The 72,089-nt window shown below is 40.5% G+C and overlaps 1 protein-coding gene and 1 long non-coding RNA gene across 2 annotated transcripts; one reads left to right on the forward strand and one right to left on the reverse strand.

Moving 5' to 3' along the window:
- Positions 1-7,321: 7,321 nt before the first annotated feature.
- LOC129116353 (receptor-type tyrosine-protein phosphatase gamma-like) lies at positions 7,322-28,361 on the forward strand (the record flags this gene model as incomplete). Its single annotated transcript, XM_054627278.1, is given in 15 exon segments — positions 7,322-7,418; positions 9,370-9,452; positions 9,635-9,695; positions 9,698-9,768; positions 10,318-10,452; positions 10,885-11,060; positions 12,455-12,590; positions 14,801-14,947; positions 16,757-16,850; positions 18,302-18,378; positions 19,662-19,790; positions 20,904-21,050; positions 22,315-22,457; positions 26,509-26,644; positions 27,356-28,361. Coding segments are annotated over 15 exon segments (1,782 nt in total), but the record flags the coding sequence as incomplete, so codon positions are not given.
- A 32,544-nt stretch (positions 28,362-60,905) lies between these two features.
- On the reverse strand, positions 60,906-61,414 carry LOC129116352 (uncharacterized). The gene is made up of 3 exons (XR_008533505.1): positions 61,295-61,414; positions 61,072-61,224; positions 60,906-60,978 (listed from the first exon to the last, which is right to left on the reverse strand). It is a non-coding gene; the product is annotated as an uncharacterized LOC129116352 (long non-coding RNA).
- Between the last annotated feature and the right edge of the window lie 10,675 nt (positions 61,415-72,089).

Raw genomic sequence — 72,089 nt, forward strand, 5'->3', positions numbered from 1 at the left:
AAATCAATTGTAAAGCTAGGCTCCCCCTCTCTCTTGGCATGGCCTTCGTTGTGTCCAGCCGTCCTTACTTCAAACCAGAGCCAGTATTGACAATAGCATGGCAGAGTCCAGACAGACTGGGCAAATTACAATGAGCTGCTGTCCTGTCCCCCAGCAGAAACACAGGCTTCTAAGCTCCTGTTTTGGGAGTTTATTGATACCATATCACTGCGGTTTGATATATTTGTTCTTTGATAACCACTGGAAGCGCGATGTAGCTTTCACAGACGTGTGGAGTTGACAGAAACACTGTGTGGACATCAGAGTCCACTGCAGCTGGTGATGGCGTAACGACCATATGCTTGTTGTGTTAATTGTCTCAATAAGCCTGTATCCAGAGCTCGCACATCCTATAATCCTATTTAAGACCTTGTGCTGAATTTATGAAAACTTGCCCGGGCAGCTACTTACTTCAGAAACCTTAAAAAGACAACACACACACACACACACACACACACACACACACACACACACACACACACATACACACAAACAGCCATAGATGTATAATCAAATGCTGCTTCTTTTTAGTAATGATTATCTTTGAAAAGTCACACTGTGCTACAATATTTTTAAAACAATCATAATGGTTGACTGATAATTGAGGTGAAGTGAGTTTCGACAAACAGGATTCAGTCACTTTGGGTTGGTTAGTGCTACTGCATATGTGAAGCAAGCAGGAAACTAAAAATAAATGTATTCCTTCTCCAGAGGAGCTGTTTTCAGTCTGATGAGTGTCCTCAATGAGTAAGTCCAGGTTGGTCCTTTTAAATTCTGAAAATTAAGAATGGGTAATGTTTTGGGCGGTCCACCCGGTCCATTCTACAGTGAACGCAATATCTCAAGAAACGCGCTGGATGTAATTATTTCAAGTTTGGCTCAAACATCAACCTGGACTCAAAGAATGAACTGAATTTGTGGGTCAAATGTCACTGTGAGCCACACAAAAACAATGATGACATTTCGACAGACATGCAGTTAACCTTTTTGCTTGACTGGTTGACAAACACTTAAAGCCGAGGTGAATGTTTTTCTGTCTTAGTGCGTGGTACTTACTGAAGACTTGAAACAAAACTATGAATAAATGCCTTGAGTCTTTTTTCCTGTTCCTCCTTGGATTGACAAACCAGTGTGTTTTAGTTTTGGCACTTTGTCACCCAAAAGACTAAACAACCTTCAGCAATGAAGATTACTCTTCATTACTTCCCTTTATTTCAATCAGCACCACAAAGAGTAATTTACTCGATATCAATCCAGCCTTATGCTTTGAATGATGTATTGTTAATCTATATTGTTGAGTTTAAGATTGAAATATTGTACCATACCACACATCTTCACACCTCTAACTGACGGGGCATTGTATCCAAAGTGATACATAAAGTTAAGTTGTGTGTGACGTTTTATTCTCAAAAACATGGAGTCTAGTATACTTTGTGGAGGGCAGTAGGTTAAGTGCCGATCTGACCGGACAAAATTGCTGCCACCAAACTTGTGTTTTACTGTACAGCAATTTCTGTTGTATTCTGGAGCAATAGAACAGATATTTACAGCTACGGTTGTAAATGATTGTACTTCTTACTGTGTGCATATTATTTCAAAGCAATGAAAGCTCTATCAGTTCTCTATGTAGCTAATTGCCTCTTCCAAACCCAGAACACTCAGCAGCCTGCTGTGTTTTGACACACAGATCATTTTGACATATTTGCATTACCTAAATGAGCATCTCTCGAAGACACAAAGTGAGAGCGAGTGAGTGTATGCTCTTGTTAATATTTGATGATGACTAAACCGAAGGGCGCCGTGAGAGAGTTTCACTGATTTTTCACCCTTTTCACTGAACGGGTCCAATCATCAGGGTCGGGTTCAGCTTCTTATGCTGTGCTCAGTCTGAAAATCCACTACAACTTTGCAGCCGTTTGTGGCGTAAATATTTGCCAGCTGATGAAACATGCACCCATTCCTGTGCAGTCCACCTTAAAAGTTCCTCAACACAACACAAATAGCCTACAACCACACAATTATTATGCAAGCCCTCTTGTATGTTTTTAATTGCTTACTCCTCTTATGGTATAGCAGTGGAGCTAGAATTTTACCAAACTTGCATCATCCTTGGCAGATCATTGTAGGGAATGGATTTACTTCAAAGCACCACTTAGTTCCACATATACTTTAAATATACTACAAGTACATGTTAGCATTTGGCTAGCATTTGATTTATTAATGTCTGTCAATATATTTCAATACAATATCTAGGGTTAATACTAAAGAAAACACTAAATACAAATCAAGGCTAGGCATTTGGCCTTGACCCGCTTCATCCTTCAAAACATTATTTTAGGCATCAGCATTTACCATCAACAACACAAGGTTATCAACAATTTTATCTTTGTGGGGGTTTAGTAAGGCATTTGATGGCAGGCATACATAATTTCATAGATCTGTATAAAAATAATGTGACAAGTAGAGTGGGAATACAGGGACTGACTGAAACTTTTATTGCCTAATCCTTACCAAGGCCTTTTGTTGTTTAAATCTTATCAAGTACTTTGTTTCAAACCTAACTAAGTACTTTTGTTGGTTCAACCCAGCAATTAGTTGTGTTGCCTAAACCTAAGCTAAAATTTCTTTGTTTAAACTTAAGCTAGTACCTTTAATGCTGCTTGTTGGAACCTGCTTTAATACCGTTAATAAGCTAAAACCTAAGCTAGCTCTTTGCTGGGCGCATGTAAACCTAAAACTAAGTAACTACCTTTCAAGTTTATTTTAAAAAAGATATTCGCATGTAACAAGGAAACCGACAACCATCCCAATACAATTTCCATAACTGACACAAATAGTACTAAGAGGGTCTACACTTATATGCTTGGCAACAGACCAAGCATCAGTATTTGACGAAGAAGTGAAAATGTGCTATTTTATTTTTTGTTTCCATATTTGGTTTAAAAACATGATAGACAAACAGCTAACATGTTGAAATTGTTTTCTCAACTGCTGTTTCTAATGGTCACTAATGAACTTTGAAACTGATAAACAATGGACATTTGAACATCTACAGTATAATTGTATGGCAACTGGGGAACTTTATCTGGAGAAAATGCCTTCCAAAGCAGCTGCTAAATTAACCCTTAACTATTGTCACTGATTTTCAAGTCGATTAACAACCAAGAACATGGCATGTGTTCTGAAAATATCTAAATATTCCAAACCACCAATTTCTAGCTTTTCAATCAATTTTGAGGTGAGACATACTAAGCAGTTGCATATCTGTGTTACTTCAAATATAACAATTATACAGTAATTATTCTGTCTTTATATGATATTTATTGTTGTGGATCTTTGCTTTTTTTTTTTACTACACTTTAATGGCACTATCCTCTCTGCTGCTGCAATCCTGCAAATTTCCACTGCGACTAATGAAGGATTATTCTATCTATCTTAACAGTTTTAAATATTGTGTTTACAAGGTTTTGGCGTCTGAAGATGTGACTCACCTATCTGATTATGCAGATGGTGAGTCGTTCTGAGCTTTCAGAGTCTTGTTGTGCAAACTGAGCCTGTGAATTGTAGTAGTAGTCTGGGTTTTCCAAGGTCACCTATTACCCATTTCTGTGCTCAAGACAGTCTTGTAAGGGATGTATTGATCTTGACAAAACAACCCAATGAGCACAGCCTCACTCACAAGGCATTTAACAGCTGGTGTACTTTACCTTAGCTGCTGTTTCTGAGACGCAGTTTGAAATTTGTCGGCAGATAGGGCTGTGCCTGCTCCTGGGCAATTGCCACTGTGGGAGCCTGCTTAACCCTGGGTCTTCTCTCTTCTGATGACATGGAGGCCATCTCAGTCAAGCAGTTCATCAAACACATCTTCGGACCTCTACTCAAACAACTTAACATGGATTCTCTGAAGATTTTGATAGGTAGTAAAGCTATGCACTGCACATTTTGAAAATACACCTTCCACGTGAATCACACATGCTATCAGATCCTGAGTGTCAGGCTATGATTAACCTATGAAAGAATGTACACAAATAGGTTACTACCATGATCCTGCACAGTTATCTGGGTCAGATCAGAAGTAGCCAATATCTCCTAAAACCATTTGAAGCTATAACTTTTTCAGCTATGAGCTCCAAATTCTGTGCGCTATCTCCAAGAACATGCATTTCACCTCTCTGTTGAAAGTGCTTTTAAAGTTTTTGCTCCCTCTCCTGCTTGTGAGCCACATAGTCCCTTTAAACTAGATGGTTTATATGCATGTGTAAAATTAACCTAAAAACATGATTAAGACTATTTGAACACTGCATGTACATAACAACAAAAATCAATAAAACCTGACATGAATCAATACAATATTAACATTTTTAAAAGTATGTAGTCAAAACACTCCAGATGTTGGGGTCACTAAAGATATTATCATAAGTGTTACCCTATGTATGTAGTCTTGAAGGGGAATAACATTGGGCTGTCTACTGTCTAAACGCACTACCACACCAAATTCATTATGAAACAAGAGATGAGGAGGACAAAAAGGCTGCCTTCTGAATGATTATGGATTGCAGAGAAATCAAGAGGGAAGTTTTACTGATGGAAATTTTAGTTTAGGTATAACCCCTGCATGCTTCACCACACCAGCCAAAGCGTGCTCTCAATTGTGCTCTGTGAAAATATCATCCCTTTTTTTTCTCCCTCCTTGCCGCTGTTTCTCCTTTCCTCCATTTCTCTGCATTCCTGATCCATGCTCTCCCAGAAATAGAAAAGTGGGGAACTGAGCGTGACTTCCGAATCGGAGTAACTTAATAGTTACACTGCCAATGTGTCCCCTCCCCCTCTCCCCATAGATCCGGTTTAGTCTTGATGGACACAGAAAATGTTCTAGGAGGGAGCCCTTCTCTAATGAAATCATCCTCCTCCTACTTTCTCTCGCCATCCCTGCTGTTCCAGTTTCTCCTCCTTTGACCGAGGCATCAATCATCACTATTTACTTTCAACAACATTGAAATGGCATTGTAGTCACCCACCCAAAAAACTCAAATCAGTAAATGCTCCCGAAATCAGAAGAAATACTACAAACATGTTTGATTTAAAAGTGCCCATCCAATAGTTATCATATATGAAGATGGAAATGGATTAACCTGAAAAAAATTATCTGGTCTTTCTACAGCATGTTACACCGTCTGTACCATTCTGTTGGCTTATACCACAGCAGTTTTTTTCAGAATCACATTCAGAGGACTCCTCAGAATGCAGTCCAAAATTTTACTATAGGTCAACAGTGACAACCTCTTTTTTGAACATGCCAAAAATGGGGACAGCAAAACGTGCTTCACAAAATACATACATTTGCATATTTGCTGCATTAGGGATATTTTTATATTTCTGCTACTACTATTATTAAGCTGAGTCATAGTGCATAGTATCTTAATGTAAGGTGACTTGAAGTGGCAACCATGTTGTCTGTTTTGGCAAACCAAAAGATGATGCCTGGTTGCCTGCAACCACTTTTAAAAGTCAGTGTTGAGCACTGTATCACGTTCACTCTTTCATACCAAATTCAAGCAGTGTGAAAGGTGCATTCCAACTCTGCCAGATACAGCATCATAAAGCTAGGTCAGACTACACCACGACAAACACCGTGGCATCACTGTGCAGTGAATTTCTATGACAGTATATGCAGCATGGCATCAACCATCAACCATTTGTGTGTATATGTGCCTGCACGTGTACCATCTGCTCGCCGTCATCTGTCTCTGTGACATCATCTCCAGATCCGAACCCTGTCTCCTTCATCATACCTGCAACCTGATCTGCTCACATGTAACACGGGCTGGCTTGTGCCTCCCAAAATAAATCCCCTTCCCAATTAGTGTGATGAATCAATGTTTAATAGCTAAAACAAGCGGCCGCCCTGTAAAGCTCAAGAGGAAATGAGGCCGAGGGGTCAGAGCCAAATCCAGCGCCTGCCCTCCCTGTTGGCCATGCTGAGCCAGCAGCCAACAGCTGTTTGCTTGGCAGGAACTCAACATTAAACACTGACATATATTCACAGGCTGCTCGGCCCAGAATTGCTCTCTGTCATTTTTAGGACTGTAAGCAACAACCATAAGGCAGTATAAACTTGGAGAATAATTATGGAAAAACATATAGGGAGTAAACAAGAAAAGATCTCCAGAGTGAATACCCTAATTGATTTTCTGTTTAAATTGGCCCATAACTCAAGCACTAGTCATTTCACCATAGCTGTTACTCCCGACATGTTATTTATTTTCTTGACCTGAGGGCATGGTACGACTGTGCCAAGCAAGGGCTGGAGCTTATTAAAGCACAATTTATGGAGAGGGGAACACTTCCTAAAGTCAAAAAGAGGGAATGACAGGCAGAGAGAGAGAATAAGGGGTTGAGGAGGTTGAAATCAGCCTGAACAGGTAGTACAAGGAGAGCAGCTTTTGTACAAGAGATGTACACAGATATGGCTGCATCATGTGATGGACGTGAGACACTCAAAAAATGCAGCATGCATCCACAACAAAAACAATGTATGGTGAAATATTGAGAAGTGTCACGTACATTTAGCCGGAATGCAAGGCAAGATGTATAACAAAATGTATAACCAATTAGAGGTCATCTACATAAACAGAAAGACTAACACCAGTTTGATTGAAATTCAAAGTGCACAATGAAAACAACATGATTTATTAGAATTTCAAAATAAATGAGATATCTTATCAAAACAATTTGACCGACAAAAGTTTGAATGATGTTCCCTGGAGTGCAATTTTTTTTTAAAGGAAAATAAATAAATGAGAAAAAGATATATCTGCTTTTGCAAATGAACCCTTGTTTTCTTTACAATACCGACTGTACTGTACATTTCATATCTACGTTTTCCATCTCTCTAAATGATGTGTCACATGCTGCGTGCATACCATGTAAAAAACTATTTTGAGCAATTGACTTGGAGACAACAAAGCACAGGTAGCAGCCCCTAGAGGCTGCATTGTTCACTACAACACACAATACAAATGTGTCTCTAGAGGTAAGGTCATGGTCATAAAAAATGGGTGAATCCTCTGCAGGGCATGAATATGTTCAGTAAATGTAATTGCAGTCTGGCCTCAGATAAATGTGGACCATAAACATCAGGATTTATCCTCTGGGGAAATCCAGTGAATTTTTCTGGAAATGCAACCAGTAACTTTTAAATACATCGTGTGATTCACCAAAGTGTATAGACGTATCAGAATGACATAGGGGTGTTTGTTTGTGTTGGTGTGTCCTTCCCCAGGAGGTTCAACGGTGCACTGCCGATATGAAGATCACGTCAGAGCACTCCAACCACCCTGACAACAAGCACAAGAACAGATACATCAACATAGTGGCTTGTGAGTACACTCTTCATAGAACATCATAGTGTGTACTCTGTCCTGAGTCATTTATATAGAAGAAACTTGTAAGATGACATAAACATCTATCTCCCCCACCCTCCCTACAAAGACCTATTTTTTGTCTTTTAAGGGGGGACAGGAGGTTTTCAGGGGACAATCACATCGGCACAGGAAAAACTCCCTAAAAAAACCCCTTTAACAGGAGAAAAAAGGAAGAAACCTCTGGGAGAACGACAGAGGAGGGATCCTTCTCCCAGGATGGACAGAATGCAATAGATGTCATGTGTACAGAATGAACAGCATAACAGAGAAACAATACATTCAATGTATCTGACATAAATTATTTATATAATAAGAGTAGTAAGCAGAGTAACGAAGAAAAAAACTACTTATGACTACTTATAATAACAGTAGCAATTATTAGTAGTCAATTTTCCCAATCAATTTCATTCTAGGACTGTTTAGGGACGCCAAGTTTCCATTTCAACCATTTTACATTGGCGTAAATAACAATTTATATCAAATGCTTGATTTCTGCCCAAAACCGCATGTGATCATCATAAAGCGGACATGTATGTAAAGGGGAGACGGGTACCCATAGAACCGTCTTCAGAGGTCGAGAGGAGCCCTTTGAATATAGTCCAGCCAGTGTTTCCCCCACCAGAATTTAGCCTGACTCTGGAGTGTTATTTAGCCTCCACCTTGAGGAGCTAGCATGACATGGTTGGTACTAGTGGACTTATCAGGTCGTCATATGATACCGATATCTCCAGCTTTCAAACTGAGCCTGCTACAGCCTCTGAAAGACAGGGATGTAAGCCGAGGACGCCGGTGTCCCACGTTAAACTGCTTCAGTGAGTGTGGTGCAAGACATATATTTAGTAACACATGTAGAGAGACATACAATATTTGATTTAATGCAGTTCATGGGTAAATATGTCCTACAAACTAATTCTATGAAACATTCCAGAAGGTGATTTGCTGGTTGCATGGTAACTCTTTTTCACATATTGAACATGCTTATTGACACATTCTTTAGTTAGTTATTCTCAGAATGAAAGTGTCTGCACTTTTACACTTTTACAGACTTGAATATGTATGTGACAATTTGCATTTCAGGCGTCACATATCCTCTTTATTTCAAACTTGTCGGAGTGCTGGCAGGGCTTTTCAAGCATATGGACCGTCCGGTCATCAATTACCTTGTTGATGCTCTTTCTAAATGGTGGTACGAAAGAAAATGTCATGTAATTACCTAAAAGTGGATAAAGATTCCCCGGCAAGCTTGACCTTCCAGAGTTACTGTGATGTAGCTATTAGATTTTAAGATATGTATTAGTTGAAGCTTGCCATATAGTGGCACTAGAGGAAAGGTCATGTGTCATTAAAATCATTAGCGGACCTCAAATATTCATTTCCCTGAGCAAGCAGAGTGCAAAATACAATCCGGTTTTTTTCAAGGTGCTGTTTCCAAAAAAGATGTGTGGTGATTTTGCTACGTTTAGAGCAACACATTTTTACTTTTACTGAATTAAATGAAGCACAAATCGCAGAGCTTTCTCTGAACCAAAGTGTATGTGTTAATAGTTAACCAGATAAAATAACTGAGTCAACCACTAGCAGAGCAAAAGCTTACCACCATTCCCCTAGTGTGCCTGACTTCAGTAATAAGTATTTCACACTTCTGAAAGCAGCTCAGCCTTGTGCTTATTGGAGTGCGTGCTGTTCAGCTGTCAGTAAAAACCTGCACAACCCAGTCCGACCATTGTTGCAGCCACAAAGGTTAATGTGCTTCCTGGTTGGGAGCAGGTGCCTTGGTGGAGCATCGAAGTTGACAGTGTAACATGGACGGCACTGTGTTAGGAGTGAGAGGAGTTAAGGTTAGCTCTCGCCATGGTTTCAGTCACACAAACACACTCACTGTGTTACTGCTCTGTTCCCTCTTCAGATGACCACAGCAGGGTGAAGCTGAGGCCGCTGGCTGGGAAGGACTCCAAACACACCGACTACATCAATGCCAACTACGTGGATGTGAGTGCTTCCACTGGGAGATGTCAAAAACGATCTGTGTCTGTGTTTGTATGATAAGAGGAGTCATTTAAGAGATGATGACTGCGAGAATGTTTTGGAAGAATATAAATTGTATTAGTTCTATGACGTCATTTATATGCACCTTGTTGCCAAACTAATAATCTGTCTCTTTCATCCATTAGGGTTATAATAAGCCCAAAGCTTACATCGCAGCCCAGGGACCTCTCAAGTCCACCTTTGAGGACTTTGGCAGATGGTGTGGGAGCAAAATACCTGCGTCATTGTCATGATCACGAACTTGGTTGAGAAAGGCCGAGTATGTTCTGACATACACATTCGTGTAGTTTTTTTATGTTTAAGGCAAGGTTCAAAATGTGTCATAACTTGTTAACCCCAATTACATAGTAATGTACACCCAATGACCAGACAATAGAAACTTCAGTACTGCCTTTGAATCAAATAAAAAGGGAATTTCTCACAGCAGACATTTAGACTTGTCAAACACAGTGTAACCAACAGAATATCAAATGAATAAGGGGTATATTTTATTCAGATGAGTCAGGGCCCTGGTGTGCTGGCTCACAAAGCCAACAATAATGTTATTAGTTACAGCTTTGCTTCTTAAACCGTCCCCTGGGAGAAAGGTCTATGGACCGTAGCGATAGATGCTCCTCTCTATGAAAGCTTTGTTTGACTTTTATCTGAGTGTCTTCTGAACAATTATTAGACGATTCTTGTACTGTGACGGAGAGCTTTATATTTTTTAAAGTACTGTTAATTGTTGACACACCATCCACCCTCAACTATTTTGTTGATAGAGATTGAATCTGACCCTTGTGTGTTTGTGTGTGTGTCTGCTCTACAGAGAAAATGTGACCAGTATTGGCCAGCAGAGAACAGTGAAGAGTACGGCAACATGGTAGTCACACTGAAAAGCACCAAAGTTCATGCCTGCTACACCGTTCGCCGCTTCACATTAGGCAACACTAAAGTCAAAAAGGTGAGAGTGAAAGAGAAGAAGTGGCACAGCAAGGTAAAGTAGTTAAAACTGATCTGCTGAACAGACAGAGAAGGAAATGCCCATATTTGGTTGATTAGACCTTTTTTTTTATTGAAGAACAACACCTTTCATGAAGCTCCCTAGCTTGGTGACAAATGCATTGCATTTCAAAATAAAAGTATCCCTCCGTTCCGCCAGTGGAAAGCTTTAAATGTGAAGCTTTATTTAGTTTCCTAAATAAAGTATTATGTTATGATATGATATGATATGATGATTTCTGATATAAATGCAAAACAATCTAGCCGTAATTAGAAGGTAAGTGTAAATTGTGTTTCTGTGTCCCCCTGACTTGATGCTTTCATACCACCTTTTTTTTCTTCTCAACCTTAACACACATTCCTCCTCTCCTCTTTCTTTTTCTCCTCCATTCAGGGTGGGAAGGGGAACCCCAAGGCGCGGGCCCAGAGTGAACGGGCCGTGCTCCAGTATCATTACACCCAGTGGCCCGACATGGGTGTCCCTGAGTACACCCTGCCCGTCCTCACCTTTGTCCGCAGGTCCTCGGCCGCCCAGATGCCTGACATGGGACCCATGCTTGTCCACTGCAGGTAGTGCACTGCTTTCACTTCACTGAAGCTTCCCTCATCACTCTGTTCCCCCGTCCATCTATCACCCACATTGCTGTCATCTTGCACATTAACTGTCATTCATACTGTTTTGTGTTCTTCCTTTCTGTACATTTAGTTTGGGATTATTGTGTAAGAAGGGCATCAATTTCATCCTTTCTGTATAATGCACATTTTGTACTGCCCCGACAAATGCTACAATCTTATTCAATTCTTTGTACTTTTGGATGGAGGTATTACAAATGAACTCCACACCTATACCTTTGTGCTTGCCACTTACAACTGCATATCTAAGTAGCGTCACTGAACTTGCTGTCACAGTTGCCAGCTTATATTTAAGGGCATTTTACAGTAAGGCGGGCGAGGAAATTACTGGTAATTGTCCACTGACTGTGGCCCCGGGGGAATAAGTACGGAGCTCTCTGCTATCATCTGCACTGTGATCATCGATAATAACTTGTCACGCTGCCTTGCCGCTGAGGCTGCAGACACACCGCTCATTACTACCATTTTGTACCGGCACATACACATTCAGACATCCTCCCCCTCATTATGCAAGAAACAGAGACACGCTCACATTCACTCTGCTGCCCTGCTGCTTTGAAACAACAGGAAACTCAAAGTTCTGAATTTGTAAGTACAGTGAAGGTGTTAATTGGGTCTGTGGCCATACTGTCGGCTCGTGGAAATGTAGGAACTGTTCCACAACACTCTTGCTGTTCTTTTAGTTATATGCTCACCTTTACCTAGTTTTAATGGTTAGTTCTTGGTTAGAATGTGATAATTATTTAAATACGCCAACACGGCTTTCGTGTCCTTAAAGGGCATGTCAAATGTGGACTTTTTATGGTCTAATTTTATATACAGACAAATGACAACACTTTAAAATACACTCAAAAAAGTCACTGCCTGACGTGACAGGATAATTATATTGATTGATTGATTGATTGATTTGTTTTGTTTTGTTTTCGCTAAATAGCTGTCTGAGTACAGTCATTGCAATAGTTTGCGTTTGCAATGAGTGACATTTAATCAGGAATTAAACATTTTTTCTCTTTTTGAAGACATTCATGCATAGATAGACCCCAAACATTGTGGTATCAAATACGGATGTCTCCACCCACAAGAAACAACTAATACAAATTGAAATCACAGAGAAAAGAAAACTGTTTAGTTGTGTTTATTGTGGATAGCAATAAATTAAATGTCATGTGAAACACATTTAGGGTATTATTGTTATACCAATATCCCTCATTTCTTGACAGCTTTCTACTGTCATCTCTGTAATAAAGGCTTTTAAAAGTAATTTCATATCCATTTCAATTCCTTTTTCCAACACATAAACCCTTTCATTCATCTCTTGTGTTGTGTTGCAGTGCTGGAGTGGGTCGGACGGGGACGTACATCGTCGTGGACAGCATGCTGCAGCAGATCAAAGACAAGAGCACAGTCAATGTACTCGGCTTCCTCAAACATATACGCAGCCAGCGCAACTACCTAGTCCAGACTGAGGTTTGTATAGTTGTCACTGTGCATGAGCCAAATGTTTATGAGACTCTTTTTGGGCAATGAACCCCTAAAGAGAAACTAAACCCCCAAATCAGCATGTCAGATTTTCAGCTGAAAATCTATGTATATGTTTAATGTTGGATTCAGGTCCTAATCCTGACATTTTAGTGCACAGTGTTTTAATTCTAAATACTGTGTTACAAATATGGATAACGACTGCCTGCTATTGGTTGAAACCCTGCAACCACTAGATCTGGCTGCAGGTGACATACATGGAGGGAGCTTTCGTCTGTCACCAACCAACGCCCCCTCCATTCCCCCTCCTATGAAACCAACGCCCCAGACTCTGCAGACTGAGGCGATAGGGGTAGTAGAGAAGAGTAGCCGTTAACCTTTCAATTAGACGATGTATAGCTTATGATAGTTGATAGCACTGATGCTAATCGCTAGCATACACATGTCGCAGCAATAACAGTCCCTTTACAGCACTCTTACCAACCATAAAAAATAACACTAGTCAGCATGCTAGCGATTAGCATTAGTGATTACCATGAGCTAATTGAAAGGGTAACTCGTATCATGCACAGTAATTTAAAAACACTAACCAAGTCTGGCTACATGTCAAAGTAACGTAGACCAATACCAGCAGTTCATGTTGAGCTTTTTAATGTTCTGTAACTGCAGCATGAAAGCATTGTGGAAATAGCCAGACGCTACTTAATTGCAACTTAATTATTTATCCACACACTCTTGTCACAGGTTAGGAAAGCACATGGCTATTGCCAGAAAATCTGTCATTAACACTAATTCACCAGATTTTGTACTGTGCTAATGGCTTGATTTCAAGTCCACAGAGAAGTCAGAATTGTTGATCATTTTTTTTTCATTCGATTGTCATTATAAGCATTTTTTTATTTCCAGGGTAGTCTTTAAGTTATGAGAGGATAGACAACAAACACATTTATATGCCTAATTTGTTTCCACTGGTGGGTTTAGCACAAACTATTTTTCTGCTACCTGATACCCCATTTAGTCACAGGGGTCAAACAACATGCATCTTAATGGGTCAATATGCTTCATCCAACCCTCTTGTTGATACTACAGGTCAGGTTCAGCAATCACCAAATACCAACAGTTTCACATTTTCATGACTTTCTTTACATCCTGCAATATCTTGTGCTCGAGTGGAAATATTGATGTAATGAGGAAATGCCTAATGTATCATGATGAGAATTCCTTCTGTGGGTACCTTTACATATTCATACTAGATTCATGGAAACGTTATGCCCTGCAGAAGTTATTGTTGAAACACAGGGAATCATTTAGACTGAGGCAGTTGAATAAAGGTCTGGCACAGAAAAATGAAAAAAAAACATCTAGGGATTACAAGTGCTTAGTCTGTTGTGTGTTACTGAGGGTTAATTAAAGGGGCCAATGAATATCCACAGAGAATTTCATGAAATGTGGTTGGTAGTTCTTTTGGATGAACCATGAACACCCAGTAAATATCAGGTCGCTAATTTTCTGTGTATCTTGTTATTAAGCATGGTGTCAAGGGGAAACATTTCCCTGATACTTCTTCTTGAGGAAGATCTAGAAGTCATTTGGAATCACCCTCTGGGGACCACCAATATCCACAGTCACTGGTTGTGGAAATACAACATCTTGCTCTTTACAAAGTCTAGAAAAAGACAGATCGACCCCCAGAATAATGTTTTTACAAAAAAGTTATGTCACTTTACATAGTGTAAGCTATGGCTAGCATTCAAAACCAAATCAAACAATCTAACATGGACATCTGAATGATGTAGTGCACAGTTTCATTGTAAAATCTCCACTGAGTTTGACCAAAGCATTGTGATAACTTTCAAAATGTCCTCTGTCAAGTCTCTGGTAGTAGCTTTTGTAAACTGATTCTAGTCAGCCTTTTTATCTATATAAATAACAATTTGCTTCAAACCAAACTGCATATTTCATCCTTTTAGGTGGTGTATGTGTGTATTCAAACCCGTTGCAGAGGAACAATAGTCTACTTCTCCCATGCTGCCCTAAAACCCACACTAATACTATTATTACATGTGATAACTAATACTTAATTGCATTGCAAAATTGAAGTTGCAAACCAAATCTATGGTTTGGGCATGCCAAACACCACCTTGCCACTACAGCTGCTGAACATCTCTTTGTCCTCTTTCACCATTTGGCTGATCCAGGAGCAGTACATCTTCATCCACGATGCCTTGATGGAAGCCATTTTGGGGAAGGAGACCGAAGTGACAGCCAGCCACCTTTACAGTTATTTCAACAGCATCACGACACCAGGACACAGCGGACGGACACATCTGGAGAAACAGTTCAAGGTGAAGGGACTGCCGGCATTTATTATTCATTGCACATTAAGCACATTTTAAAATGTGACATAAAACAACCATGTGTTTTGTTATGAGTCAGGTTATATCACAAGCTAATTATTAGTTGACTAGCGGTATTAGCTTACTCTTATTAGCTTTTCACATTAAGTTTTTGTTTAATTACATCAAGATTAATTATTGAAATACATGAATCGAGGTGACAATGCTTTTAGTAATTTGAAAGGTCTCAAATTACTGGTTTCTTTAAACACATCTGTGATTCCTCCTCAAATCAACAATTTATACAATTAAACATTAACACAGCTTACATTTAGTAATTTTCAATTTGGTTATTTTTTAGATTTCATCAAATCTTTATATATCATGTATTGATCAGTTAGTCCTGAAATACATATTTGGTAACACTGTATAATAATCAAGATTAATAAATTATACATTGATAGTTCATTTTACTTTAAAAATGATTTTACTGCAATTAATAATGTTTACTTATAATCCTAAATGCTATAATACTCTTAATTTGTAACAGTTTATTGTTGCAATCACTATACATTTTTTATATATTATATTAAGCATATGTTAATCATTTTTAAACCTTTAAGAAATTGTTTGTAAAACGTCTATTATCATTACATAGAAATATGGACCAAATATTTGTGCCAAAAGTTGAGTTTGGTTTCTGGTCCATCTATCTATGTAATGTTTATAAATGTGTTACAATCAATTTATTAAAGATTTTCAGATAATTTGGTAATCATTAACAAATACTTATATATATATTTGTATATATATTGTAAATATATAATGTGTGCAACAATAAACTGTTAATAAATAATGTAATCAGAATGGGCACTGATACTATATATAATTTATCAACTAAGTATTTCATTTTACACAAACTAATGATAACATGATATTAAGTAAACAGTATTAATTATCATTTCATTGTTTGTTAACAGTAAAATAGCTATTAACTTAAGTTTCATTAAATATAATGAAAACATTTTTTAATGAATGTTATTAAAAAAATGTAACCAGATATTCTCCTGATCAGTTCTCAGCTTTTATTATCGTCCAGCCCTTGTTTATATTGGTTGTAGGTATGATGAGGCTAGGGAAGGTTATTCCTGTTATTTCATTACAACATGCAACAGTGGAGTCCAAGGTCTAGCAGATGGAGTGTATGTGCAAAACAATAGCTTTCTTTGTTATGGTAATGTTTTGAGGCCCTTTTGATAGGATTAGAATTTAGACATTGTTTGCTGCCGAATTTAGACATTGTTTGCTGCCGAATTTAGACATTGTTTGCTGCTGAATTTAGTCATTGTTTGTCTTGGTTTTCCTCTGGACGTTGTGCTTGTTTCTCAACTCCTTTGAGACACTTTGGTTCAGTGTGTTTTCCTGCTCCTTTAGCTACCGAGAGCGGCTTTCTGTTTTACCTTCAGGTTTTATTCCAGAACTCTTCTGATGCTGTTGAAGTCATTTCGGAGAATCTGATGTTGGATGTTAATTGATGCTGTTTAAAGAATGGGTTAAGGAGACACAAACAGGGAGGGAGAAAAACACTTTATTTCACATGATAGGCCCTCATGAAGAGAGATACATCCATTTTGATCACAACGAAGGGTGCAAAGTAGATTTTGATAGTTTAGAGTGCAAATTTGTACAATTTGTACCATCCATAGTTTTTTTATGAAATTAAATAACTTCCCAGCTGTGATGAGTTGGTCTGTCATTTGAAAGTTTTACAAGGTGTAACAAATACCCAACTTCTCTTTTTCTCTCTTTGTCTCTTAGTTGGTAACACAGTGTAATGCCAGATTCATGGAATGCTTCAACGCTCAGAAGGAGTGCAACAAAGAGAAAAATCGAAACTCCTCCGTGGTGCCATGTAAGTCTTACACTCATGTGAAAACATATTAAATTTGAAATGAACATGCCTCGAGCAGTATTAACCAAACAGCAGAAAATAATAGCTCCTTGTAAAAATGCTGCAATTAGAGACCGTGACATTTGAGTTTAAAGCATCTGCACTATAGAAGAATGGTTCATAGAGAATCTGATTTCTGAATCCTATATCTGTATTGTTCCATAAAGATAGATGATTTTTAACTCATGAATTAACTTTCTCAGTCCGACAAGAGGGGTAGAAATCTACTGGGCCAAAGTCACTTTTTACTTGCCCCTATACAAATTGTTTTATTTATTATTCATCAAATAAGCAGCAAAGACTAAAGTTTAGAAACATACTCTGTGATAATTAGTGTTACGTCTGCCTGACTTGCCTCAGCGTTCATGTTTTGTACAGCTATCCTAAATGCCATGCAAGTGAGATGCTGACGGTTGTTGTTATGGCCCTCCAGCTACTTCTTTTAGAAAGTTGATGTGTCTTTGAGAAAAGACTCAGTTTTATCCGCCTTGCTCTGAAACTTGCAGCAAAAACTGTGCAATATATAGTTGGCATTTCACCAGCATCTTCTAATGCCATCCAACTAAACTCCTGTTTCCAGGATAATGGAAATGCTTGCTTCAGCTCATAAACTTTGTCTTCACCCGCCACCATTTCCTCACGAGTACCTGATCGTTTCTGCACGTGTAACTCTCAACAGAGCTGAGAAGGAGGCAAAATGTCTCACTCCTTAAATACTTCCTTCATCAGCTCTGGAAGAAAAACTATGTGTTTCATTTTTTTCTCTACTTGCCCAATCAGGGAAGTGAGTTGCTAGATTTGGTAGCCCAACTTTTAAATCTACTTGCCCCTGGCAAGGGGACAATTATTATTGTTGCGCCCCGCCTGCCATTTGGAATTTTCAGGTATAATTTTATTCCCTAACTCCTCTTAGACAGACAAATCAGTCCATTCTCAAATTTAGCATGCAGTACCTCCAGACAGCCATGACTAAAACGTATTTAAAGTATTCCTTTTTTTACAGGAACAATGTCCTGTATCACTATTCAGTAGGAGGATTTGCTTTATTGTTAAACTTACATAATGTTGCATAATTGTTCCCATTGAAATGATGTTGCTATATATTTTAAATGCATAAGAATATCATTTTCCTACCAGCCTAGCTAAGCCTGCATAGGGACTGTTTACAGGCTGACTGGTCTCATTATCATTACTCCACTACTCTCTGTTATCTGCAACTCTTACACAATCTGTAGTCACTGGCTGTTCCACTCTTCTCTGAATCATCAGCCAAGAATTCCCAAGAACTGTCTACATTCAACCAATAACAGCAAAAGGATGAATGAATGCACACATAGTGGCCTCTCAGCGTGTTTGCTCTGTTCTAATTATGGCTATTCTCCCCCCCTCTCTCTCCGTCTATCTTTGAGCAGCCGAGCGAGCGAGGGTCGGCCTAGCACCTTTGCCCGGCATCAAAGGCACTGATTACATTAACGCCTCTTACATCATGGTGAGCACCTCCTCCTCTTCTGTCAATCATTGATCTTTCCTTTCTCCTTTTGCGATTCCCTCAGAGCAGTTTACAGGTTAACAAGTCCAAATACACTCAGTCAGTATCACTGGCTTGGTTATATCACTTTTCTATAGTGAGGCTCAAATCCCCAAATGACCTGGCAGCTCATGATGATGATAGCTCCACACTGCTCATCATTAAAGTGGCAGTCTGGAAGAGTTCCTTTAAATGAATGACTGTTGAGTCACGGTCTATTGCAGAAGGATGTAACACAATGGTGATTTAGCCTTTGACCCACTGATGAAAGTATTGCAATATAGATGAAAAATTAAATCATTTTTTACATTATTTTTGTATTACAGTTTTCCTCTTTATTATACACACAAAAAAAAATGAACTATGCACACAAGTCCAGACTGCTAAACCAGGACTGAAATCTTAATCATTTCCGCTTTACGTTTGAGGAATGAGATGATTTATGGTTGCTATATAAGAAAACCAGGGACTGTACCTTTTAAAAGGGTTTTTTATTAATTCCCTGTTGCACTTCCAAAAAGTTTTGGGGCTTGCAAGAGACAGATGTAGATAAGAAAGGTCTAAATCAAAGCAGATGAGGCTGAGTTTTTCTCCTTTTAGTTGTGAGTCCACTTTGGTATTAGACATATTGATATACAGATCTGAGATCTACAGCAATAACTTGGGTTACTGGTCGTGTATTGCTTCTAGTAACCATAGAGACCTCAACTGCATGACCCACTTTGTAATACAACACTTTCATTAAAACTTCGAATTCTGAAGCTTGGCTGAGACAACCCAGATGATTTCATGACATTTCCTCAGAGTTGAAGAAAAGCTCCTCCAGAAGCACAAAATATATTTTTCAAACAGCTGCGTAGTTACTGACCTTGATGGTAAAGATGTGGAGTTCCACTTTAAAGCATAACTGAGAAGTTGAGAGCAGCCTTAAACCCAAAAGCCTGTAAAAAAAAAAAAAAGCAGGTGGTTAAGTTGCCATGTGCTTTAAGGTGAGGTCACCACCTTGTTGTTCATGTAGAGTGTGAACTCATAGCTCAGATAACAGCAGCTCAGCACTCATTAGATTCAACCCTCAAAGCACTTTTAAGTCCTTAAATTTGTAACCAAATCCTGACTGCAGATGAGTCTCTGAAGATGAGCTGGTGATTAGTAACCCTAATAGAATGTGTTTTCACTGTTTAAAGTGACTGAATGTGGCATCACTCTCCCACTAACCTGTTGTTGTTGTTTGTTTGTTTTTAAAGGGTTACTATCGGAGTAATGAATTCATCATTACCCAGCATCCTCTGCCCCACACAACTAAAGACTTCTGGAGAATGATCTGGGACCACAATGCACAAATTATTGTTATGCTGCCTGCCAACCATGGACTGGTATGAAACACACAGGCACACACACCTACACACACACTGTGGTTAGTGCCACCTGCCACTTTGACAAGCATGTGCATGCCTCTTCAGCCTGTGTTTAAGGTATTATGCATCACACACACACATGTCGTCTCACAGGGACCTGACTTTTATGAGGCAGGAGTTAAACATACAGTCACATTCATCCCCCCAACACAAACACAAACACACACACACACACATGTTCAATGCAGACTGTAGGCTGACGTCTGCCTGTTGATCCTGTGTCCTGTGGGTTCTGCAGGACTGTTACCTGGTGTTGTAGGGATTTTAAAAACTTGCGGAGTTGGTAGAAATGTACTACAAACCTACGAGCCGCAGTGGTTTCCTGTGCCACAGTCATTTAGGCACGAGACAATGATCGGTTTGGCTAAATATGAATTTGGCAAATGCATACATCAGCCAATATACACAAACACTAAAATCAGAAGAGAGGGAATGCAGAAGCAACTTCTAGTAGCTCTAAGGGGAACATCACTGAATTTACAAATCGAAGTCTGTTTACAGAAGAAGGGAGGACGCTGCAAATTAAGAAAGTTGTATAAAGCCATCGGTAGCTCTGGACTGAGCTGCATGAAACAAAGAAAGAAGCTTTCATTAGTTTAAGACTAGCAGTACAGCCTTTGCAGACAGGCTTTGACTATTGCCAGTCATACAGTAGGTCACTTTAACTAGTTGGAACCTTGCCTCGTCTGGTGTAACCTTGAACAAGCCTGTATTTAAAAGAATGGAACACAGCTAAGATCAACATATTCCAGGGCATTCAGCAAGTCTTGAACATGGGATTCCCTTGATAATATCAGCCTGAGACAAATAATCTGCATGAATGGTAGAACATCCAACTACTGCAGGTTCAATGACTCGTGGTTTATAACGTCAGAGGTGTGAAGCAACAAGAGGTCTTTTCATAAAACAGGGACTGCAAGACAACCGTTGACATGTGTGTGTTTTTCCTTTTATTGTTGTCGTAACTTTATCACCTTTTTCCTCAGTACTATATATTTTTGATAACAAAAGATACACTACAGAAACTGTATCCTGTGACACAGGTTGAACAGTCTCTGTGCTCTCCTGCAGGCAGAGGATGAGTTTGTGTACTGGCCCAGTCGGGAGGAGGCCATGAACTGCGAGGCGTTCACTGTCACCCTCATCAGTAAAGACCAACTCTGTCTGTCCAACGAGGAGCAGATCAGCATCCACGACTTCATCCTGGAAGCTACACAGGTGACTCGGTCATAGTGATTGAACTGTACTTATGAGTATGAGCACACTAACACACTCATATAACAGAAAAATAACAGGCCTCATACATATAGTCATCTCGTTGCGTTGATGTGAAATAAAATAATTTGTGCACAGATAGAAGTAGTACACATAAAGCTTTTAAAGCTGCGGCCGGTTCGAAGAACAGGAAAAACAACACGCTTAACCTCGTCTCTGTCCACTACTCAGTAACACAGTGACGGTTGAGGTTGGGCTAGTGGGTGATGAGAGGAGAAGCCTGCAAATCCAGATTTTAGAGTGAATATGCATAAATGCAGTGCAGGTTTTGGAGCGTTTGAGGACAGAATGCTGTGTGATGGATGTTTTGAGCCTCCAGAGGAACTGGGTCTGTAGATTTACACAAGAAACAGGACTTTCCCTGCTCACTCACTATTTCCAAAGCTGCTAACTCTAAGATTTTTTATTGCTTGTGTGTAAATTTAACTTGAGAGCCAAATTCCCTCAGATTTGAGAAGTCCTTTGTTCAAATGTGTTCCCAAGCTCCTATTAGTCAGGGAGCGACAGCTGTGCCCCGAGATAGAATGAGTTCAACTTTTGGAACGTTGCGTCGGGCACCAAATGTCACGTGACCAGGAACAACCAATCATAGCCGGCAGATATATCTGCTTACCTCCGTAAATATCTTTCAACGGACTATTTTACTTGCTTCATCTTTTTCATCCAATGACATCACAACATCCGGTTGAAAGGCTATTCAAACTGTCAGAGACAAAGGGAGCAGTCAAGTTACTGTGAGGGATTTGCAATGCTGGAAATCTATGTATCTTTTTGTTAGGCTTTTTTTTTTGTTCAGTTAGTGAGACTTTTTTTTATAATTACCGCAACTTCTTCTTCATCGCAAAGCAAAAGTTGGGGTTGCTTAGTAATAGTAGGAGTGACACCAAACAAGCTCCTTAAATGGGGTGAAAGTGGCATGGCTGGTGTTTTCCACGTGTGTCAGACGCAACATGTGAACACTATCACATTTACAGAAATGTTAATTCATGTTCATTGTCCTTATGAAAAGATAAATTAATTGAAAAAGATACTTTTTTTTTTTTTTTTTTTTTTTAAACCAATACTTATTATGGCCCTTTCAGAAACAGAAGGTCTCAATCTCATTGTTTTGTTTTAAAGCAGAAGTAACATGGATGAGTTGAATAGAACTGTTCTAAACCAATCATCTTTTATCTTACCTTCGTCTGTCTCTCTGTCTGTCCACCAGGATGACTACGTTTTAGAGGTTCGTCACTTTCAGTGTCCCAAGTGGCCGAAGCCAGACGCGCCCATCAGCAGCACCTTCGAGCTCATCAACGTCATTAAAGAGGAGGCAGCCAGCCGCGATGGACCAACCATCATCCATGATGAGTCAGTCACACATTTGATCTACTCATATTCTCTCTCAACACATTAATACTCAGCTTATTTCAAACAAGGTAGAGGGAATTAGAAAAGCTACGGGGAAAAACAACACTGTACGTCAATGGGTCCAGTTTATTATTACAATATATGTGGCTCGTTTATGCATTGTCTTGTCTTATTTTGTATTATAAGCATTTTCCAGGGACATGCAGTAAAACTTCAAATGAACTGCTCCCACACATCTGAAGAAGTGACATTAAAAAGAGGACAAAGTCTCTCCTGGCCTTTTACAATCAAGCTGCCATTGTCTCCTATTAAATTTAGCACAAGAGCTTAACACCTGCTGGCTTCTAATTTACCCACAAACCCCTTCAACTAAATTAAGAATAACACTCCACAGAGAGACAGACAACTGAGCAATTTAGGACCAGCAAGGAAATGTAAAAATGAGGATGTATCCGAATAACATGAGGTTAAAAGTGTGACGTGACAAAGTGCTGTGGTGATGTTGAAAGCCATTCTGTTCAAACATCGTCTGGTGGCTGTGTTAAGAAGCTTTGACTTCCCCCAGGTGGCATGATAATAATTAGAACACATTTAACACCACAGAAAACCCTTCCATTAAAAACAACCGTGTTTTATTGATTGCACTTTGTTACAGGTGCACAATGTTTTCCTGCAAAGAGGAATTCCATCCAGTTAAAGATTCACGAGGAAGCAATTTGTGTTTGCACTAATTTCAGTCTTAATGCATCGACCAGAGAAAAGGGCCGATGCTTCTGAAATAAAAGTGTCAATACATATTTGAGTCAAGGGAAGTAAAATCAGATTACCTTTTTCCCTATGGGATTTAGTCTTTTAGTCAGTAATGCCATTAACCTGTTATCTTTTACACTCAGTACATTAAAATGAAATCACTGCAGGATTTAATCCCTATTACTCCCATTCTATTGAATATCATAACATATAGTTTTTTTTAATAATGTGGTTGTTTTCCCCAATATTAGGTAGTTCCATTATTTCCACTCCAAGCTGTATATATTTTTTGGTCTATGAGCATAAACTGTAATCGCCCCGACCGGCTGATAGAGACACTGGCAGACTGACTATCCTGCAAGTGTATTGAGGAAAGAAACATGTTGTTTTACTTCTCAACAGCAAGTGACAGCCCCTCCAACCCCCCGATTCCCCTCACAGGTACCCCAGGAAACTGCCCAATTAAACGTAATGAAAGTGTCTTCAGTATTGACACACATTAGTGGTCCTGAACGACGCTCTAATCCAGCAGCTCTGCTCATGTTTATTCATTAGAATAATGAAGATTGCTTGTCGCATCTTCAAGAAGAAAAGTGACTAATTGAGCACTTCCTGCGGTTGCCATGGTGCGGGGCCGGCTTGCAGCACCTAAGAGACTGTCAGTTAGGGGCCCATCCTAATTGTCTGCACTCTCATTATCCAGCCAGGCGTGGGTTGTTAGCAGGAGTTTCCGCTGCGCTGCTGACAGGGCTGCTAATGGAAGAGGAGACCCTTTACGTTGTGGAGGCGTCCTCCAGGGAGCCTCATGCCTGGCGGAGCTGTCGTCCTCAGGTGGATTCACTTGCTAATAAAGCTTTAATCTCAGAGGAGGTTTCCTGAGTCTGTGAGGGTCTTCAGTCCCCGGCTGAGCTGCTGTCGAGGACAACTCAAATGCTGAGTTGTAAAGGTCTTCACTGCCCCCAAATCAGGATTTTTCAGAGATTTTCTTGTAGCCAAAGGATTTGATGGATCAGAGGAGACATAATGAGAAAAATTTGGTTCAAATCCTGCAAATGGCCATACTGTAAATCTAAGAAACCGGAAAGTCATAAACAGGGCCATGAGCTGGGCAGTATATGTTGGGTGGTTGAGATGCAATGACAATAATCAGACATAAAGCAACTGTCAGTACTCCTCAGCCTTCTGTGAACATAACGGGGTTTTTTTCTCCAAATTCATAGCACCTCTATATACTGTAAGTTATATATATAGGTACAGTGGGGCAAAAAAGTATTTAGTCAGCCACCAATTGTGCAAGTTCTCCCACTTAAAAAGATGAGAGACGCCTGTAATTTTCATCATAGGTACACTTCAACTATGAGAGACAGAATGGGGGGGGGGAAGAATCCAGGAAATCACATTGTAGGATTTCTAATGAATTAATTGGTAAATTCCTCGGTAAAATAAGTATTTGGTCACCTACAAACAAGCAAGATTTCTGGCTCTCACAGACCTGTAACTTCTTCTTTAAGAGGCTCCTCTGTCCTCCACTCGTTACCTGTATTAATGGCACCTGTTTGAACTTGTTATCAGTATAAAAGACACCTGTCCACAACCTCAAACAGTCACACTCCAAACTCCACTATGGCCAAGACCAAAGAGCTGTCAAAGGACACCAGAAACAAAATTGTAGACCTGCACCAGGCTGGGAAGACTGAATCTGCAATAGGTAAGCAGCTTGGTGTGAAGAAATCAACTGTGGGAGCAATTATTAGAAAATGGAAGACATACAAGACCACTGATAATCTCCCTCGATCTGGGGCTCCACGCAAGATCTCACCCCGTGGGGCCAAAATGATCACAAGAACGGTGAACAAAAATCCCAGAACCACACGGGGGGACCTAGTGAATGACCTGCAGAGAGCTGGGACCAAAGTAACAAAGGCTACCATCAGTAACACACTACGCCGCCAGGGACTCAAATCCTGCAGTGCCAGACGTGTCCCCCTGCTTAAGCCAGTACATGTCCAGGCCCGTCTGAAGTTTGCTAGAGAGCATTTGGATGATCCAGAAGAGGATTGGGAGAATGTCATATGGTCAGATGAAACCAAAATAGAACTTTTTGGTAAAAACTCAACTCGTCGTGTTTGGAGGAGAAAGAATGCCGAGTTGCATCCAAAGAACACCATACCTACTGTGAAGCATGGGGGTGGAAACATCATGCTTTGGGGCTGTTTTTCTGCAAGGGGACCAGGACGACTGATCCGTGTAAAGGAAAGAATGAATGGGGCCATGTATCGTGAGATTTTGAGTGAAAACCTCCTTCCATCAGCAAGGGCATTGAAGATGAAACGTGGCTGGGTCTTTCAGCATGACAATGATCCCAAACACACCGCCCGGGCAACGAAGGAGTGGCTTCGTAAGAAGCATTTCAAGGTCCTGGAGTGGCCTAGCCAGTCTCCAGATCTCAACCCCATAGAAAATCTGTGGAGGGAGTTGAAAGTCCGTGTTGCCCAGCGACAGCCCCAAAACATCACTGCTCTAGAGGAGATCTGCATGGAGGAATGGGCCAAAATACCAGCAACAGTGTGTGAAAAGCTTGTGAAGACTTACAGAAAACGTTTGACCTCTGTCATTGCCAACAAAGGGTATATAACAAAGTATTGAGATGAACTTTTGTTATTGACCAAATACTTATTTTCCACCATAATTTGCAAATATATTCTTTAAAAATCAGACAATGTGATTTTCAGGAATTTCTCATTTTGTCTCTCATAGTTTAGGTATACCTATGATGAAAATTTCAGGCCTCTCATCTTTTTAAGTGGGAGAACTTGCACAATTGGTGGCTGACTAAATACTTTTTTGCCCCACTGTATATATTTACCTATTTTTCGCTACTCACCCTGTGTTCTTTACCTTTATTTATTTGTCCCTCTCTGTTGTATCTGTAATTCTATTTCTGTGTAAGTACATCGGGAGATGCAAAAAAAGCCATATTTGAAGGCACCTGATGATAAAGTTCAGTAACATGAATTGTAGACACAGTTAGTGGTTTCCTTTAAACTGTCATTTGAGTCTACTTAAAACATTAGATCTACATTTTTGTTACTTTCCATAAACCTTTTCCTGAGATGACACCTTCAAGAAAATGTCAGGTGTACACAGAAGAGAGATTTCATTTTGATAACCACAGGAGTTTACTGCCCCACTTCAGCTGTAAAAGTAGCCATATCGGCGGTATGTTGAGGAACCGAGAGCCTCTATGATTTGATTGTGGAGATGCACGTTAACCACGGCCCCTGACTGTGTGTGTCGTCAGGTTGGGAGCAGTGTCGGCCGGCATGCTGTGTGCCCTCACCACACTGTCTCAGCAGCTGGAGAGTGATGGAGCCGCCGACGTCTATCAAGTGGCCAAGATGATCAACCTCATGAGGCCAGGGGTCTTCACAGACATAGTGAGTCCGACCATACACCTTAGAAAGGATCTGATGGTTGAGAATGTAAGCAGCAGGAAACACAAAGCTGATCAAAGTCACTTCAGCCGGTTTGATTCTGTTTGAAGCACTGAGACAATCACATATTTGTTATTTCATAGTATTTTTCTTAAATGTACTCTCAACATACGTACATCAATTACTTTTCAGCGTAGTGCAATTAATTTGTCAAATCTTAAAGCAAATTGTTTGAAGATACTTTAGAGAAAAGTAATTGTGTATTTCCTAATTTTCACAATATATGTTTTTATGATTCATACAAAAAGTGGTTTGACTACTGCAAATAGATTTTTATAAATATAGTAAAAAACTAACCATAACAGTTTTTGTTTGCTACTCTTTATGATGGAGGAACCCATGGTGAAAAGATTTTTATGTTTCAGAAGTTGAAAGAAAAGTTGCAATGTACTGAATGACACTGAATGGTCCATGGTCTTTTTTTTGGTTCCACATGCCAGTTCGCTCAGATTTTACTGAGAGGTAGAAGAAAACAGTATCTCTTAGATAAATCTAGTTTGGTAGGATGATGTCATGGTCAGTAATAAGACAGTATCAAGCTTAATGGCACATTACATTCACATTACGCAAACGCATTATGCTACAGTATAACTACGGGTTATGGCTCATGTTCTCACATGTTCTCCTCTCTGTCTGTGTGTGATGGCTCCACAGGACCAGTACCAGTACCTCTACAAAGCTCTGCTCAGCCTCGTCAGCACCAAGGAGAATGGCTCCTGTTTTCTGACCAGGGACACTAATGGGACCATGGCGTCCATGTCCGACCAGTCTGATCAGGCAGAGAGCATGGAGTCACTGGTCTGAGAGAGGCCCTTCAGGGGCCAAGAGCTCAGCGGTGCTGAGCTGAGTGTCTTGTGGGTCCGAGCCCACTGCGAGGTCTCTGAACCCACAACGGAGGCACTTCACTTTGTAAACTGACAAGGAACTATTGTGAACAAGACTTTTCGAGGCCTTTTTGCCAGACTCTTGGTTAAAATGAATAACCTGATTACTTTTTTACACTGATAAAAAGTTTTTGATATTTATTTTTTTCGCCATTTTATGTCTTAATGTTCTCCTACTGAAGGGTTTGCACCTGCGTTTTTGAGTTTCACGATGGCGTCAGTAGGCAACGAGAAACACTTTTCGGTCTTTTCTTGTTTGCACTATATAATGTCAGTGTTACTGCCTATACTAAAGCTGACTCACTCGGCTTTTCTCCACTCAAGCTCTGATTTTTCTTTTTGACATTCCTTGGCTGTGGCCCTTATTAAATCAACTGCTTCTGTGAAGGACATTGTTCCGCCTGCCACCTACCAGTTGATTTAGGGCAGTAGACGGAGGAAGGCACCAACTCTCCGCCTCAATGACAAAATGCTGTTTCACTTCAGCTCAGCGTGACCTCCTCCGCCCTGCTCATCGATAGTACTCATACTACCACTCATTTATCACAAGAACAGAGATCTTGGAACCTTTAGCCACAGACTAGCTTGTTGTTTTTAAAGTAGTTTTCTCTTCACTTTTTTTTTTTGCCTTGTTTTCTTGTCACTCTCCCTCTTATTAGCGAGTCACACCCATGTCAGAATACCTTACATGGTGTAATAACTGCTACTGTGAAATTGTATTATTATTTCTTTGTATAATTCATATTATGCTTTTTAATATATGGAAATACTGTATGTATACATATATAAATATATCCTTATCATAATAACTTTGTGATTTTCGTACATGTCCTTTGTGGCCTCCCGCCTCAGGCCGGTTGATTTACGACTCCACTACTGACAGCTGATTTACAGCCATCTGGAATCGGACTCCCTCTGTCCTCTACGTTCTTGTATGCTGCTATGTCATCTGAACCCACACACACACATACACATACACATACTGTACATGCAAATGCCACCGGTAGTGATTCTACATTTGAAACATTTACTACAACAGCTGATGCAATGATATGACATTGCCTCTCTTTGAAATTCAGTTTTTCTGTCATTAGCTCATTCTGACAGACAAGCACGGATTAAGAACACAGAGGCCTGTATATGGAGCTCTCAGTTACTCAGATGCACCTGTGTGTGTCATTACAGGGTTGAATCAGTGTGATCTGCAGGGGAACAGCAGACTCAAAAAAAAGCTCTATGCAACTAGTTGGTTAGGTTTAAGAAATCTGAAACAGGGTTCTAAACAGTCTTTGAGTTCTCAGTGTAAGTCCAGTCCAGATCGACTAGTCCCACCACAGTGGGTTGAGATTTTAACATATGTATTTATCTTTTCATTTTATTTGTGCTTATGTTTTCTGGACAGAGTAAACACTGCTAAATAACCCTCTTCTTCTGCTTTAAAGGGTCTTCTTGTTCTTAACATGATATATTATATCTTTGATAATGCATGTGGTGTAAGACTGGAGAATCAGGCGAGAAAGATTTTCCCAGAAGATTTCCCTTTATTCACAAACTAGAGGTCTAAAACCAGTGCTTTGACAACCATAATTTGTCATTACTCATAATGAGCGACTACATGTACTGTACTAGGGTTTGTTATGAAGAGCTGTAGTTTGTTAACTCTTTTTTTGATTTATCTATTCCTGACTTCATTGAAATTTGGAACGTTCTCATTTTCCGTCTGCACGGCCTGTACCAGCCCTTATGTATAGTGTTTACAAAATGGTAGATGAAAGTTGATGCTCAGGTGTGGCTACATTTCACAAAAGACAACAGTGATACAGTAATATGTCAACCATGACAAAGCATTTCCTGTAGCATTGTTCATGCTCCCAGTCACTGTTATAATGTCTCAGAATCAACTAACAGCGCTATTGTGTCTCAAGTCAAGTTAGTAAAAGTGGAAGACATTCAGTAATCAAATATTGCTTTGCAAGAGTATTTACAGGTTTATTTAGTTTAATGCCTCATCATTCATGTCACATTGTTGTAAATGTGTTGAAAGTAAAAGTATTTTTTGCTTTCCTTTTTTATTTTGATAAATGACAAGAAACGAAACGCTTTGATAAGAAATGTAATCGATAAGCAGGTCATTAATTTAACTTCGTTGCCATTTCTAACCCTACTGCTCTGTGAATTAGTGTTATTATCAGTTTTTCATGGTCATTTTAACTAGTACAGGAGAAAATAGGCGATTGTTGTTAGTTGTTATGGTGACAACACACGTCAGTGGGACAGTAAATTGTTGTCACAGCTTACCGGTAAGAGAGCGGACGCATGGCTGGGGACGGATGGCTAAACAGTTAGCTAGGTAGCAAAGGTAGTTTGTCCTTCTCCGCAGCGACGGGAAGTGAGGCAGAGGGACCGCTAGACCCAGCACTGGTGCTGGCCACCAGCCCGCTGGTCTCATAATTTCCTCTTACCGGTGTAGCATTAAAGAATATCAGAATTAGAAAGCTAGCTAACAAGCCAGCTATCTGTTAGTTAGCTAGTTAGCCTGCTAATTCCACCATGCTTTATTGCTACATTGGTTACAGAAAATGAGCCGAACAAAGATGTCACTCATCTGGCGATTGCAATGTTCTTTTCTAGGGTGTGCGGATGAAGCATTGAGTTGTTAAATTTGACTCATTCACTCCTGCTCTCTGGGGTTTGTTGAATCAGTGAATCCGCAACGGTTGTATGGAAGTAAGCCTGCTGCAACGTGTGCAATGGCAACAATAGACTTTAAAATGGCCACTGCTCTTACCATCCTGCTACGTTAGTTTGAATGGAAATGTCCTATATACTCTTATTCTATTACTCAGACCAAACCAATAAAATGTTAGTCTCTCTCTCAATACTTCAGATTACCTTACCCTTTCTGTGTAACATTTATTTCTACTCAGGACATACACCTTTAAAACAATTACTGACAGTCTTATTCTTTGAATTATAACTAATTGGCAGCAATTGCCAAGATACACACTACTCATTGACCATGTGGCCTGACAAACTCTTGCTTTTTTCATTAAACCGTTCATAAATACACAGAAACATAAACCGTCTTACCTAACAGTTGTTTTTATCAGCGGTTGTTTTTATCAATTTTGTCCACTGTGTATTTTTAAAGTGATTGACTAGTATAAGCAGGTGGAGGTCCGTTCCAGATCCGTGCTCGCTGACAGAGGTGTGACTACCCGCTCCAACCTCCCAAAGCCTTGTGTACATAGTTTCCGTTCCTCACTCCCTTTTCTCCAGCGATGTATTTTTTAGTGGTTTTGTGGCCTACAAGCAAAGAGCGTAGTCCGAATTCTTATTTCTTAGACATTGGGGATGTTCTAATTTAGACGCTGATTTTAATGATATTCTGTGCCGGCGATGGCGTGAAATGAAAACTTGTAGTCTTGCATTATGAATGACAATGTGAAAGGATTTTTTTTTCACACAGCACAAAACAGATAAAGTGTCGAATGCGAGGGGGGCAAATGTATTTTGATCTTTTCAAAAAACTTTTACCAAAGACTTGAAATCCTTCCTGTGCAGAAAAATATGTTGCGCAAGCTTTTTCTCTCTCCTCTGCCGATTCTTCTCCCCTCACTGGACGCCCAACCCCTCTTTCTACACCTCACACTATATCTGTATTTGTATCAGTGTCCTTACGGAAATTAGCTTCAAAGTCTCTCTTGAGTATCTGTTTGCTTTAACCCCAGCATCACAGTCCTCCCATGCATTTATTGTTATATACCATCATTTGTGATAAAGAGATCCATCTAAAGACAAACTGAGCAGACAGAGGAACATTACAGATACAAAGCCTTTCTATGTATGCTTCTCTTGCAGTGTTATCTCCTTTTGAAATAGGAGCAATACAAGCTAAACTCTCCAAATTTGACAAACCATGTTCTGTTTCTTTGGCTTTTCTTTCTTTTCTTTTATGAAACACACACTTTGCATAAGTGCCTGGTCACACCACAAATCTGTATTAATTTGCACATCCTCGACAAAAGCTACAGTAGCCTTCTGTCACTGCTGAGCTAACTTTTAACATGCTAGCTAGCCGATAGCGTGCTAGTGCTAGTCAGTCAAAGTAGCTTTGCTACACTCGTTGGCTTGCTAACAATCGCTAACATGACAATACATGAAAGCAGTTAACTCAAGGGAATACTATATACACCTGTATCAAGACTGACCACGCGGCGTGGCTCGGACAGAGCAGAGTGATATGGAATTGAACGGTGTGTCAAGCTAACATTGACTTCATTTTGAACTCTCTGCATCTCCAATCTCCAAGCACTGTCAGGACAATATGCAGCTGCATAACGGCATGGATTTGCATGTGGAATGCACTGATTGAGTGAAATGACCCGGATTTCTTAAATCTCAATGTTATAAATGCTGGTGTGACCGGGCTCTTCAGATGGTCATTCTATCGGTTCTTTCTGTCCCCATATTTAAGCTATTCTGTATATATTTTGTTGCCTCTGTGACCCAGCCCTTCTCTGGAAACGGTATGTATTGACTGTGTCAGAGGATGTCCTTCACAGGTGCCATCCTAAACTTAAGTCTTTTACCATATCTTGACGTAACATGTACCACAAAGCTCTCACACTGTTTCCAATCTGACACGTCTGGTCTATAATAACAAATATTTTCAATCTTCTCCCTCCTTTGGAAGTCACTCATGGTGTAGCTGTTTATTGTGGATTGTGTGGAAGCCAGGTGTCTGTGTGTCCAACTTGTGGTCATCATCACATTCCCGTTTCGAGCTTCATGCACTCCATTAATGTTCAGGCAGTGATTGTGATATTACGATGTTATCCCCTCTTCTTAATATTATTTTTGCTTTTGGTTTTGGCCCTCTGGAGGCTGTGATTCTGTTGCTGGGCGTGGGCAATTGAATAGCTCTCTCTTGTAAGTCACAAAGTCATTTCCTCACCATGGACCTGTTTCAGAAAGGTGGCTGTCCCTTCCTCTTTTGTAACATGAAATAAGACAAAAAGATGATTTTTTTTGTTTGTTTGTTTTGTTGAAAGCTATATCAAAGCATTCTATGATAGTGTTATTTAATATGTAAATCGTATTGCTATACATAAAATAAAATATGGGTTTTGATGTAATTTTCTGAAATCATTTGTGTGATAATGTTTTTTTCTGTTACTTCTATTGAACATCCAGTGGGGTTTAAGCTCTGGTTTGGTCCCCCAACTCCTGGAAAAAAATGTCCCTTTGATACCATCTACGACATTGAAGCATTAATATATCATCAAGCAACTATTGTCTATGTAAAGATATAGAGTATAATATCTTGAGGAGAGAAAGAAGTCTCTCTCCCCCTGTGTTGTTATCAAAGATTATCCTTCATGTGTTGGCATAGCTGGGCCGGTTTAAGTAAAATTCTTAGATGTTTAATAAATTGGGACCTAGGACTGGATTAGAACATTTTACTTATTTGTAAAAATTAGGAAATACTTAAGAAAAAAATGTTTTACTACAAAGTTTGGACCTATCTGCATCCTTCTATTACCAACTTGTAAGTGCACCTGTATAGTGTAAACAATATGTTGGACCTTGGCAGGTATGTACGAGCCACTAAAATGTAGCTCCTCCTATAAAATTCGCAGAATTTTTTCCATCTTAATACCCACACTCTTAAACAACTTAACAAGTTCATGACGTGATAGATTCAGTATGAATACAATCAGATGTCCACACATTAGTGGCGTTCTTTCTAATGTTCATTAACCAAATTTATGTGCAGGGAAAACAACAATATTTACTGAATGAGAAGTCATTCAATTCAATTTATTTTGTACAGCCCAAAATCACAAATTACAAATTTGCCTCAGAGGGCTTTACGATTTGTACACATGCAACATCCTCTGTCCAGGAACCCTCACATCGGCACAGGAAAAACTCCCTAAAAAAAACCTTAACAGGGAGAAAACAGGAAGAAACCTATGGGAGAGCGACAGAGGATGGATCCTTCTCCCAGGATGGACAGAAATGCAATAGATGTCGTGTAGAGAATGAACAACATAACAGAGTTCCAAAACATTCAATGTATATGACATGATATATATATGATGATTCATATAATAAGAGTAGTAAACAGAGTAACAAAGGAAAAAATTAAAACTACTTATAATAACCGCAGCAATGAATATAGTAGAATTATAATAATGATATAGGGCAGTGGTTCTCAACTGGTGGGTCGTGACCCAAAAGTGGGTCGCAGACCCGTTCTGGATGGTCGCGGACAGCTGGTCAAAAAAAAGTAAATAATATTTAATGCGCATCTGATGTTTGACATGTCTTTTATTTTGGAAAATTATTTATTTTGAAAGGCACGCGTCAGACACGTGCAGCCGCTTAGGCGCGGTAGCCATGGTAACTGCCATTTGATTGACGCTCACTTTAAATTTGTGTTGCGATGGCGAAGCGTAAATATGACCCGGCGTATTTAAAATGCGGATTTTCGTTCATTGAGGATAATAAGGGACAGAAACCCCAGTGTGTTATATGTAATGAAGTGCTTGTGTAACCCAGATATATTTTCAGTCAGCTAATGCTTTTCTGTATTATCACTGTTTTTGGTGTGTGTCTCTTTAAGGGTTACGACCACTTTATGTTGCGGCAGCTTTACGACTGCTGTTTTACGGTGTGTGTTATTGTTACCTTGGAGACGAAGTTTCGCGGGTAGATTTTTTTTTTTCAATGCCTGCAAGCAACGTGTGGTCAAGCTGTGATTCTCCTGCTGTTTAATTTTGGAGTTTAACTTGTTAAAAGTATTTTTAAGTGAAATATTTACCGTACAAAGTACTCGGTTTTCTTTGGATAATATCCGGAAGTCCGTCGGCAACGTTTATCCACAAGAAGACCGTTTGCAAGGAACTCCGCCGAGTGAATGAACATTGACGAGACGCTGCCGCTGTTTCCTGAGTGCTTTCCTGTGGCTCGTGAGCTCGTGAGGAGCCGTCGTCATCTTCTGAATATCCTGAGGATTGCAGGCAAAACTACTAAACCACCACACACATATAGAGCTCTATAATGTTATTGCTGGCCAGCACTTTACTTTATTTTGTTATTTTTTTTGTTGCTAAAGACAATATAAGGTAAGGTGACCAGATTTCTGAAATGAAAATCGGGGACATTTTCAATGCGGCGGTGAAAAATCTTTACATATTATCATTATGAAATAAAAAATGGGGACAAGTACTTTTTCATGTATTTTAACCAGCTTTTATTACACAAAAGGTCAGAGGCGCCATTAGGGGCGAAAAGTTAGGACAATTCTGAGGGCCCGTGAATGACAGGGGCCCTGAAAAAAATATTAGAACATTAGTTATGTTAATAAAAAAACATCATTAATGGATTTTAACAGAAAATCTAATTTATATCAGTATGCAGAATGTTTCCTGCATGTCTTCACAGTGTTATATTATCACAGCTCAGTGTCAGTAGATATTGCAAAGTTAGTATCGGACTATAAGATAATTGAAGCCTTCACAGGTAGAGGTGTGGTTACAGAAACAGCACATGGTTGGCGTTGCCTGTGTGTGATGGTGGGACCCAGTGTGATATATTTTCATTGGGCCCAACATCCCTGGTGGAGCCCCTGCAAAAGATTAATAAATCAAAATATCAGCACCCACAAATATCATGTATCAGTAGTGCACAGCAGTGTCAAAAACACAAATATAGAATAATACATGAGAAAAAACATCTCTCTTCCAAAGTTAAGTGTCATGTGGAAAGACAGCTGCCAGACCAGTAGCTAGTAAATATCATCAAGATGTAATTAATAATAATTAATAATAATTACCATATGTTGGAAGCTCCAGTTCCAACAGATGGGCTGGCTCCCCTTGGAGGCTAGGGCAGTTCAGCTCCAGCTCAGGGTGGTCCATAATGTTTGCAATCAGAAGTCACCGGCATACCTTAAAAATCACTTCATAAGGAGTAGGGATGCCCAGGCTTACCACACCAGAGCTAGTAATGCTGACTTGTACTTGCCTAAGTTCAAAACAAACATTGGTAAGTGTACTCTCAAATATAGTGGAGTGGTGAACTGGAATAAATTACCTTTGGATATTAAGAGCATAGACATCTATCATTGTTTCAGAAAAAAGGTAGAATCCTTGCTCATGGTGAATTTAAATCATTAATAAGACTAAAATGTCTTCCTCCATGCGAGTTGTTGTCTGTTGGTGTTTGTCTATGTATGCACTTTTAATACAGAAAGTAAGGGTTAGGGAAGATTATTTTATATGTTTAGTTCAGTCTTTTTTTTTATGATATTTAATGTTTTGTTTTATGTGGATATATGTCCTGTCTTGTAACATCAGGGACCATGATGGAAATAAGTGCTTGCACTTTGTCATGTTTTTCTTTTATCCCTTGGATATGTCTTTATTCCAAATAAATCAAATCAAATCAAAAACATATAAAAAGATGTAAGTGGATCACATAATGGAACACATCCCCCTGGAGAAGGCTCTTCATCTCAGCTTTGCTCAGTTTGTACTTGTCTCCCTCCTTGGACGAGTAGGAGTGGAACACTTTGATCAGGCCTTCCATGGTGCTCTCCAGTTGGGAAGTCATTGTGTAGATAGCGTTGTCTGTTCAGATTCCTCAGTGTTTAGGTTATCAAGCGCTGGTGGACAAACTCCTCACCGCGACTCATCAATTAGAACCTGCCGTGTCCTGCAGAATGGATCACCTGCGGCGGTAAGAAGGCTGTACACAAAAGGTTGCAATCAAACAAAGAACAAATGGGTGACATCACCAACCATCCATCCACTGAGGAAGACAAAAATATCTTAGTCTTGTTAGCTTGAGTTAGGATGGATTTTTTGGTCAAAAGTTTCTACCCCCAACTGAATACTGAACTGATATTTATGACACAAAAGGTGGCAATCAAAAAAATGGGTGACATTACCGTGATCCCCTCATTCATCCACCTCCGCCTCAGGAGCCTGGGTAGAATAAGAGCAGAGAACATGAGAAAAACTGCAAGAACAGAGCCAATAGTAATAGGCTACTGTATTAAAATCAAAACCTACATTGATAAGGTGCACCCACAAAAGTCACTCATCAGGGGGACAGTTCCAGTATAGAAATTGGGCTCATATATTATCTGTTTCTCCTTCTATCTCCTCTCCTCTCTCACTTTGTCTCTCTGTCTCTCACTCTCCCTCTTTCCCACTTTCTCTCCCTCCCTCTCCTTACCTGATTTGCATATTTCTCAGAAGAATGTATTTTCTTCTGGATGGCTCTGTCTTTGGCCAGCATCTCCATAAACTCATCACAAGGGAGGTTGATGTTTGTCTTTACAATAAGTATGGCCTTGATGGAAGGAACAGTGAACCTATTTCTGCTGTCTGTCCATATGTCATTCATTTGAGAGAACACCCTCTCTACTGGTGCATTACTGCCGGGTAAGCACATGACAACAGACACTAATCTTGCCAGGTTAGTGTGCGGGATGTCATTTTCTTTGAAATGAGTAAATACGGTGCTCCATCTCTGACTGAGTGGTGTCTCAAATTCTCTCCATTTCAAGAGTGATTCCCCCTTTAGGAACTCTTGCAGGGCAGAAACCTCATCAAACAAATCATCTTCTTTGATTTTCACATTGGGGCACTTTTCCTGCAGTGTGGCTGTTGCCTTCTGGATCTCTTCGCGCAGAGGTTTCTTTTTTAAAAGGAGACAGTGCAATAGGGATGGGCCGATAGTCGATTCTATCGACTATCGCCGATAGATGGATTCCATCGTCGATCGTCTCAAGTTGCCGATAAAAAGGCGATAATTTTTTTAATAATAAAAAAATTAAAAATTGAAATATTCAATTCAGTTTATTTTGTATAGCCCAGAATCACAAATTACAAATTTGCCTCAGAGGGCTTTACAATCTGTGCACATGCGACATCCTCTGTCCTTCCCTCACATCGGCACAGGAAAAACTCCCCTAAAAAACCCCTTTAACAGGGAGAAAAAAGGAAGAAACCTATGGGAGAACGACAGAGGAGGGATCCTTCTCCCAGGATGGACAGAATGCAATAGATGTCATGTGTACAGAATGAGCAGCATAACAGTTCTTAGATACAACACATTCAATGTATATGACATAAATGATTCATATAATAAGACTACATATAATAACAGCAGCAATTATTACAGTAGAATTATAGCCATGAAAATAGGGATAGTAATGTGACTAATAATAAAAATCGAAGTAGCAGTGGGTGTCAGTCGGCTCACAGCAGGAGGCACGACTACGGTCCAGGTACCACAACGTTTCATGGAAACCTGCAGAACGAGAAAGCAAAAGGGCTTCAGGGTGGAAGTAAAGCTAAAATGCTTAATGGTACAGGTAATAGTAATAGTAATGTGACTAGTAATAATAATAATGGTGGTAGCAGTCGGTGTCAGCAGGGCCGTAGCAGGATGCACATCCACGGTCCAGGTACAGCCACGATTTATAGAAGCCTGCGAAGCGAGAAAGCACAAAGACTCCAGGGTAGAAGCAAGTCAATAAGCGTAATAGTACAGGCAATAATAATAGTAATGTGACTAATAATGATAGTGGTAGTAGTAGTGGGTGTCAGCAGGGCCTCAGTCGGTGGCACGATGACAGTCCAAATATAACCCCGATTCCTGGGAACCTGCGAGGCGAGAAAGCACAAGAACTCCGGGGAAGAAGCAAAATCAGTAATGTGCATAAATAGTAGATTAATACATAAAGGAGGAGTGAGAGAAGAGGAGAGGAGCTCAGCGTATCCTAGGTAGTCCCCCGGCTGTCTAGGCATATAGCAGCATATCTAGGGGCTGGACCAAGGCGAACCTGAACCAGCCCTAACTATAAGCGCTATCAAAAAGGAAGGTCTTAAGCCTGCTCTTGAAAGTGGTGAGTGTGTCTGCCCCCGGACTGAAACTGGAACCTGGTTCCACAGAAGAGGAGCCTGATAACTGAAGGCTCTGGCTCCCATCCTACTTTTATATACTCTAGGAACCACAAGTAACCCTGCATTGATTGAGCGCAGCTCTCTAGTTGGGTAATATGGAACTATAAGTTCCTTAATATGGAACTATAAGTTCCTTAATATGGCGCTGTGGTGGCTTTTTTTTACAACTTAAAAAGCCCCGCAAATTGTAATTGAAGTTATCTGGCACAGGTGGAAACACACTATGTAGCGCTGACCTGCCGTATTCACTCACTGCTACGAGGAGAGGGGAGGGGCTCGAAACCTACCGCTCTGCTCGCACGGATGCCGGGTGATGCACTCTCAAATGACCGTGTAAATTTGTTGTCTGGGAATCCTTCACCGGAATCATCCTTCTACAAAGCCGACATATCGGCTGGTTGACGTCTTTAGGTTCACCTTTCTCATTTGGCTTGAATCCAAAAACTTCCATATGGGCGAAATTGCTGTCGTCTTACTAACTAAGATAGCCTCCATTTTTGTGTAACATGACGTATCGAAACTTAAATCAGCGGAGGCTCACGCTGATTTTTTTTATAAAAAAAAAGTTGCGTGCGCTCGCACCCCCCACACACACTATCGGCTAGCATCGACTATCGGCGATCGCTAGGGGCACTATCGGACGATGGAAGCTTGTAGGCGATTGCCCAACCCTACAGTGCAAGTCATTTAAATTGTCTGTATGCTTTCCCCAAGCTTGCAAGTAGTTCACAGCCGTTGTGAAGAAAGACTCAGTTGTATTGAGAAAGTTTTCTCTCGTAATTGCTGCATCTTCCACGAGCTCTCCCAGCAGTCCTCTGGCCAGTACTGGAATGAAGCTGTCGTCACGTCTTGCTGTCAATTTTACCTCCACTTCTCTCAGGATTGCAGCTGACTCCACAGCACAGCGGTCCTGGCCTTCAAGCTTCTTGATTGTTTCACTAAATATGGCCAGGTTTCCATGGGCAAAGGCAAGCCACAGTTCAGTCAGTGGATCTTCAAACATTCTTCGCAAGACAACAGGGCATTTCTCTTCAGAAAGAAAAAAGGCTTTAAGTGGTGCATACATTTTAAGCACTCTTTCTAGAGCAGGGAGCATGGACAGCCAGCGAACGTTGCTGTGTCCTAAGATGTTTTGATACTCTTGGCCAACAAATTCACAAAAGCTCTTCAATCTTTCCACTCTAACAGTGTAAATATGAAAATACCCAAATATCTTTGTGAGCAGGTACTCTACATCAATGGGAAGGGTATCCATAGCTGTTCTGGTTGCATTATGGATGATGTGGGCAGGACAACCCAGGCCAATCACCTCCCGCTGCAGTGCATTTTTCACTTTGGTGTGGACGTTGACTCTCCCCACCCTATTCAGCCCGCCAAAGTTGGTGTTTGTATTGTCGGCAGAGAATGCCACTACTTTATCTTCCAGGGAGAATTTTTCAATCACCACCATGATCTCAGCTGCAAGTTCCACTGCCTTTTCTCCTTTAAGTTCAACAAAATCAAGCAATTTTGTTTCTATGGACATGCTGCTGCCATCATTTGCTTTGCTATACCTGACCATTAATGGCAGCAGCTTCAAATGTCCATGATTGGATGAATCAATGGACAGGGAAACAAATTCAACCTGCTCTAGGTCCTGTCTTACCATATTGGTTGCCCATGGTGCGAAGACGTTATTTACTATGGCTTCACCTTTGGTCCGGGCACATGAAAACTTTGGCTCATAAAGCTTCTTTGTCAGTTGTGCTGTGCAGTCCATAGATCGGTAACTATGATTGTGTTTCATAGTGTGGTACGCCAAGATGCCCTCCTGCACAGCTAACTCAAACTCCTTTTGGGAAGGCTCGGTCTTCTTATAGAATGTGGTGATAGAGGGCGTAACAGCATTGGCAGTCAGACCTTTTTTATGTTTTTTTGTCTGCTGATGCTCCACCACAGAATATCTCCCCCCACTGGCAATTGAAAAAGAAGACTGGCAAAGGGTGCAGTGGACCACTGTGTCGTCTTGGCCTGGGCGACAGGGGCGTATAAATGGGAATTCTTGCTGGATTTTTTCGGTAAAATGGCATTTGCGCTTCTTTGAAAGAGCCATCTTCTCCTCTACTCTTTTTTCCTCTCGTCTGTTCGCTTCCCTCTGTTGTTTACTTCTTTATTTCTGCCTTTCCACACTATACTCCTGCTCTTTTCCTCTTCTCTCCTTCACTCTGTTGTTTACTTCTTCATTTCTTTATTATACCTTTACTAAAAACAGTGACACATAAAACAGTGACTCAGGGCATCAGCTAATCAAATGGTTTTATAACTACTACAGTCATTGGTTACCCACACAGCCGACACAAAAAACAGCAGCCTAAAACACACAACTATCAACCATTGACTTATTATTAATTAATTTATTATTAATTAATAATATCATCATTATTATTATTTTAATAGTCTCAGGTCCCTATGCCTACAGGAAAATCATATGCTACCAAAGCAGTCTTCCACCTCCCCCTCTTCCAAAAAAGAGCCACATACAATGTCATCACCTGGTAATCTCATGCTAACGTTAACATTACAGCTTCACTAATGACAGATGAAAACATTGTCATAATGTTAACGTTCACTAAACAATCATACTTATTTTAACGTTACATCACTTCTCACACACTCACACACTCACACACACACACACACACACACACACACACACACACACACACACACACACACAGCCAAGTCTACTGCCAATTCACACAAAATAAATAAGTTCATACACATACCATTTTATGACCGCTGATCTTCTTTTTCCTTTTTGCCGCCTCTAGATTGTTGTTGTTGACGCTGCTGCGTCTGGTCGTACGTCCTGATAACGTCTGTACGTCATACGACGTCTTCTCTAGTGATGCGTTAAATGACTACCGTAATAAATGGTGTTTGAGTCTGCGCGCATTTTTCCCCCATTCAGTGTCAAAATCGGGACATTTCCGGGGACAGCTTTGACCGGGGACAGATCACCGAAAACGGGGACTGTCCCCGGAAATCGGGGACGTCTGGTCACCGTAATATAAGGACACTTCAAGATTTGTTCTATGTTCTATAAGAAGACCGTTCGGTATCCATTTTGTTTTCATGGACTGAGAAAGAGACATTTAATTAAAGAGGACGAGTAACATTCCTTCAGGTATTTTTGTACTGAATAACAGGGTGTTGTTCAGACATTTAAGTATTTGGTTAACTGCCTAAAAAGGGGAAATATATATTTTTCTATTTTTTTCTTATTCTAATTGAGGGTTACCAAAAAATATAATCACATTTCCATGTGATTTAAGGTTTACTGTTTTATGTTGTTCCTGACCTACATTGTGATCAAGTAAGATGCATTTCAGTTCAGCAAATGTTAAATAAAACTGGATCGATAGTAAACTGCTATCACAACCCGAGTAAATTCTGTTTATTGGTTACACTTGCAAATGAGAGCATGAAACCATCAAAACTGAAGCGCCATTTGGATACTAAACATCCTGCATGTAAAGACAAGCCGGTGGAGTTTTTTCAAAGACACCTCCAGAAGCTGCACAGTAAAATTGGCAGTGTTAATCCAACACTTAAAGAGTCAATTTTAACACTATTCCAGATAACATACGTTCCCTATCTACAAAGTGTTAAAATTACACTTACCATAGAGTTACATTTTGAGAGTTAATCCAACTCTGATAAGAGTTAATATTTGGGACTATATAACACTGACAAGTGTTACTGAAGTTTTACACTATGACGAAAATAACACTGATAGTGTTATTAAGATTTCACACTAGTTTTTTTTTTTAAGTGTTAATCTGAATTAACTCCTATTAATTTACTCTTAATGAGTGCTAGACCTACTTAACTCTGAGAGATTTGTCCCTACAGTGTTGATTTTTAACTGACTCCTACTAGTGTTAAAACATATATACTTGTGTATTTACTCCCGGCTAGTGTTATTATGCAACACTTATTTTTCTACCCTACCATGTCCAGCTTACACTTAAAATAAATAAAAATAAGTGTCTGCAGGAGAAAAGCAAAACACAACAATATATCCATGTCTTAATACAAATTTATTAAAGAAATAAAGTTTTACAGAGACTCAGGTGAAAAACAAATAAAACACACCAGGATGTCAAATATTAATGTTTATAGACCTCTGAAGAATAAGTCCCGCCTCTGAGGCTCCTGGTTCCATTGGTCAAATGTCTATGGGAAATAACATGAGGTTTTTGAATGATCGTACATAACAAACTCTGTAGGTGGCAAAGAAGTAAAAGCTGCTCACGTTTTGAACTACACACTTTTTCCATCTAGATTCCACTTGGGTTTTGGATTGTCGGTGCCGTTAAAGTAGCATTTATAATAGTTTACTAGTTTAACAGCTTTTACTTCTTCGCCACCTACAGAGTTTGTTGTACGATCATTCAAAAAACCCATGTTATTTCCCATATTTGATCAATGGAACCAGGAGCCTCGGAGGCGGGACTTATTCTTCAGAGGTCTATTCTGGGTACTGATTCTACCTTCAAAAAATAAAAACACTGGTCAAGGCTGCATTAGATGGCAATATGGAACAATATAAAGAGAGGAATCTGTTGATCCATACACCATCTTAACATCCAATGGTTTGAAGTAGACCAACTCTTCAACATCAACCACCTTAACTGCCTGGAATGGCTTTAAAACAATTTTAAATGCGTGGTAATGCTCATCGAAACAAACCGTTTCTACACCTGAGCCAGTTAGTGTTACTTGCTCATCCTTCACAATAACAGTCCGGATCTGACAAAATACTGGCATCTCATCAGCTACCTCAACGCACACCAATAGACCAGGTCGATATTCAGTGCCATTGCGTTTTACCCATTTCACTGTCATAACATTAGTAGATAGTGCAGTGTTAAGTTTTGCAGCAATTTCAGGGCCTTCCTTCAATTTGTTTAGCTGCAACATTTTTCCTGGACCAATAGTCAATCTACACTGGTTGATAGATTCCAAATTCAAGGCCATGTATCTTTGATGTTTTTTGGCCAACGTCTTAGTGATATTTTTGAAACTCTTAAGCTGGGTCTTGAAAAAGTTATGTTTTGCCTCGTAACGCATACACCAAGTGTGCAAAATTGGTCCAATTTCCCTTATACATCGAGGATAGTGCGTCATGAAATGATGCTTAGGTAGGAGGTTTTTAGAAGGAAATACATGCTTAAAAAGCCGATGATGCTCAACAATAATGTGTTTCAGGAAGATGGTCATACCATATGTAACAACAGGAGAAAATGCAATATCCATAATCTGCAGAAGCAACATTAAAAGATGCCAGCACTCATCATCTCTCTGCACACACTGTAAAAATAAATATGCTGTTTTTACGGTAAAATACCGGCAGCTGTGGTTGCCGAAACTGTACCGTTAAATTACGGTAAAACTTTTTTGTCATGTACGGTAAAAAAATGTATTGATACTGTTGATTTTATAGTTAAAAAATGTGCTTAATTCAATATTTTAGCGTAAAAAATAGTTTTTACATTAAAAAAATTTTTTTTTACCTGAAAATGTACATGAAAAGTTGTTTTATTTTACAGTTTAAAAAAGTGCTTAATTCAATATTTTACCATAAAAATTAAAGTTTTTATATTTTAGAAAAACATTTTTTTACCTGAAAATGTACATGAAAAGTTGTTTTATTTTACAGTTAAAAAAAGTGCTTAACTCAATATTTTACCGTAAAAAATAAAGTTTTTACGTTTTAAAAAACATTGTTTTACCTGAAAATGTGCATGAGAAGTTGTTTTATTTTACAGTTTAAAAAAGTGCTTAATTCAATATTTTACTGTAAAAAATAAAGTTTTTACATTTAAAAAAAACATTCTTTTACCTGAAAATGTACATGAAAAGTTGTAATTGTTTACAGTCAAATACCGGCAGCTGTGGTTGCCAGAACTCTACTGTTAAATTACGGTAAAACTTTTTCTTCTTTTATGGTAAAATATATATTGATACTGTTGATTTTACGGTTAAAGAATTTGCTTGTTTTTTTAACAATAAAAAAAACTGAAATTCCGGGAAAAAAATATCTTTTAGATATTTTGTAAATATACTTAAAATATTCAGACAAATTAGCAGTTCGATTGTTGTCAGAGGATGCAGAACTTGCCAGACAATAGTGTATTCTGTGCCACATTCTATTCTGTAAAGTTAATACACAGAGCATGAATTAATATTGTCAAATTACTATATGTACCAAAACAGCCAGAAAAAATATCCACCTTAAACTTTTCAAATATATACTCTTTATTTGAAATTTGTTGTAAACATCAAGTATTTTAAGTTGATCATATAACAAAATATATATGAATGACGGGTGGGTCATGAAGGAGAGCCCATGCTCTCGGGAGAGCAGCACAAAAGCAATTTGTAGTAATGATACGCGTTGTGGATTATTGCTATCGGCCATCTGTTTCTATGGTGTGTTCTTTTTTATAGATTTACTGATCTTATTTGACTGATTTCTCATGCAATTGAAATTGCATGGTTGCACATTTGGATTATAAGTATAAGCAAGCATGGCTCAAAAAAGAGAATCAAAATTGTAACTATCTTAGAAAGAAAAAGAGCATAGAAAAAAAAAGAGTTTAACATTGTAATCAATTCCATTTACTGATGGTTGGCCAGCGTAAGTACTATGTACCAAGTACTATGGGGCGTTCAATTGAAAGCGCTATGTTAAATCCACATACTTCATCTACAGCAAGCCCAATTGGAACAAAACAGTGAGGTTAATTAAATGTATCATAATAAACTGTTCCAATTTCAAAACCAGTGTAGTAAGCGGAACACACTTTACTTACACAATGTAACAAGATACCTTTACACTTAAGTGAAAGTACAAAACCAGTGCAGTAACGCTGAACATGTACAAAGTGTACCAGACAATTTTTCTTGTAAAACTTAACAAAAACACAACACTATACAGTGTTTCCCGCAGGATTTTTTTCAGCAGCGGTGGTGTGGCCCCGAACCCTCTAGGGCAGGGGTGCCCAAATTCTTCACTCTGGAGGGCCAAAATTTAATCGGGTGGAGGCTCGTGGGCCAAAATTGTAATTTTTCAGTATATTAGGTTAAATATGGGTATAAATAGCATGCGTGTGCAAAATCAACACTATCACAAGGTCATTTTGAAAAATGAATGACAATGTTTATTGTGCTTCACATTAATGTTCAAAAAATAATAAATAAATCATAAAATCTATCTTCTTTAAATTAGAAAAATAATTGAAGCACTATGAAATATTTGAAGACAGACATGGAACATTACTAGGCCTTGGGCCTGTATCTTCAAATACAAAGATTTTTTTAGTGCAATAAAAGTAACACAGAACAATAACACAGGACAGTAACAAAGTAACACAGGACAGAGCAGAACATACTCCGACACATTGGAGGTCCAGGCCTATACATTATGATTTGAAGTAGGCCTATCAGTGGGAGACATGAAGCCTGTCCTTGGTTTTTACAAGTCTCTTAATATCAGGCTCCAGCTGACTAACTGACAGAGTGAGAATGTCATGAAGGTGAGAGTCAGATAAAGCATTTCTCAGTTTGGACTTATTAAGATTCATCAGGCTGAATGCCTGCTCACAGACATAGGTACTTCCAAAGAGGGAGAACATCACCTGTGCATGTTTGCGGATCTTGCCATATCTGTGTGCAGGAACAGATTTGTAAAAGTCCTGTAAAGAAAGCTCTCTAAACCGGCAACGGAGGTCTGAATCAGACTGAAGCTCCAAAAGTTCCATTTGAAGCTCCTCACTGACTGCATCCACATTTACAGCAAAGGGTTGGGCAAACAGCTCAAATGCTGCTTCGTTTCCACGAAAATCCTCAAAGCGATGGTCAAACTCCACCACAAGATCGCTGAGAATGTTGCAGTATTTTGGTGTGTCTTCCTCCATCAACCCACACTCTCAAAAAGGATGTGTTGGAAACAACACATTTTTAACACATCAATGTGTTTAGGTAAGGACAACACATTTTGTGTTATTTTATGTGTTAAACCCATGTAACACAGTTACTGTGTTGATATTTTAACACACCTGTGTGTTATAGTTGACACAATTTGGTTATGGTTAACACAGTTACTGTTGAGTGCAATAAAGATGAATTCCTGACAGCCTAATGTGAAATTATGTATTATTTATTAAAAATATTGTACACATAAACATTACACAAGTTCATAGCGAGGGTTTACAAAAATATCATTGTTAAAAAATATCAAATGCATTGGTCTAAAATCAATTAAATCTCTTATACTAATTAGTTTAAAGTCCTCTGTTCTCTGGACTGCAATTGCATGGAAATGGTTATGGAAAAACTTTGGAACAAGTATTCTTAAGAAAAACAGAACATTTAGATTTTCACTTTCTGGTAAAATGTGCATTACTTCTCCAAAAACCAGCTCCCCATTTTCATTGCGGTTAAGGGGTAATATACAAGTTGTTTGATATCTCTGACCAAACACAGTCACAGAGTGTGCAACATGAACAGAGCTGCATTGTCCAACATCACGACCAATCGCCTTTAGGTTATCAATTAAGCAGACATCTTCTTTTAATGAACCAAGTAAGACTGGAAAACTGTTTGCCACAGTCATTTTATCTTTAAGAGGACTACCCAATTTCCAGTTAAACATTGCCTGTACCTGATGCTTGAAGGCTAATGTTTTTGAGATATTAATAAAATTACACACAACCTGGGCCTGCCGTTTTAGTGGAGCATGCTTACCTTCAAAGCGCATGCACCAAAGTTTACCAAGTGGTCCAAAATACACCATCATTCGCCAATAATGCGTCATGAAATGGTGCTTCGGTATCAGAGGCCTGTCATATAGACTCTTGAACAAAGTGTGGTGATCAATGACTAACTGCTTCAACAACATCGCTAATCCTTTTGTTGCAACAGGTGCAAATATTATATCACAAATCTGCCTAAGTAAAAGAAATAATTGCCAATGTTTGTTTCCCTCATCAATAAAATCCCCAATAAGGAAAGGTAAAAAAAGCAACAAACACCACATCTGACTTGCATTTTGCCTAATGGGATTCTCTGATGTTCTTAAATGAATAATGGCACTAGGTTTGCTTTTCATATTGTTTAAACCATAGTCGAAGCCAGCTATCCGGCTGTTAAGCTGGTCTTCTGTGAATAGTTGTTCATCATATACAAAATGTCTTAGCATAAGTTTCAATTCCAGCGGGGCTACTCCCTCCAACACGTCATGCATCACGTCGCCACAAACATTTTCAGTGATATGAAAAAATTCAAAGAGTTAAGACAAGAGTCTTCTTTAATGCCGGTTAAAGGAGGATTGTTAAGTTCAACATGTTGACTGTAATTGTCTCTATTACGTAATTCTACGAGATCATCATTAAATATATGTTGGGCATTTTGTTTATGCACCAGGCATATATGGCAGAACCTATTGGCTGAAAAACTTTCAAGGAAACCCCCCACTGAATGACAGGCCAAATTATCTGCGGTAAATAAGCATAATGTACCATGTAATAAAGAGTTTTTCCCATGTATCTGTACTTCCACCCCTCTTGTTTCAAGAATGTTTAAATCCTCTAACAAAGGTTTGAATATTGAGTTAAACCCATAAACCTCCCTGTCTATGGAATTGAAAAGTAAACATAAATGAATATTTTCAAGAGAAGAGTTAAAACGAGCAGGTATGTTCCTGAGGCAAAAATACACAGCACCCAATTTATGCACCTTGGTTTTGGACCCAAGAGGGTTTGTTGTTTCTAAATCATCAAAATAAAGTTGTATTTGTAAAGCTTTTGGAAATTTGTTGTAGAATTCATTATCTCTGAATCGAATACCATCACAGTAATCAGACATTTTAGCATCACTACTTTTATTGGTTTGACAACAAAGCTCCTGCATTTGTTCATTTTCAAATAGAAACCTGAGGGTATCAATAATTGATATGTACTGAAATTTATCTGCTATTAGAGCTTGTTTTAATACACCCTGTTTTCGTTCTGTGTCACTTCGATATCCCAAGAAAACTTCTTTTGGCTTCACCAGAGACAGATTTTCTGAAAAATATTTGTTCATTTTGTAGGTGGTATCTAATCCATCAAACATATTCCTCCCACTTTCAAATTCCTCCATCAAACTTTGGACATCTGGATCATTACAAAGCATATCATGACTATTAAGTACAGATACAGTCGTTTCTTGCAACCTATCCAATACCCTGCCGAGTAACTCTTTAGAGCATGTCATGTTTCTTTGAACATCAGCAAGAGTGCAGTTGGAAGATGAGTACATTTTAGCAGCAAATTCTGCCGCGCACTTTTCATAGTTATAAGTTCTGTCTTCTGAAATGTCCATATCAGTTTCAGAACAATCATCAGCATTAGAGCATGATGGTGGTGACAAGTCCGGCAAAGTCTCAGTGAAATTGGTATTTAAGCTTTGAGTATCAGGATGGTCTCTCCTGAGATGTCTGGCATATGAATTAAAGTTATGGTATGTCCGTTGGCAAAGGTTTTGACCGCAAATAATTGTGTAATCCTGTCCATCAGATAATGCATGCACATGTCTAAGATGATTGATTAGTTTTCTTACATCTTTCACTTTAATTTTACACCTGGGACAACAGTACATGTTTGTAAAACTGGCTACATCATAGTTTGGAGCTTTGCAATGAGCTCCACAACTTTAGCTCTCTTCCCACCAGAGAGGGGCACTTCATAAAGACTCTCAAGGAAATGAAAGACAGAAGTGAGCTGGACAGGATATGCAACATTACACACCCAAATCATTTTGAAAAGTTTGTCAATGGCACAGGTCAAACCGTTATCCTTAAGAGGAATGGCAAGTTTGTCGTTTTCTGCAACAATGATGTATTGGGCGGAGGCGGAGGGATCTCCAATGCACACCAAGTGGGGCTGGCGATGTTCTACTGGTCTATCAGGAGGATTGTTCAGCACACTGGAAATGCTGGTTCCAGTCTGTTATTTTAAAGAAAGAACAAGAACATAAACAAGTCATTAGACATATGCAGGGTTTCAAGCCATTTACAAATTGACAATACTCATTTTACATTATACCAGATATAACATTGCACCATAAAACATACGCAAAACATACAATATAGGCGTTCCGTACTGTAAGCACACAAAATAAACATTTACTATATGAGGGGCCTACCGGCTTTATATCCAAAAGGTAGCCCAAAGCTGACTTCACACTGCATTTGGTGTTCCCTTTGCCCCTGCCTGATGCAGTGGGGGGCAGCAGATGGACAAGCTTATGAAGAGCTCTGTAACATGAAACTATAAAAACAAACACAATTTAGTAAACTCTTACTTTCTTGTTAAAATCAAATGCATTCATTCACTGTAGCACAAAAGCTTAACAGAGATAATTCCTCCAACCATCATCCTCAGGAACTGGTGTCAAGGCAGCTGCAGGTTCACTTGTGGACATTTTTAGTATCTTTGGGATGATGGTTCCCTCCCATTTTCGGATGAACATGTCAGCTTTTCCAGGAAACATCTTTCCAAATTCTGTGTCAAACTACATAAATGGACAAAATACAGTCATTTGAATAATTATAATAATATCAGATGGGTTAAAGACAATTCATCCAACTTTCATTATTTTCATCTTCATTTTACAATTGTTATTACAAATAGGTAATTTGAATAATTAGAATGATATCAGAGGGATTAAAGACAACTCATCCAACTTTCATTATTTTCATTGTCCCAACACAATATGCACTCACCATGTATGGCATGTCCACAAAGCGTGGAAACTCTGCAAAAAATTCCTCCAACGTTGGATGTCTAGCAGCAATCCACAACCTTCGGCTAGCATAGGTTTTGTCCATGGCTTCTTTGATGGTGCTGAGGTTTTCCTGACACGGTCTCATTCTTTTTATAACCGTCATCCATTCGTTGACTGAATCATCCCCTTCTGCAGGCATTTCCACCCTAATGGACGCTCTAGGGTTATCAGTGGACTTGACACGCTTGCGCTGATAACGGCGTTGATCATCTTGAAGATTCCTCCTTAGATTTCGGAGTCGGATCTCAAGGAATCCACTGTGGGATATGGGGTCATAGAAATGTTCCTGGAAAAGAAAAGGAACTTAAATAGTTTTCCATTCTCAAAAGTATGTAGAATACATACAAGTGTGTACAAATAATAGGAAACCCTAAATGCTTAATCTCTATGCAGATATAGTGGTCATTATGTCTAGCTTTCAATTTTTTTCTGTCAGTTGAGTCACTCACTCTAAAGTAGATTACCAACTCACCACACTGAACCAGTATGTATGAATGATCTATATTGTACAATAGCAGTAAATATGCTTTAATTGTATAATTTCAAATCTTTTAAAATAAATTAAATTAAGTTATAAAACTCATATCAGAATTATAGTACTTTAACTTTCCCTGTTACAATAACACCACATTACATTTATATAGCGCTTTTCTTGACACTCAAAGTGCGTCACATGGAAGGGGGGACCTCACTAGCAACCACCACCAATGTGTAGCACCCACCTGGGTGATGCACGGCAGCCATTATGCACCAGAACGCTCACCACACACCAGCTTGAGGTGGAGTGAGGGAGTGAACGAGCCAATTACAGTGGGGAATGATTAGGGGGCCACATTGAATGAGCCAGGTTGGGAATTTAGCCAGGACACCGGGGAATCCCCTACTCTTTGCCATGGGATCTTTAATGAGCACAATGAGTCAGGACCTCGGTTTAACGTCTCATCCGAAGGATGGCATCTCCTACAGTGCAGTGTCCCCGTAACTGCACTGGGGCATTGGGATCTATCATTTTGGCCAGAGGGAAGAGTGCCACCTACTTGCCACCCACAAACACCACTTCTAGCGGCAACCTAGTTTTCCAAGGAGCTCTCTCATCCAAGTACTAACCAGGACCACACCTGCTTAGCTTCAGTAATTCAGCTAAGACAAGGTATCTGGCGGCTGGCATAACAGTTGTTATAACAATGAATGAGCACTACTTACAAATCCCTCATTCTCCTCTCCCATCTTGATTTTGAGTGACGGGAAAAGTGCTACCATAGATCTGGCCAACTTGGATTTGTCTTCACTTTGTGGATAACTGTCGATTAAAACAAATAATTCAAATCAGTGAAGTTAAAAGTTAAAAGAGTATACAGCTATCTTACAGACTTTTTAAACAGGCTTTCTTTCAGTCTATAACTATGTCACTACTTTCAAAAGTACTGATATACATTGTATTGATATTTTCAATGTACAATAGAAGTGACGTATTAATATTGAAACATTTTAAAAGAAGCGCTTTAAGTACCTATAAGCTAAAGTGAATTGTAAAATGGTGTGTTAACTTACAATCCCTTCCTCTCAATCAACTCACTGACAGCGATTTTAACAAGGAGTTTCCTTGAAGACTCTGAGAGTGTTCCAGAGGCCTCATAATCTGCTAGAACACTTGCACCTTTCCTCACAAGAACTGCTCTCAGAGTTTCAACACCAATGGGATCCTGTTGATGGGAAGAAAACAAACAAATAAAATCCACATAATACATGAACCATTTCTGATGATTTCAGTGTTCATTAGTACAGAAAGTATTCACTGCATGCATTTGTTGACTACTGGATGAATGAAGTAGTTCCCAAAGACCAGTCACACAATTATGACAAGTAATGCTTATTTACTACATAGCTAAGATGTTCACTTGAGTGTTGACCTTCACATCACATGTTTTGTCCTGTCCAGCCATTCTTGTTCTATACTGTACATTCTAGTAGCTCTAAGTACACTTTTGTTTGCAAAGTTGCAAGCCCCATAAATATCTATTTCCAATTAGTATTTTTCATGTTATCACATTAGTTGGTGTACATACCCTGATTTGATTTGTTTCAACTGCATCCGACTGTTCAGTCTTAAAATGTTACAAGAGACAATTATTATTATCAAACATCACTTGTATTGGTCATTGTGTCTATACTAAAGCGGTAGTAGTTATTTAGAATATTCAAATCATAGTGGTACTTTTCTTGTTTCTTTGTTTAATTCGTTATATTATGTTATCACATTAGATGGTGTACATACCCTGATTTGATTTGTTGGGACTATTTCAACTGCATCCGAGTGTTCAGTCTTAAAATGTTACAAGAGACAAATTATTATTATCAAACATCCCTTGTATATATTGGTCATTGTGTCTATGCTAAGGCGGTAGTAGTTATTTAGAATATACAAATCATAGTGGTACTTTTCTTGTTTCTTTGTTTCATTCGTTATATTAAAGAATTATCATTGCAAAGATACATACCAACATTGATGCTTCACGTGTCTTGAAAAACACCTGGAACTTGTCCATGTGTTGAACAAAGTCATGGCAGTCTATATCAATGAATTCATTAAATTCAGGGGAGAATTTGAGAATTCTGTCACATTCAAGGAGTTCACTGTTAAGGAGTAGTGTTGCATTCGATTTGCAGTCATCTACTATCTCTTCGACAGACTCCAGCTGAAATATTTTTTTGCTGATTTCCTTGTCATCCAGAAATATGGTAACAAGCGATTTCGGCATCGCCATGTCTCCTTGTAGCTGCAACAAAATAGATTCTTTTAAATTTGATATCACACCATATTGTGAACACATAACTTATTTCAACTTCCATACTGTTTAAATTTTAAATTATTCAGCATTTCCAAAATAAGAACACACAATCTTGGTGACTAGCGAACTGGTCAGAAACTAAATGTTACTTTAGGCTATTATCAAAATGCCAGCATTGATTACCGTTTCATTAATGCGTCACATTATTGCTTAACCTGCACCCCAAAAAAGCAAACTACACACTCTATAAACTATAAACGATAGCTAATCATAACGTTATGCATAGATGTAGTTCAACACTGGGTCTAACTGCATGCAATAACGTTTCATCAAACCGTGTTCACTAACGTTAGTGTCACGTTCGGAATACAAATGTGTTTTCCCTTGGCAGCGCGGTAAATGCATTGAGTTAATTCAACATCGCTAACTTGTAGATTATACAGAACATGTTCTAATGTTATGTCCTGGAGCTAGGGTGGCCATTCGTCCGGCTTTAGGCCGGACAGTCCGGCTTTTAAATGCCCTGTCCGGCTACAGACGCAGCCTTAAGCCGGACACTCATTTGTCCTCCTTTTGAGAAAATAATAATAAAGGTCCGCCTTTTGGAAGTGTCGCGCGAACGTTCCAGATGTAAACAGGGAGCGATCGCCTCCCCGAAATATCCCGTCTTTCAAAGGCTGTAATAGGGGCTAGAGACCCTCGGGGCGGGAGGAAATAACGCAATTTGCGATCAAATCGGCGATAAAATAGCCGAAATAACGATATAACGGCATATAAAAAACAGGACTACACTCACGTTACCTGACCTTAGGTTCTATGTCTGTTATGACTGTCACTTAAAGCTTGTAACCACCGATTGTTCGGAATAAAACGGTCACCGTTATCTATGCAACTAACGTTAAGTGAATTAAATCAATAACGGTGGTTATCATGATTTATAGTAGTTAGTACGTTAGATATTGTTGTAACTTATCGTAATGTGTAACGTATAGTAGTTTGTAGTTTTGACATCCTGAGCCCTAGCATTTCATACCTTGTTACAAGGTCATACCAGTTCCCACGAACAAAGCAACGTTTCCCGCCTGTAATGTTAGCAATCATAGCGTCTAGCGTTAGCATTCTAGCTGCTTTCCACCGAATTCGCAAGCTGAATTAGCTATCTTAAAATACATACCAATGTGGTCAGCTTGCTAACGTTAGCTGTCCATAGCTAAAACTTTACCCAAAATGCGGATTTACATTACATTACATTACATTACAGTCATTTAGCAGATGCTTTTATCCAAAGCGACTTACAGGAAGTGTATTCAACATAGGTATTCAAGAGAACTACTAGTCACCAGAAGTCATAAGTGCATCTCCTTTCTTAAACAAGCATCTCAAAGTATAAGCCAGAGCAAAAAGTATAGTGCAGAGGCAGATTACTACGAAAACAATAATTGCAACAGACTAATCCGAATATAGTAAGTGCTACAAACTACTACGAATAGGATAAGTGCAGTAAACAAATACAAATTCAATAAGTGCAGCAAACTGATACGAATACAGTAAGTGCAGCAACTAATACGAGTGCCATAAGTGCTACGAGGAAGGCTCCGGGTAGTACTTCCTGAAGAGGTGAGTTTTCAGCCTGCGCCTAAAGATGGGCAGCGACTCTGCTGTCCTGACGTCAGTGGGGAGTTCATTCCACCACTGAGGGGCCAGGACAGAAAAAAGCTGTGACCGGGTGGATCGGCCGCAGGGACCTCTGAGCGACGGGGCAACCAGTCGCCCCGAGGCAGCAGAGCGAAGTGGTCGGGCAGGGGTGTAGGGCTTGACCAAGGCCTGGAGATAGGAAGGAGCTGTTCCTTTCACTGCCCTGTAGGCTAGCACCAGAGTCTTAAACTGGATGCGAGCTCTTACAGGGAGCCAGTGTAGGGAACGGAGAAGGAAGTTGTGTGAGAGAACTTGGGGCGATTGAACACCAGACGTGCTGCAGCTTTCTGGACAAGCTCCAGAGGTCTGATGGCCGACGCCGGGGCTCCAGCAAGTAGTGAGTTGCAGTAGTCCAGGCGGGAGATGACCAGAGCCTGGATGAGCACCTGCGCCGTCTCCTCAGTGAGGAAGGGGCGAATCCTCCTGATGTTGTAGAGGAGGAATCTGCAGGAGCGTGTGACCGATGCAATGTTTGCTGAGAACGACAGTTGGTCGTCGAGGGTCACACCCAGATTCCTCACAGTCCGAGTTGGCGTCACCACGGCATCATCAATGGTGATGGACAGGTCTCGGTGCGGGCAACCCTTCCCCGGGAGGAAGAGTAGCTCGGTTTTGTCCAGGTTCAGCTTCAGGTGGTGTGTCGCCATCCACTTCGAGATGTCAGCCAAGCACGCAGCAATGCGTGCCTCCACTTGGGTGTCACCGGGAGGAAATGACAAGACCAGCTGGGTGTCATCGGCATAACAATGGTAGGAGAAGTCATGGGAGCGAATAACAGAACCCAGAGATGTTGTGTAGAGCGAGAAGAGAAGGGGGCCCAGAACTGAACCTTGTGGAACCCCCGTAGTCAGCGTGCGTGGTTCTGACACGGCCCCCTCCATGTCACCTGGTAGGATCGGCCTGTCAGGTAGGATGCAAGCAGGGAGAGTGCAGAGCCTGAGACGCCCATCCCCTCGAGGGTGGAGAGGAGGATCTGGTGGTTCACTGTGTCAAACGCCGCTGACAGGTCCAGGAGAATCAGGACAGAGGAGAGAGAGTTCGCTCTCGCAGCGTGAAGCGACTCTGTCACCGCAAGGAGGGCCGTCTCTGACGAGTGACCCACCTTGAACCCGGACTGGTGGGGGTCCAAGAGGTTGTTCTGGTGGAGGTAGGAAGACAGTTGTTTAGAGACAGCGCGTTCAAGTGTTTTGGATAGAAAGGGTAGAAGAGAAACCGGTCTGAAGTTCTTGACATCAGAGGGGTCAAGTGATGGTTTTTTCAGAAGGGGGTGACTCTGGCAGTCTTGAAAGCCGAGGGAAAGCATCCCGAGACGAGAGATGTGTTGATGAGGTGGGTGAGGAAAGGAAGGAGTTCAGTGGCAATAGACTGAAGAAGAGGGGAGGGGATCGGGTCAAGGGAGCACGTGGTGGGGCGGTTAGATGTAACAAGGTCAAGGACCTCGTTAGGGGAGAGGGGAGCAAAATAGGGTAAGATGGGGTGTGGAGAGGGAAGGGGGAGCTGAGGGGGAAGAGCTGTAGAGGGTAGAGAGGGAGAGGGGGCTGAGAGAAGGAGGATCTGATATCGTTTACCTTCTTGTCAAAGAAGTTGGCGAAATCATCCGGGAGAAGGGAGGAAGTAGGAGGAGGGGGTGGGGGTTGGAGGAGTGAAGAGAAAGTTTCAAAGAGTTTTTTAGGATTGGAAGCAGAGGTTAGGATTTTAGAGCGGAAAAAAGCCGCTTTAGCAGTAGCTAGAGAGGAGGAGAAAGTGGAAAGGAGAGATTGGAAGTTAAGAAGGTCCTCCGGGAGTTTGCCTGTTCTCCATTTACGCTCAGCCGCTCTTAGGCTCCGTCTATCAGTACGCACTGAGTCCGACAGCCATGGGGCAGGAGGAGTTGGCCGTGCAGGCCTGGAGGTGAAGGGACAGAGGTTGTCCAAAGAGGAGGAAAGGGTGGAGAGGAGAAGATCAGTAGCAGTATCGGGGGATAGAAGAGAGAAGGATTCAGGGTCAGGGAGGGCAGAGGTAACGGAAGAGGAAAGATCAGCAGGGGAGAGGGAGCGGAGGTGACTACGGGTAGAAACCATGTGGGTAGGTGGAGGAAGTAAGGGGGAGAGGAGAGGGAGAGGGAGTAGGACATGAAGTAGTGGTCCGAGAGCTGGAGGGGAGTGACAGAGAGGTTAGCGGTAGAACAGTGTCTAGTGAAGATAAGATCCAGCTGGTTGCCGGCCTTGTGGGTAGGAGGAGAGGGAGAGCGATGGAGGTCAAAGGAGGAGAGGAAGGAAAGCAGCGGTTCTAACTTATCAGTCTGGATGTTGAAGTCGCCGAGCATGATGAGCGCGGAGCCATCGTCATGGAAGTGCGAGACTAGTGTGTCAAGCTCCTCCAGGAACTCACCAAGAGGGCCCGGTGGGCGGTACACAACAGCAATGGTGAGCTTGACTGGATAAGTGACAGTAACAGCATGAAATTCAAAAGAGGATGGGGAGAACTGTGGAACAGAGACAAGAGAGTAATTCCATTTTGGGGAAATTAGCAGGCCAGTGCCACCACCTCGCCTCGCAGCTCTGGGAGTGTGAGAGAAGGAGTACGCATCTGACAGAGCTGCGGGTGTGGTGGTGTTTTCTGGTGTGATCCAGGTCTCAGTTAGAGCAAGAAAGTTGAGGGAGAGCAAGGATGCATAGCCTGAGATGAACTCAGCTTTCGGCACTGCCGACTGGCAGTTCCAAAGCCCCCGACACCACTTGCTCACCATGGGCTGAGAGAGTGGGATAGATGAGGTTAGTGGGGTCACGGCGCCTGGGAGTGACCCACTGTCTACGTGACCACCGAACAGAGGAACAGACAGAAATAGGATGCAGACACATGGTAGTCAATACAAACAAATTACTGACCCGTACAAGTACACGCTCTTGAAGTCTTTGCTTGACGAAGTCAAGCAAAGACCCACATAGTAATACGAGTTGACGTAACGTTAGAATATTTTAGTTTCTACATGTATGGCAGTGTTTTTCAAAGTGTGTTAATGTAAGGTCAGGGTTGACTTAACATGGACTAGTCTAGCATAACGATTGCTTATCAATAACCTAGCTGCTAGAGCTACTTGGCTAACAATCGATGCTGGACTTTATTTTAGTTTATTATCGTTTAACCTTTACAATATTGCAAGTTGCAACAGTCTTTAAAATAAACATAACAAATACGTCTGAAGACATGGGTCTACCTTACCTTTTATTCAGACATTTACATCCACTGTGTGCCAGTGCCACCTTCCAACTTCTTCAAGTGCGCGCCAAGATAAAATGAAGTGCTGAGAAAAATAACTTCTCTTCTCAGGGTAACGGCTCATCAAGGACACCAGGGATTGGCCAATAATTTAACACATTTTGTGTTGGGCAGTATATTCCAGTAATATAACACATTAACAACACAAAATAACACAAATTGTGTTAAAATTGTGATAACACAAAAAATGTGTAATTATTTAACACATCATTTTTGAGAGTGCAACTTCTCTGAGGCTGGGAAAATGTGCCAAATTTCCTAAATATACAGACACAAAGACAAAAGTAGCAATGTAAGATGCAAGGTTGTTAATTTGATTTTCAATTAAATACCAAACATCAATCAAATGAGAAAAAAACTAGTTTTTTTGTGTTTATGGCTGCAGTACAAAAAACAAATGTGTTATTGGATTTAATGCCTATATTTAAATAGAAAATTTATTCTCCACACACAATGTATGTAACAAATATAATAACATGCTGGTTATAGTGATCAATAACCAGCCTACTACATTGTTTTGTGTTCAATAACATATTCAAGTTAGATCTCACCTGTTAAGAGATGTCTGCTAAGCAACTGGAGCTTTTGCTTGAAGGCTCTGACATGGTCGTACAGCTGAGTGATTATCTGGTCTCTCCCTTGAAGCTGAAGATTGAGGATATTCAGCAGCTCTGTGATGTCCACAAGAAAGGCCAGATCTGCAATCCAGTGCTTGTCCGAGGGCACTTGGATGTTGTTCTCCTTTGTGGCTTGAAACACCCTGATTTCCTCACGCAGCTCAAAGAAACGTCGCAAAACTTTCCCGCGGCTCAGCCACCGCACCTCCTGGTGGTACAATACATCCCCATACTGGGCATCCATCTCATCAACAACAGCTTTGAACTGACGGTGTGAGAGCGCCTTTGAGCGAATATTATTGACAATGCCAACGACATCCTGCATCACGTTCTTTAGGCCGATATTCTTAGCGCACAGTTGCTCCTGATGCAAAATGCAATGATATTTAAAAATCGAGCCACCACACTCACGGACTTTGTCGGACACAAGTGCAGTTAGACCTGCTCTCTTACCGACCATGGCCGGGGCTCCATCAGTCGTGATGCCAGATAGGTTTTCCCACTTCAAACCATTCTTGTCCATAACTTGCTCCACTGCCTTAAAAATATCGATCCCTCTTGTCGTCCCTTTCAGTGTTTCAAGGCCCGCTAGTTCTTGGCACACTTCAAAGTCCTCATTGACGCCTCGCAAAAACACCAGCAACTGTGCTGAGTCCGATATGTCGGTGCTTTCATCGCATGCGATGGAGAAGGCAGAAAACCGACCTGCTCTTTGGGCTATCTGGCCCCGAACGTCTTCGGCCATGTCCTCAACGCGGCGGGTCACCGTGCGTGACAGGCTTATTTGAGAAAAAGCCCGCTTCTGAGTTGGACACACAGCTTCAGCAGCAACTGTCAGACACTCTTTTACAAAATCACCCGCAGCAAAAGCGTGTCCACTTCTGACAATGATGTTGCTAATGCGATAACTTGCAAGGGTGGCATTTTCTTGTGCAGTGGATGGCTGAAGTAAAGTTTGCTGCTGTGTTTCTAGCTTCATTAGCAAGTTTGCCGCCTTTACCTTTCGGTCCTCGCCTGTGTATTTTGCGAACTGGTGAGAATGCATAGTTTCATAGTGACGACGAATGTTGTACTCCTTTAAAACAGCGACCTTCTGCTTACATACCAGGCATATTGCGTTGGAATCGACTCGGTAAATAAATAATCATGTTCCCAACATTTTTTGAATTTGCGTTTGTCTGTGTGCCACTGCCGCTCCATCCTTGCGTCTCACTTACTCGCTGTCACGTGACTTCGGATTGGAGCGCAAGAGGATAGGAGCTCAACAGCGCCACCCTACCATCAATGCATCACAATGTTATTCTATGGTCAGGAATGGAAGTGCACCAATCAATAATATTCAATGAGTGCGAGCGCTGATGGTGGAAAACAATAATATATACAGTGGGTAAGGCGCGGGCCAAATAAAATCAGTCCCCCAAATGGGGCTGCCCTGCTCTAGGGGGTCCGGGGCATGCCCCCCGTCCGAAAATTTTTTGTACCCTTTACATTGGAATGCATGAATCTGGTGCACTTTGAGAGGAGAATATGCACTTAAATCCTATTCAAACAGTCCTGTGTATTACTGTAGATGGGATTATTGGTGTTGTAACTTTGCCTTTTGTGTCTTCATTTACAGATTTTTATATTTTTGTATAGTAATATTTAAACAAAAAATGCAAATATAATTTGCACAATTTATTTACAGATTTTTGCCTAATGCTTAAACACTAACTGTTTTTTACATAAGACACTTTGTTCAAAAATGAAATCTCCTGCAACAATGGGCAAAACACATCTTTTTAAATTATAAACCTAACTAAAATTTGAAAAGAACACAGACTCACACACATAAAAAATAAAGCTAATTGAATACCAATCAGTGTGAGCCTTAGCACTACAAATAGACCTCAGGTGAGCTCAGCTCCTTTGTGAGACAGTGAGAGTCAGGGGAAGAGGACAAGAGAGCGACAGGAGGATGAGGACAAAGAAGACAACAGACGGAGAACTGTGAAGTTTTTGCTCATCCACAAAGGCTACATCCAGCCTGGGAGCATTTAATTCTCCTGGGCTTTTTAAAGAAGAGCTCCAGGGCTCTTCTGTAGGGGAATTTGGTGGTGGGGGGCCATTGATGCTGACTCTCAAACAAGTCGCCAGATGCTCTCCCTGTAGCCTGTTTCTCAGGTCAGTCTTCACCTACAATACAACAAATAGTAAACCATAAGTGGGTGGAAGTTAGGCAATAACTAAATCATTGTTAATAATAATAATAATAATCTGGTGTATTACCCTGTTCAGTGTTGAAAAGTCACGCTCACAGTTGACACTTGAGACTGGAATTGTGAGACCAATGGCAGCCAGTTTATTGAGTCCAGGATAAAGCTGACCCCACTCGTCAATCTGTGACGCCAGTCGCGTCATTATCTGCTGCTGGTCCATGCCCTGAAACAAAATGAGCATTAATTAAGCTACAAAACCTGTCAAACCTACTGAAAATTTGTTATGTTCATACCTGGAATGCTCCTATCAGGATATGTTGCCTGAAAGAGGTCCACTCTTGGATCACCTGGTCTCCTGTCAGAAATTTATTTGACAGGAGTTTTAGATTCCTCACACAGACAGCCTCGTCCTCCTTGGCAGCCTGAGGCCCAAGAACATGGAATGCTCCTAGCAGGTCTAGACTCCCAAAACGCCTCTCCAAACTCTCAACAAGTGCATCGAGATAAGGTTCCATCACCTAAACATAATAATAAAATAAAAACATATTTGTTAGTTTTTCTTAATATAGAGCATTTAATAGCAATTGCAAGACTTGTTGTACCTGATTTTTAAATCGGACCCAGAGTTGCTCTCGGCTGTGCTCCTCTAAGGAGCCTCTGTGTCTCCGGTTCCTCTCCTCCTCATGGACTACACCAAAACTTGATAACCCTGTAGGGTTATCAAGGTCTTGGTGTAGCCGTGAGAGAAATGATCCAGGAGGCTGATGGTCTCCCGCATCCCTTATGGTTCTCAAAATGGCAATCGTCACAGGAACCTAATTGAACAGGGATTATACATTTATTGTAAAAGCAGCCGAAAGTAAGAGCCTCTAGCATTTCAAATAAAATCTCACCTGGTGTTTCAAAGCCAGAAAATTTACATTTTCCTTCTGGAACAATTTGGAAAGGCAGGCCAGGTGAGGGAGTACATCTGCCTGCAGGTAGACTGCAGCCACAAATCTATATGTTGCCAGGAAGGAGTATAGCCCCTTGGCTAGTGGGCAACGGTTGACTTCTGACTCTTCCGCCAAGGCAGACAGAACTGCACCAAGGTTGCGTTGCAGGCTCATTATGGCAGAGTGCTGTGACAGCCAACGTGTGTCCTTCACCTCCTGAAAAATATTATTTTTTCATGAGATGAAAGCATAAAACCCATTTTTTGTTTTTTTGCTTTTCTTTCTGCATAACTTGCCTTCACTTTTAGGTCTGCCAGGCCCAGGGTCTGTGCTGCTGCTTTCAGAACAGATGTTCTGTTCGCACTGTTGCGAAAATAGAGGTGGAGCTGCTGCAGGTGGTCCCTGAAGGTTGCCATGTAAGGCACATTTGAGGAGGCATCCTTACAGGACAGGGCAAGCCGATGTGCCGCACAGGCAACAGACACCAGCCAGGGGAAGTTGTCCTGAAGCTGCTTGGCCACTCCATTTTGTCTCCCTGCATCAAGTCGAAACCATTTACTTTGTAAAATGTAATTTTTGGGATAATTGTATACTAATGAATCAGCTCAATATGCATACCAGTCATGACAGCAGCTCCATCTGTACCTAACCCATACAATTTGGATGTAGGAATGTCCTTTTTTCTCAGAACATCCCTGATGGCTGCAACAACTGTGTTAGCTTTGCCATCAGGGATACTGATCAGGTCCAAGAACTGGCTAAACAGCTGCCCTTCCTTATCAGTGTATCTGATAAAGACAGATGACAAAATCAATTCAAACGTGTCACCTTTTACATATATTTAATTAAATAATTTGTACTTTTATCGAACAAACTTGCCTAACATGCAGATCAAGTTGACGATTTATGGCGACATCTGTGGTTTCATCCACCTCCAATCCGATGGCCACAGATGCTCGGATCTCCTCCAGAATAGGCTCTTCCACCACAGTGTTGATTATTTCTAGCATCTCATCAATGATTCGATGGCTTGTATAATTTGCATATTTCCCAATCTTAAGAAGATAAAAATGAAACAGATATGGTTAATGTTGAATGAAAAGAAAAAATATATACTAAAAGTATGGCATTTACCTTTAGCTTTTTGAAGTAATCACACCCCAGTAGCTCTGCGAGTTCAAGGAGAGCAGGGTAATTTGTGTGGTGTGCCTGCTCCCTCTTTGTGAGGTGATAGAGGCACTTAAAACCTCCAATCACAGCCTCATGCTCCATCACCACCATCGGTTCGAGGGCAGCCAAAACTGAGCTTGATCCTATGGAAACAAAACATAAAAATAAGAAAAATAGATAAAAATACAGCTTATATGCAAGTATGCTGGTTACCTGTTTTGGTCTATTTACAGACCATATATGCAAAATGTTACCTTGCATCAATGCAGAGTGAGATTTCTCACTGTCCTGGTGATGTTGGGTTGAACGGTGTTTGTCCAGGTAGTCAACACGATAAAGTTCACACCCATTTTCAATAAATGGTCTCTTGGCCACACCTCTTTTGGGTGCTTTCTTGTGTTGACGACACAAGCGACAAAACATTCCTGCAAGTAACAAGACTTTAAATATTTCATTTTTTTTCCAAAAAGAAGATGGTTGCTCACTAAGGTAATTTATAATGTTAAATACTCACCATGACCATGGATGTAGTACAACCAAGGCTTGAACCTGGGGATATCAACCCAGTTAGGGTCCCACCCAGACAGCCTGTGGCGGGTTTTAGATTGTGCTGCGGATGCCCCTTGCTCCTCTCGTTCTTCTCCTTGCTCCTCTCCCTGCTCCTCTCCTTGTCCCTCTCCTTGTTCAGGATCTACCACTGCACCCTCTCTCTCTTGTTCTCCTTGCTTCTCTCTCACTTCTCTTTCCTCCCTTACTTGGTCTACCTGTATTTTATAAACTTGAGCACTTAAACAACAAGTAAGAAATGCTAGAACATCTTATTTGATTCCTTCAAATTACCCTATATACATGTATTTGTAATGTTCAAATAATATCACCTTGCATTATGCATTCAAATCCAAAATACAATTCTCATTAGCTTGAAAGTTTGCTTCCCTGATTTGCTTTACTAACCTCAGCTCCTCCATTGTCCCCGTCTGCCTTTCTTTTTCTAATCACCCAGCTTTTTAGACTCATCTGCAAATGTAATATATATTATTTAACTATGTTACATATATACATTGTGCACAGTGCATCCCTTAAGAGCTTGTACCAGCCTTTTAACCTCTGAGCCCTAAGCCATTTTTGAGATGTTTTGGTTCGCCTGGATTTATTCTCTTATTAAGATTGCATTCATCACCCTTATAATGCATAGCTGTCAAGCTATCATTTATTTGGGTCACAACCTGGACTATCAGAATATGTGTGCTGCAGTGATGTCGTTTGAATGTAGGAAATTATCAATTAGACAGTAAAAAAAAGAAGCAAATAAATATCTCACAATTATTTATTGATATGACACAAAAAAAGGCAAATTGATTAAGCTTATTATTGCTTAAAACACTTCTTCTTAGTCTTGGGAGTCAAAAAGTGATGAGAAAATTATAAAATAAATATAAGTTATACATAATAGAAACTATTCATGATCTTTTAAGAAGTCCTTAGGTTTTTCCCTGCATTTATGCTGATGACCACATGCTTACAGGCGATTAGCATAAATCCCTAACTAAAATACGCGATGAAAACGGATTTTATATGGCAATAAAGAACAACATCGGATCTAACAGTATGGATTCATTTTTCAAAGTTCCAGAAAATACCTAGGCTATAAATTCCTGACTGGATATAAGCTCCTGTAAAGGCTATGATTCTTTTTGGTTCTTTTTGGTGTGAAAGCAGCATCATGCTGCTTTCACACCAAAAAGAACCAAGAGCCAGTTCCGGGCTGGTGCTAGGGCCAGTTCCAAACAGGTTCCAGCCTTATCCCAGTTAAGAACCAGTTGGTTTCACACCGGCCAGAGCCAGCCATGGAGCCGGCGTGAGCAACGTCATGACGTCACTGCAAACGTCTCCGCTTTCCCAGACGTCACTGGCAGAGAGTAGTGAGCTTGGACAGAAGCATACTGCCGACATCTTTCTTTATTCTGGGTGGAAATAGTACCATAGTTACGCCATTAAATGCGTTTATGGAAACATTTTTAGCGAGAAATGTGCATTTTACTTTCATAATGTTCGCTCGGTGAATGTGAAGGATGTTTGGTTTGATAGTTATGACGAAGAGGGAACGCTCCGTTCACTTGCATGGACATGGACTCATCTAGCTGCGTTGGCGCGTTGACGCGTTGAACCACCACACAATGATCAAGCGTCAGGTTTGGCGCGTACTCGCGTTATCCAACGCGAGTAAACGCGTTGGATAACGCGGATAACACCAACCGACCACACCAACCACACCAACCGCATGGTGCCCCTTTCACATCGCCGCAAGATCGGAGCCGGTGATCCCAAAAAGAGCGACAACACGCACACACACATAGGCCTACACACACACACACACACAATACTAGAGGAAAAACGGCACGGAGGTTGCGATTTATAGATACAATAAAATGATTGGGCTCAGAGGGTTTTTAACACTGGTGGTCATGAAGCGACACATTTTAGCAACTTACTTTTCTCTCTCTCTCTCTCTGTCTGTCTCTCTCTCTCTCTGTCTGTCTCTCTTTCCTTCTTTCTTCGATCTTCCGCTTCACTCGCTACTGCTAGAATGAAAGTATTTTTCTTCTTTGATGTTGGTTACGTGACGATGTGCCGCGTGCTGCGCAATTGACGTTACGCGCTGTATATTTTCTAAAAGGAGCTACGTAAAAAAAAAAAAAAAAAAAAAAATTAGGAGAAGGATTTTTATTGCAGCGGCGGAGAAAATTCAGCAGCGGCGGCGCACTGCTATATCTGCAGTGTGTATAACATCGAGTGTACCTTTTATCATATTGTCCCTCAACTTCACTGGAAGGTCCACTCATGGTCAGCCAGGTCTGAGATCAGAGTGAGGACTCTGGGATTGACTGAGAACACTTTTCTCTTCTTGTTCCACTCGACTTTGGTGCCGTTCTCAGGATTTATTGAAAAGAAACACCTTTAAGAAGAGAGAGAAAACATCTCAGGTGGGATATCTTATGCCTTGCATTTTCTAATGTTAAATAAAAAGAAAGGGTAACACTTTACAATAAGGTACGCAAAAACTTGTGTAGTTATTGAGGAACAAATGAGTAACGAATGATGAACGACCAGGGCCCTAACGGGGCCCTAACAGGGCCCTAAGTTACTGGTAAACAGACTGGGGGACTAATGTATTCGTTAGTGAGTAACGAATGATGAACAACCAGGGCCCTAAGTGACAGTTACTCAGTAACTACTGAGGAATTACTGGTAAACAGACTAGGGGACTACTGTATTTGTTACTGAGTATCGAATGATGAACAACCAGGGCCCTAACTGGAACCCTAACAGGGCCCTAAGTGACAGTTACTCAGTAACGAATACATTAGTCCCCAGTCTGTTTACCAGTAATTCCTCAGTAGTTACTGAGTAACTGTCACTTAGGGCCCTGTTAGGGCCTCAGTTAGGGCCCTGGTTGTTCATCATTCACAGTAACGACTTTATCAGCAAGTACATAACAGCCCAAATGCCTGATCCAAACACACACCCAGACTCAGTAACGAATAGAGTAGTCCCCTAGTCTGTTTACCAGTAACTCTTCAGTAGTTACTGAGTAACTGTCACTTAGGGCCTTAGGGCCCTGGTCGTTCATCATTCGTTCATCATTCATTACTCATTCGTTCCTCAGTAACTACACACGTTTTTGCGTACCTTATTGTAAAGTGTTACCAAAGAAAGAAATGTTACCGTTGGAGGAACTCCAGTGTAGACCGTAGATCCACCGGGTAGTGTATGTTCAGGCAGTAGTAACTGCCAAACATCAGGCAGATGGCAGATGTGAAGGAAGTGATGTGGTCATTGACAACCTTTCTGTCGATGCTCAACATAAATGTCTCAGAGGCAAAGCAGGAGGACCCTAAGAATAAACATGAATAAAAAATTTACTTTAATGATAATGACAAGGGCTTCAATAACAGCCATAAATTCAAATTAGCCAGTGTCTCAAAGTGGGCTAAAAGCTAACATGAAAATAAACAAGCCAAGTACAAGTACAAGTGGGTGTTAGTATACCGATAGAGAAAGCTTGCAGGTTTGGTTCAGTTTACTTACCACACACAATAAGGCAGGGTGTTGGTGGCACATTCTCCATCTGAACCTCCTCAGCAAGGCTTGTCTTCTCAACGTAATGGAACAGATGCTGTTCCTTCTCATCAAAATGAGCCATTAAAAGAAGCACCATCTGTATGACCTCTTCTGAGCAACCAGTGGACTGGCCTCTTTCAGTTTCAAGCTTAAGAAGAGCATCCAGAACTTGTTTGTGTTTATGTGCATCAACACGTTTGAAGAAGTTTAAGAGACGTGCCCCCTTTTTGTCCACATTGGCAAGGAAGGACACAATCAAACTCACGCCAGTCAGTTCCTGGAAGTGTGCTGCCATACCAACTTCCTTAAACAAAAATGGCCAATCCTGGCTTAATTTCTGGATGCTAGCACCATTATTGATCTCTTTACGCTGCGTGAAATATGTGGACTTGATTAAGTCTTTCACAACATCTGAATTGTAGTTCATATCTTCAAATGTCTTCATTTTTTCTTTTTTTCTAGCTGACTCTCCACAGTCTCAGGGAGTGGCAGATGTTTCGGCATCCAGTTGACACAGCCATAGGTGTCTTGAACACTGGCTCTTTGTTCAGCAGATATTTCATCTGTGTCATCATCTGATGCTGCTTTGCGTTTCTGTATCTTTGGTGTTTCAGGTCGTTTGACATTTTCAACTCTTGACTGGAGTTGCTTTGCCAGGGAATGATATCCAAGTCCAATAACATCACCATCAATCACATCTTGAAGAGACTTTGGATACCTGGCCACCATCCTTTTTGCTATCTCTGTGGTGTTGTGTTTGGTTGGATTCTTACAAATCTTGATCATCTCAGAGACCACAATCCTTATCATTTCTCGTCGTAGTTTTGGACTTGGTCTTTTCTGTCTTTCCAAACTCTGTAATATCTCTTCAGAGAGCTTCTGCCATGGTATCTGAAAATTGTCTATCCAGTTTGGCGCAGGTCGATAACTTCCTGAGGGTGATGATGTAGCTGTGGATGATGTTGGTGAGGGAGTGACTGAGGACAGAGAGGATTGGAGAGACACTGGAGGGGAACATGCCGGGGCTGGAGTTGGAGTGAATGAGTCTGTAAAAGTACAACAAAAGAGACAAAAGAGAAATCATTAAACCTTTAATGTTTTTCTATTCTTAAAGAAATTATTAAACTATTACATTACTTGTGCAGTCCTGTAAGAGAAGTGTGCTGTGTAGTGGTGTCAATGTTTTACACTCACCCTTTTGGGCCCAGGCAGCAACCAGTCTTCTGGCTTGTATGGGCTTTAATACTGGCAGCAAGTCTCCCTCTGCAATGTACTTCAAATCATCTGTTGTTACTGCACCAAGTGTCTTCAAAGCATCTTCTACTGACTTGACAACTTGATCAGGAAGATCTGGAAGCACTGCTGCTATGGCATTGCTTATCTGCAGTGATTCAGCCATATCTGTAAAGACAGACCAAATTATCTGGCCTGCTGATTCAGTGTGACAAGAGACTGTGCTTCAATGGGACAATATGGTATCCATTGTTTATGTAATATGATAAAGGCCACATGTCAATTAGTTCACTAACAAGTCTGCATTCTAATCTTCCAGTGTTTTTTACACAGTACATGTGGTAGTGTGAAAGAAATTCCCCATCATACACTCTCATCAGAAAATGAAGTGCAAAATCATCTTTCACAAGAATGAGGATGATTTCACCAAACTCCACTGAATCATCATTCTTAGTGACAACAAATTGGCCCTTTCTGTAAATTATCCCATTATACTGCACATCACCAGGATTTTTTGTATTTCTTTCAGTGAAGCCAAAATGGAGAATTGTGCCTTTAACTTGCTCACTGTAAAGCTCTGAGTAAAATGGTGATCCATCTTTTATTTGCAAGGCTGGAGGACTCACTGACCCAGCGGAAAGAAAGGCCTGAAACATTTGATGCCTCTCTGAAAGAGTCAAACACAGATTTTTGAAATTCTTCAGATGCCTTGTACATCTTTTGAAGTAACTATGTTTGCTCTCAAAACGCATAGCCCATACCCTCATGAGTGGGCCAAATTTCAGGATCAGTCCTGGATAATGCCGCAAAAAATGGTGTTTAGGTCTCAAGTTGATTTCTGGAAATAGTGCCTTCCTGGTTTCCAAATATTCTTGGATGAGAACATCTAGATAGGCAACCTGAGCCTTGGAAATTTGCTGAGCACAAATCAGGTCAACAATGTCCTTAAGCTGCAAAATTAACTGCCACACATTATCTTCGGGGTCCTGCACTTTGTCTCCAATTATCAGAGGCAACAGTCTCAAGAAGTTCCAATTTTGGACAGCATGTCCACTCAGTTTCAGTGTGTGAGGACTGACCTCACAAGGTTTGGAGGAAGCATCTGTTGCTTTGTATTTTAACTGCTTGATTCGCCTGTTCAAAATTGTGTAGGTGAACCATTTCTTTTTTTTGATGGAATACTTGAGGTAAAGAGCAACATCGTATGAGAGGACACCCTCAAAGATGTCATGACCGAGACAGGGGGGGCAGGCCAGGTGAACAAACATCAAAGTTTTGTAGAGTATTAAATAGTGACCTAAACTTTATCCCTTGTACTTGTGGAGAATCCTCTGTCTCCAGCTGTTCAATGGCAGAGCTGTACGTTTCTGGAGTCCGCTCCAGTCCACAGATGTTAGGATCAGCACCCTGAAGTTCAGTTCGAGAAATCAAACAATATCTGCAGAAGTACTGAGATGAACTGAAATTTTCTGTGAAACCACCAATGGCGTGAGAGCCCAGGTTGTCTCCAGCAATGCAGTAGAGAGCTCCCTTTACTACAAGTTCATCTCCCATTGTTATCCCATTTTCCTCCAGTTCTTTCAGATCAGTAAGGAGTTCAGAAAAAACCTTGGCCTGGCCAAATTCCTTAAAATCCTTCTCTCTACACAATAAAACCAGCAGCATGTGGTCAACATTTGATCGTACATGGGGGGGCATGTTGAGAAGAGAGAAGTACACAGCTAAAACCTTGTGCTTCTTTTTTGCAGATCCCAATGGGTTCACAACTTCGAATGCATCCTGGTACAAAACCAGCTTGAGACAACTTGGGTTTTCCTGAAAAAATGTGTTTGACATAAACACCTTACCATCACAACAGTCAGAGAGAACATCTGTTTTGGAAACATTATTATGATCCACTGACATGAGGCCCTGCCAAAAACTGGACTCCTGCATACCCTTTAAAGTCTTAAGCACAGGAATATAATAGGCACACCTCTCTATCCTGTTCTCATCTCTGCCCAACAAGATTTTTTTGGGCTCCACATATTTGAACATGTCTTTAAAGCACTGGGTTCTTGAGTAAGCAGTTCTCATTGGCCCTGTGTGGCAAGCTGTAAACAGGTCAGATTGTTTGATTGTGTCACTAATTTTTACAATGTCTTCATCTGAAACTGACATATCTTTTAGAAGCAAGTTTAGACGATTCAAAGTATATGTCTGTCCCAACTCATGTATATTCTGTATTTCTTCAACAATGTTTTGAATGGTAGACACTGGAAGAAGATGCTGTCCCTGTAGTTTCATGTAAAACATACATATATTTCTCAGATACAGGTCACAGAAATTAGACCCATCCCCTACAGTGTCATCAGCATCTGACACACTGGCAGGTTCCTGTATGGTAGCAGTTGTAGTGGGAGTCTCACAGTGTGTATCTTGGATTGATGCACAAATCACATTTTCTGCCCAATGTCTGTGCTTTCTGGACATGTGAGAGGTAAAAGACGTTTTTCCAGTGAACACACTTTTGCATCCTCTCACTGGGCAAGCGACATGACGCCCTTCTGCTATGTGCTCCTTTAAGTGAGCAACCAACAGTTTAGTTCCCTCACACTGGCGTTCACAAAGTGAGACGGTGCATTTTAATGGCGTTACGGTCACATTCTGAGCAACGGTTGATGTACTGTTGTGGTGGCGATAGAAGTGCGACTTTAGAGCTGTATAGCCTGAAAACACCTGCTTACAACTTGCTCCAACACATTTAAAAATATGTCGGGGTTCATTGCGGTGCAGTTTGCAATGCAAAATATATGCTTTTAAAGACTGAACGTTTTCTCCACATATGTTACAAGAATACATCTTCGATGGACAAATACGCCGTCATATCCACAATAAGCTTCAGCACATAGACGGATCCTGCTTTAGCCCGCCAGGTGGGTAAACTCACACCGCAAGATAACCACGCACATAGACGGATCCTGCTTTATCCCGCCAGGCGGATAAACCCACACGCAAGATAACCGCAGGCTCCAGCACATAGACGGATCCTGCTTTATCCCGCCAGGCGGATAAACCCACACCGCAAGATAACCGCAGGCTCCAGCACATAGACGGATCCTGATTTATCCCGCCAGGCGGATAAACCCACACCGCAAGATAACCGCAGGCTCCAGCACATAGACGGATCCTGCTTTATCCCGCCAGGCGGATAAACCCACACGGCATTTTTCAAAAGCAGTCAAACTAATGTCTCCTAAACACGTCTGCACATATATAACATGCGTTTCCGGGCTGTTCTGAAAGTCTAATGTAGCTAAAGGTAAAGCTATGGGGACATTAACACAATGTTAACTGTCTGTAATGCAACCCTCTTGATAAGCCGAATAAACACAATTCAACTAACGCCTTGATTTACGTACCGAGGTAACTGAAAAACAGCTCCAACTTCTGGCTGAGGCAAAGTCATAAAAAGTCGCTGATGAAATTAAACTTCACTCCGATGAAGACCGTCGATTTGAACGGGTGAAGTCCGAAACGAAGTTAACCAGCTCCGGAGATGCTCGGAGTACAGCCAGGAGTCAGATACAGTGCGCTGATTGGCCTATTTAAAACTTGGCGCGTTAATGTCAACCGTCGAGGGGAAATA

Source organism: Anoplopoma fimbria, unplaced genomic scaffold, assembly GCF_027596085.1.
Source record: "Anoplopoma fimbria isolate UVic2021 breed Golden Eagle Sablefish unplaced genomic scaffold, Afim_UVic_2022 Un_contig_8368_pilon_pilon, whole genome shotgun sequence".
NCBI classification, from domain to species: domain Eukaryota; kingdom Metazoa; phylum Chordata; class Actinopteri; order Perciformes; family Anoplopomatidae; genus Anoplopoma; species Anoplopoma fimbria.